Source organism: Ceratina calcarata, unplaced genomic scaffold (assembly GCF_001652005.2).
Source record: "Ceratina calcarata isolate Rehan_Ccalc_2016 unplaced genomic scaffold, ASM165200v1 scaffold39.2, whole genome shotgun sequence".
Taxonomy (NCBI): Eukaryota; Metazoa; Arthropoda; class Insecta; order Hymenoptera; family Apidae; genus Ceratina; species Ceratina calcarata.
In genome coordinates this window covers 573,596-627,706 of record NW_017162322.1, presented here as the reverse complement: position 1 = coordinate 627,706, position 54,111 = coordinate 573,596, and the positions used below count along the sequence as shown (strand labels likewise).

Genomic DNA, 54,111 nt, shown 5'->3' with positions numbered 1-54,111 from the left:
TTGCCAATATATCTTTAACTCGTTTCCTGATAACCAATGAAAAATTAATCGCGGAAACTCCTTACTTCCTAATTCCCTAATGAAACAACGGATGTTCTACGAACCTTAAAACGATCTTAAATTTATAAATAAAAATTGTGTCTGACAATCATTTTAATTCTTCCAACGTTGAACGTCAGATTTCGTATTACTCATTCGATAAAAATATTACAGCAGTTTTTTTGTGGAAACGTTTTTTTTTCTTATTCCTCACAATTTGGACGGAAAACGATGTTCACACTGAATGAAATATCGTTTACCAATGAAGACAAGATGGATGATCGGATGAATCATCAACGATAAGGTCGCCCCGTAAGAGATCCAGGTGTAAGTAGCAGCGTTGCAGTTTCTTCCTACGAATTACGTCACTTTTAAAGAGGAGGGACTCGCAACGCGATTTCCGTGGCGGGCTTTATGATTGCCACATAGAATCGACGTCACTCTGCACGCGCGATAAATTTTCAATGAATTATTGCCACATTTCGAAAGAACCCTGTCTGTAGTTTCAACCGTCAGCGTAATTTTTAATGGTAATCCAAAATCAAGGAAATAGGAACATATCTTTTCGTAATGAAATAAATTACGTTAGTTGTCTTTAATCTAACAATGTGAAGATTTACCTGGTTTTACGATTACGACAATACAACGTAGATTAAGTTTATAATGTAATTCAGATTACAATCGTATAGATAAGAATAATTCAGCTCCCGTTATGGGGTATTCAAGCTCCTGGCAACGAGAACTCTGTCAGACGGTGAAACGATATTGATCACCACGGGTTTAAAGAAAAGCGACGTGTCCATCATTCCCTGACTCCGGGCGATCTGGTGCAACCGGCACGGCGACAATGCAACGCAGGGAAAGGAACCTTTTAGAAAATCGCCGAGACCGTAAAAAGGCCGCGGTCAACTTGAAAAGGAGACACCTACCTGCTGGTGGGCGTCTCTAGCTGCCTTTTACGAAGCTGCATCGCTGACGTACGTGCGTTATCCGACTGGGAACCAGTCGTTACGACGCGGAAAATATTTTTTACGCACCCTCGACCATCGATTTTAATCTTAGATCTAAGCAATTTCAGAATTCCTTTCAATAATTGTATAATAAATATGTTTTTAGAAGAAAATTTTTTATTATAGTCAATTTTTAGTTCGTTACAATTCAGGATTAGAATAATCATTGTATATTAAGCTGGTAACTTTATCTCGGTTAGGTAACAGTCTGGATTACGTTTTACTTTACAATACGTGACACTTGCAAATCGCCACTAAATTGAGTCTGTAATCTGAGCGAAGTATCAGTCGACGAATATCGAAATGATTAACGTCGTAAAGAAGTTCGAGTGAGCATTAATCAGCTCGAGTCTTTTTATGCCAATAAAATGGGAAATGAGGAATGAATAAATCCACCGGTATGGAACAGATACGAGATCTTCTGGCATTGTGCTTACACATGTACGAGCATAACGCGTCACACACGGGGAAGATTTACAAATTTATTCCGGCGGCCTGGCGGTGAGAGCTTGTACATTTACTTGTAAATAAAGAGAATGTCTCTCCTCTTATCGTACCAATGATCTGTCAAAATACAAAGCCGGTCGCGGCTGGTGACCACGGCTGGCTTCGTAATTTACACGCGAATCGGCCTTCGCTTCGCGCATTGCCGAAATGAATCGCCTCCGCGTACAATAAAACGATCCCCGGGAGTCGCAAGGTCAGGAAAGCGGACATGAGGTTGAACATGAACGCGTGGAGACCATTCTCGTTCGATATTCTGGCACAAGGGCGTGAATTCTTATACTTATTGTTAGACGAATTACGGAATTCGTACGACAGATAATTCTCTATTTCTTAATTTTATTAAAACGAGACACTATTAGATTTTTGTATTGCAAGTGTGTCAGATGAAATGAAGTACAATAGATCGGTGAGCGAGAGCAATGGCCACTGGCCATTACAGAATTTATAATTAGGTAATAATTTTTCCCCATAGCCACAAGCGTGGCTGGAAGAAATGTTACGTGGCGATGTAAACGTGCCTATTTATTTTAAAGCGTGCGGCATAAATGTGTATCGCGACGGGACGTGCATAAATATTCAATGGCACCGACCGATCGTCCATAGATTAAAACGTCGAAGGGTAACAGTCTCTCTGTTCCTGTTCCGTTCGTAAGAAACGTACTTTATGTAGCCGCGTTACGTCTTGTATATCTCTATCGAGGCGTGTAGAGTGATCGATCTGCGGTGATTCCGTTCGATAAAATGTGAAGCTTGTGCGGAAAAGTGAACCACGCCCAAGCGTGGCCCGCATAAAACCGGCGACGGGTGTAACGTTACCCGGGGGGTTACGTAAGGGGTGACACGGTGCCACCATAAACCATAATTCCAGCCTTACCCGTGCATAATGCAGCGAAAGGTCATCGCGGTTGGCCCCTTTCAATCTTTAAAACCAAATTTTACGATCCTCGTCTCTGGTCCATTACATCGGGCCCCGTATCACCAGTTTTTATACACGTACTCACGCTTATTGACGACGAAATAAATATTTCTTAACTCGAAAATTTCAATACAATGACTCCGGTGAGAAAAGAATTCTATTACTCGGATAGTTCCCGATCTTTGCGATTGTGTTATGTTCTAATGTCGTGCGCCCGCCGGGGAATTCAATTTCTGCTCCTTGACGTGAAACGGCGGGAGTCTGCAAAGTCCTTAGACAGGAGATAAGCCCCGGGGCTCCGCGCTACTTGTATCAGGCGCAAGTGGATTCCTGACAAGCCGATTCCTTTGTGATACGAGACTCCTCCTGGCAGGAGAGAGCTTATTTGCATTCGATAACAGCCGGACGGCTTAAAAACGGGATCATGCCTCCTCCGTGGACTCTCCGTGACTATTCGCCTGTAAAGAAACGAGTTCTGTCAGTTTTCGGTATCAACTTCTTATAAGAAAAAAGATTCCATTATTATTATTATTATAATTTGTAAAGTGTGAATTTTAATGCATTGAAATTGTATCTTAAAGAGCAATACGTCTTATTATTATTTAAGTATTGCAACGTGTCCTCTGTTCTTAGTATTCTGTATATTTTTAAAATCTGCAGTCTAGTAATTACGTTCTTAGGTTTCAGTAAATAAAATTATTGAATGGGAATGGAAACTGGTACTTCACTGTAGTTAGTATTTAAGCTTGTGTAAAATGATTTTATTAATTTATGGATGATTAAAAACGAGTATAGTCGTAATGCTCTGAACGAGCCTACATTGTCAAGGTCCTGACAACTTCTTCAATGATGCAAGCAGATAAGAATTTCACAGAGTAATTTACGTTGTGTTTTTGCCTCGTAACGCGACGATTATGTTTCACGCGGGACCATAATAAACCACCTCGTCTTCTATTTATGGCTAAATTATAATTATCGCACTCTATTATTAGTAGATAAATTAGAAAATCTGATATAATTAGAAGGATTTCGATGTGAATTCTAAGTGAGTTGAAACGAAGGGAACTGAGACTAATCAATTATTTTTGTACAAATGAGCGTGATGGAAAATTCTATATAAATAACTGAAATGTCAGGTATTACGTACCGCATTAAGGAACGCGTATTTTCCTTAATTGCATTCGTCGGAGAAAGGTGAAGAAGGATTCGTTTAAAAGCAAATTCATTATAAATGCTGCGCGAGCTATTCTTATCGGTCATCAACTACTGTCAACAAAAAAAGATACAGCTAATAAGAGACTCCAGTTAAAAATGAATCTAAGCGACAAAACTAATTAAAAATTGTCTAACGAATGTATAAGAGGAGTTACGGTACACTTTAACCACTGAATGCAGTTTCGCAATTTGAACAGTCTACGACGACGGCGACTGCGGCGTGTGCAATTTCACGCGTGCAAGGACGCGAGTTTAAAGGAAGTGATTAGATTTGAAGAGGAAGGACGAAGGTATTTTAATAAGTCATTTTTTTTCATAACGGACTTGCCAACTCGAAGGACGAACAAGTTGCGAAATTATTGGGTCTCATGCTGTAGCACGTCTTCAACAATTTCTTCCGTGTTACTTAACACATAGTATGTACAATTGTTTTATAGTTGTGATCAGTAAGACAATCATTCTCCTCAATTTTTGATATAATTCTTTCATAGTAATTTATATACATATTAAAGATACATGTTTCTCTTTTATAATGCCAATTATAATACAAGAAATATTACCCTGCGCTCCGTGTAAAATATATTTAACATTGTTCTCCAATATACTTACGAAGCGTCATAAATTTCGTTCCAATTATGTCATCAGTAAGAGGTCAGCCTGGTCAATCTCACCCGCGATTTCGTTTCCTCTACACGGTTCTTCAATTACACGCGAGATCCGTGGCCGACCTTATTAAATCGTCGAAACCGAAATGGTTCTTTACGTAATCGGATCGTGATCCACCTTCTTCGAACGCATTTCGCTCTTTTCGCATTCCACCGTTGGGCTGGTAGCACCCGAGATGTCCGAGCGGGACTCGTGTTCTCTTTCTCTCTTAGCCTCCGCTTTCTCCAAAGAATTGCGTCACGCGCGTGCGACACCCCATTTCCACATGAGTTACCTCGACGCGTAAAAAGTTTTTCGTCTCAGTCATTACTGCCTATAGGGAAGTCATCGTGGATCTTGGAGCCTCTAAACATCATCCCGAGCAATTAAACAAGAATTTAACGAATGTTCAAACTATAATTATCGTCAGACGTAACCTGACATACTTCGTTTTTATTCGAGTTTAAGCAGTACAATTTTTTACTCGAACCTAGGAATTATTTTTTCTACTTTATGTGTATGGAATAAATAGATTGAACATTGTAGTTTTCTTACGATCTTAATCCTGTGATGGATGATTATTTATAGAACATCTCATATTTCATTGTGAAATCACGTTCTATTCATTTCATAAAGCCCTATTGTGAATTTTGAGCTAAGCGTTTTCGCGCAGTCATTTTTAAGCAATTTTACCATCCCGCGTTTCGTAATTCATAATTTAAGCTATTGTAAAAATTTGACGAGAGCGCCCGGCCTTCATTCAACATCCGTCATTTATATAACAATCCTTTAGATCAACGAGTCTAGAAGTTAAAAGGTAAGATATCCTATTTTGCAAGTTCTTAAATTTACATCAAGATTTCACATGCTTTTAATTAATTCATCGTGAATATTTCTTTCACCTTTCTTCTCTCATCAAATCAGTTTTTGCCATTGATTAGCCCAGTGATTACGAAACTCAGGCTTCGAATAGTGGGAAACGCGTTTTGCGAGCTTAATTGACGTCCTACGTCCGGCGGGAAAAAGGTAAACGAGACGAAAACAAAACCATGCGGAAAGAATCTAGTTCTCAATTGACGGAGGCAGGAAAGAAAGTTGTCTATGCGCAGGCCGCATCGCCATTCGTTTAGAAATCACAAAGAATGAAGGATCTGGAACGATCAGCGAAGTTGAACTTGCGTGTCTACCACCTAGTCACGCGTGTGATTCAAGACCCCGATATCGAAAGGCGATCCTGATCTTTCCTCGCTATCTCTATATAGTAAGTAGGTAGAGGTAGGGAAAGTAAAAGTGTTACAGTTTGACTAACGTTTCTTGCGTTCCACGTAAGACCGCTGTGTAACAAGTTGTATCTAATGGAAATCCCTAAAGTTTGACTTCAGAGAGAAAAACCTGGAATCCATTTCTTAATTATGGAAATACAATATAATTAATTGATTATATTTTTATTCTTCAATCAAAGTAGAATCAATTATAAGGACAGTCATCGATGTTCAAAACGTGGACGTTTGCATTATTCATAAGCTTGAACAGTTACTGTGGAGTTTCAAGTGGACATTAAGGGGTTACAGCAACAGACAACTGGCGAAAGTTCTTGTTCACAAAATGTCTGAACGTTCAAGCATACTTGCGTATAGGATGGTTGCTAAAAGTAGAAAATCGCATTTCCCCAATAGTGTTACGAAACACTTGTAACGGTCGAACTATCGCCACGGTCAATCGACACGCTCCACAGAGCACCACTGTCAATGAGCTCGCCTCGATTCGCTGTCACTTTCGATAATCAACCAAATGAATTAATATGATGATTAATTTCTACCAAGGGATTTTTTTTTATTGTTGTGAATTACTTTCTTAATAAGTCACCTCTGGTTTATTAGAAAATTCAAAAGTCTTACTCATCGTTCACAATTGTATGAACTAAACTGGATTCTAAATTTTCCCAACGTTCTGATTAGTCAGCGAACTACAGATAGTTCACCTTTCTCTGTCGACTTCCAGGGAATTGTATTACATGGAACATTTAACGGGGCGTGTAAAATGCATTTTCGCGACCCGCGTCACCATAGTCCCATTAGCGATTTTATGAATCATCAATAAATAGAAAGGTCGAGCTTTTTTAACTTTCACTCTTTAGTTAAATGCCTTGCGATGGTATTTGTAATCTCAATGCCGCTAAATTCTGTCACCTACGATTGCTGATCGTCGAGTAATTCGAGGAGCGACTACTATTGTTCCAATCGTCTGGCTTTTATTACCTCATAAATCTTAACTAAACAGATTTAAATGATTCATCTCGAGCTGTGGGATCAGCGGTTTACTCCTATTTACAATATCATGCGAATTCAGAATGATGTGCGTGACGCGATTCCAAACCTGGCGCCAATTATTTTTTAAAAAACTCATGCCCCCGTTTCGATCCATCGTATATCGACATTGGCGAATCGACAAGGCTGGCTGGTGAACGCCTAACCCAGACCTTCTCTCCAGATAAAATCCGGAGAACTCGTTCAGGTTTACGAGGCGAACCGACTCTCCTTGCGGGAGATCCTTTATCTCTGTTATGCGTGGCAGCTTGATAAAATGCGTAACGCGAAATAATCGCGGACAGGGAAGGTTTTAAATCTGTTGGGAAAACCACACGTCGTCGTCGATTCGAACAAACGAAGTTTATTCCCACCCTTGAAACTGTTTCGTAATTTTCTATCGCGTGTAACTGAAAGTCCTTCGCTCGTTAAGAATTCTTCCTCCAACCGTCCATACGATAAAACTTGTCATTTCAAGCAAAAAAAAAAAGTAACCAAGTGTCTATTAAAATTCTTTAAATTTATGTCTTTGCAATGTCGCTTGACAGTGTCGTCAACTATTTATTCTAGAGAGAGATTTATAAAGGCGATGGCCGAGTTCACTGAGAATTGTGTAATTGCGGCAGTGTTTCAGCTTAGAGAAGTTTAATTACGAGCGGAGTTACGGGCAAGATTGAAAGTGTGTTACGAGACGAACGTAGCTAATTTGTTTACCAGAAAATTTTGTTCTGCTGCAGAACGAAAGGACACGTCTGCTGCCACGAGCAAGGATCAGAACGCGGGCGTGTGTCGAAACGTGGTCCACCTACAACAAGAGTTAATCATGTCAAGGACCGATTCAACATTCTCTCTGTTTGTGCCAGGGCATAATCCCGTTATAATACCCTCTTAACCCTATGCGAATGAGTCAATTTTACGCTGCGGCAATGAGCTCAAAGGAATTTTGGACGCGTGCCAACGATAGTAACCGTCATTGCGAAACATCAAGGTTTTAGACACCTTCTAATCCTGATTGCATTAAAGGTTAAATGAATTCAAGGTTTTAGTAGTATAATATATTCTTTTTCAAAACCGAAGTATAACAATGTTCTTTTAGAGACACTAATCTATCTTGTTGTGGAAAATTTGATTTACTACTGCTGAGAAACAGATTGCATTGTTCCACATTTCTCAGAAGAGTATTACGTGTATTTTCCTGATTATCATTCGTACTGTTCACGAGATGAGTATTTAGATCATCAGATTTGATGATCCAAGATCCGTAACAATGAAATCTGTGTTCAAAATGTCGTAATAGAGCAGGAATAATCGATGATATTATATCATTATAATTTGTACTTAAAACAAGAGTTTATTATTATCTTTTATCTTATCATCGATTAGCCTTGATGAATCAGGTCTCGGAAGAGGAACAGTCAAAGTCGTTCGATTCTATAGATGTAATCCGTCTCCTTATAGCAGTTTAATTACTTATTTCTAACTAAACCGCCTTCACGTGTCTGCTCTCTTTTCCAGTCGTTTCCTTTTAAGACCGATCTCGTTTCCAGCTCGTTTCCACGTCCGACGCAACCAGTCAAGTATCCGAACAATTTCGACTTCAACTAATTTATATTTGATATACCTCCGTCAGATCTTGTTTAAAATTCGGCTTAAGGGGGCTTAAAAATCGGCGATGAGTTATCGTCCCGATCGACACCTGCAAATTCCACTGTGACGACTTGCAAAGCTTATTTCTGATCCCGTGGACTGCTCCAACCGTGTCACTCCACTTTCTTTTTGTTTGCTCTTGGGAACGAACATGGCCATGGCTGGTTTCGTGACCCAGTCGAATTGCGAAAGCAAAAACCGCGCCGATTTTTCGAATCCGTCGCGTCGCGTTCGATCAGATTAGATCAGACGCCGCTGATCCCTGCGCTACTCCCACGCACTGTAAATTGCTTACCGGATTCCGGACTGGCTTCGCACATATACATAAGAGATGATACACGTTTTGTCTCTCTCTCTATCTCTAATACTTCCCATGTGTCGCTGCCAGTTACAGCTACGTATTTTCTGTGTGTACGTAAATTTTATTTTCTCAAAATTTCGGAAAATGCTTGAAATTGAAGTCGTACGCACTGATGTCCTCTACAAGAAGGGTTCTACGAATTTTCCTTCTAACTCCGATATTTAACGAGTTAAGTACAATTAATCCGCACTTTACAGGTTTTCATACACTTGCGAAACGTTTGGGATTTTCCTGGAATTATTTTCGAATCATCCTATCAGTACTCAATTATGATAAAATTAATCTCGAATAACAGTTATCATCTCCGTTCGTGTATTTCCCGATTACACGTATCATTTTTGCAAATGAAAACAATGATGATGAAATTCGTTTCTGAAATCATTTAACGCGCAATTATGCTAATTCCCCTGTCAAATGAGAATTATAGAAATCGTAAATTCGATTGTTCATAGAGTCACGGCGCATGATTTTATTTCTGGACGCGTTACGCATGTCCTGTCGCGTGTAATGCAACTGCTGACTCCGAACGATCTACGTGACGTCACGGAGAAAGATAACGCACGATTTTTAGATTGAGTCTCGAAACAGTTTCATCAGCTTAAATTGTTTCCGTGCATGATAGTAAATCGTGAACTTTATACTCATATCAATCTTTTTCAAGTGTGTGACATAAGTTTTTTTGAATTAAGGAACACGAATCGAAGAAACTTTCCACATTAAATCTAGATTATTATTATTATTCATTCTACTATTATTTGCAAGAGTTAAACGCAAGGTTTCGATAGTTAATTTCAAAATAAAAAAAGTAGTTTTTATTACTTTTTTGCATTACATGTAGCGTCATCCAACAACGAGCTGAGTAACTGTTTGTGTTTTAAAGAGAATGTTTCACTGCGATCGTGGAGCCAGAAGAAATTTGCTGCGCAGTCGCAGTAGAACATTCTCTTTAAAAAACAGATAGTTTCTCAGCTCGTTGTTGGACAACGCATAAAATATTTCAATAATTAATATAGATCGAAGTTATAAAAAATATATTAATAAATCAAACGAAGACGCGTAAAATATTTCAATAATTAATATAGATCGAAGTTATAAAAAATATATTAATAAATCAAACGAAGAATAAGTCAGGGACAGATCTTCATTTTTATGACTACTGTTTTAAGCACGTTTTTAAACGTTAAACACGATATGGCATTTATCACCATAAGTATTTTGGTTTCTTTAAGGTTTCACTTGAGAATCTTTGGGTTTTCCACTTGAGGCTCTCGACCTTTCAACAATTTAATCCTCATTTATGGGGTGTAATTTACAGTTTTATTACAGGATCTTTGTAGTGTTCTTGTTAAGGACTTATAGAGGACCAACCTTCAGTCCTTAATGGACAGACTCGAATGAGTTTTATTGTTCGGTAGCTGCCGAAACATTCTTTAAGTGGGGTTCCCAGATTCATCTCCCATTGAGCCAGATGTTTCACATCTGTTCAATCGATTGAACAGCTGTTACAAGCCAGCGATGTCGCCGTTCCACTCTCGCGTCAAATAAGACTGGAAGTTCCTCAGACATCTGCAGTTTCCGATCGTTTCAACTATGAAGTATCAGCTAGTGCATCAAATTGTGGCTTGCTCTTCAAGCTATCATCATTGAAAACCAACAGGTTTGTCTCATATCGAAAGGATTTTGATAGCTTGAAAGTGACTCGAAGTGGCTCGAGTCCATCGCTCGTTCGAGGCACGTCGACTCCGATTGGTTCGCCAGCAACGAGGAGGTCTCTTCAGGAACGGCATCAGAACGGGGGCGCCAGTATCTCGTTCCAAGTATTGAAATTGTTATTCAAACCAGAGAACGAGATAAACTGATAGCGCATGCGTGCGGGCTTTCTGCATCGACACCAGGAAACCAAACGAAACCGAGTTTCCCTCAGTTCTCTAGTGGCCGGTTTGAGAAGGGCTGCCACCGGAGTATAAAACGGGTTTCCTCTTTATTTAAGCCTCGCGCCTGCGCTTGCACCTTTTCACGTTCGACAGAACCAGTCTCTCGCGAACCACCACGCCTCTGGGAGACCATTTACCACGAAAATGTCCTACTGCACTCGAATCCTTCGAGGCCAGGTATGAACCGTAGAAACCATTCAGTGAATCGAAAAGAACAAGGGCACCGCGTTGAGAGGGACGATTCTGTGCCGGTGCGACCGATCGCCTATTTCAATCTCGACCGCTCGACACCATTACCAAGGTCGACAGTGTCATTTTGGAGCGGCGGCCTATCGACCGTTCAACGCGGATGCATTCCCGTTCGACTCTGCTCAATCGTAATCTGAAAACGACCATTTCTCTGTCACGAATTAACTGCGTTTCGCACTTTGCTCCTACAATTATCATCACAAGACGTGCAATAAAGATCTCGTTACGTTCTCGTTATGACATTTGATCACTTCATAACTTGCAATTCTCGTGCACGGGGTTCAGTCATTTCGGAAAGCATTGGCAGCGATGGAGCATTGATAACAGCTGCAGTGCTCCAGCCTGGAAGTAACGGCGGGGTTGATTAGACTGATAACCGTGTGAACGTTCATTTCGATGTTACATAATCGGTTCGCGTTATGTTATGGCTGTACAATTTTTGAGAGCACAGGACTCGAGATTATTCCTTCGCACGGCGATTGCGCAGCGACGTATATATTCGCGATTACATGGCGCGCCGAGTCGAATGTGAAATAAACCCAGTCCTTTTGTTTCGTGTGAGAATGCCATTGTAATTTGTGTTGACTGATAAAAGAGCATACAACAGCTGATAACGAATGTTTTCGAATCACTGCTAATTATACTCCTATCTTTGTGTGCTTTCCTGTCACGTTGTTTTGTTAAATCGTCTGGAGCCGATTCGGGGATGGAAAGTGCAAAATTTTTGTCTCCACAAATAATCGAATTACATAACGATCGATGCATATAGGCGCATCTATTCATACTATTTCGTCACATGCACGCAACAAGTTGAGCACATAGTGAAATGTAATAGCTATTGTGTCAACATAACGACTGTTTCTTTTTCTAAAGGGGAACACTGGTGTTAATAATATTTATCTGCATGTATAGTTCTTTTTATGAGCTTATACCGTCCTTGTTAACGTCGCAAAACGTGGTTGTTGTCAATGAAATATTGACCGACCATCGCAGCACGCGCCCAGATAAATAACATCGCGATTATGTAAACTAAGTAAGGAATGTGACGGTTTCTCAATTGTAATATTTCTGAATTTTAATGTCTCTGAATATTATAAGAATTGTTAATTAAATTCCGCATGAATTTAATTTAAATTAAAATGTAAACAGTATTTTTTTTAATCATTTGCAGAGGCTCACCGCGTTCGCTACAGACATTCAGCAAAGATGTTTCAGCGCGAGCGCATTGAGCTTCGCTGCCCAGAAGGTGGCAATGTCGAAATTCGACAGCACCAGCTACCTCCCTTACGACAAGTTGGAAGAGAATCTTAAGATCGTGAAAAAAAGGCAAGGTTTTAATTGACAGTCTTTAAACGACGATTTTCTAATCGGAAATGTTGGTTCCAGATTGAACCGGCCACTGACTCTATCCGAAAAAGTATTATACTCTCATCTTGATGATCCCAAGAATCAGGAAATCGTTCGTGGAACCAGCTACCTTAGGCTGCGACCGGACCGCGTGGCCATGCAGGATGCCACTGCTCAGATGGCCATGTTGCAGTTTATCAGCTCAGGTACCCATCGTTCAATCACTACTTCCTTTAATATATCTTTCCCCTCTTCATTTAATTCACTAATATCTCTTTCTATGAAAATTAATGTTTCAGGATTGCCAAAGGTTGCCGTTCCCTCGACAATTCACTGCGACCACTTGATCGAAGCGCAGACAGGTGGCACTCAGGACTTGAAACGAGCGAAGGACATCAACAAGGAAGTGTACAACTTCCTGAAGACCGCTGGCGCGAAGTACGGAGTCGGTTTCTGGAACCCAGGCTCGGGTATCATCCATCAAATCATACTTGAAAATTACGCCTTCCCAGGCTTGTTGATGATCGGTACCGACTCCCACACGCCGAACGGCGGTGGCCTGGGCTGCCTGTGTATCGGCGTCGGCGGTGCCGATGCTGTCGACGTGATGGCCAACATCCCATGGGAATTGAAATGTCCGAAAGTCATCGGTGTGAAGTTGACGGGAACCCTGAAGGGTTGGACAAGCCCGAAGGATGTAATCTTAAAGGTAGCTGGTATTCTGACTGTGAAGGGAGGAACCGGAGCTATCGTGGAATACTTTGGATCTGGCGTGGACAGCATCAGTTGCACGGGAATGGCTACTATTTGTAATATGGGTGCCGAAATCGGTGCTACTACCTCGATCTTCCCATACAATTGTCGCATGCAGGATTATCTGAAGGCTACTGGTCGCAGCGCAATCGCTGGAGCCGCTGATCAACATAAAGAGCTATTGACTGCCGATTCTAATGCCAAATACGATCAGGTCATCGAGTTGGATTTGACGACGCTGGAGCCGCACGTGAATGGACCGTTCACGCCTGATCTCGCTCATCCCATTTCCAAATTGGGTATGTAAAGATTTCTTTTCAATTCCTTGTTTGAATTTGTTGAGGTTCAATATTTAGAAAGTATGAATTTCGACAAAAAATTCACGAAAGGATGAAATTATTTCTAATCAGGTAGCACTGCCAAGCAGAACGGCTGGCCGAACGAAATCAAGGTCGGGCTGATCGGTTCCTGCACGAATAGCTCTTACGAGGACATGGGCAGATGCGCGAACATCGCAAAACAGGCCATCGAAAACGGTCTGAAAGCGAAGTCGGTGTTCAACGTCACGCCCGGGTCCGAGCAAATCCGCGCCACCATTGAACGTGACGGAATCGTAAGTCTCTTTCTAGAATAAATGCGGTTTATGAAAGCTCGGAGTAAAGCAGAGGTTGCACAGCCACGTTGGAACCCGGCCAAGCCTTGGTACATGTCAGTTAGCAACAAGTTACGCGGCCTACGCCAATTCTTAATTTGGTTCCCAATGTATTTTCGACGGCGCGTGTGAGGAAAAAATGAGTTGTCAATTCTGACAATGACATCGATTCGGATTACGAAGTATAGCAATTTTTATCGGGGAAATGAAATAATAACTTTTTCCAGTTGGACTCTGGATAGGATTGACTAATATTGCATATCTTCGGTATTACAAAAAAATTTGGAAAAAACCTTTAACTTTCGAAACGCAGAGATACTGCGAACTTTCGAAATAACAAGAAATACTTGAAGATTTTACGACATTTATTGTTTTTCTTATTTCTTATTAATTAGAATATTAAATTGATGATTTGTTTGTGATTTAGGCGAAGATTCTTCGAGATTTCGGAGGCATCGTTCTGGCGAACGCGTGTGGCCCTTGCATAGGTCAGTGGGATCGTAAGGACGTAAAGAAAGGCGAGAAGAACACCATCGTGACCTCGTACAACCGTAATTTCACGGGTCGTAACGATGCGAACCCGTCCACTCACGCTTTCGTCACCAGCCCTGAACTTGTCACTGCCCTCTCGATTGCCGGCCGTCTAGACTTCAATCCGCTCAGCGATAAGCTCAAAGGCAAAGATGGAAAGGAGTTCCTCCTCAAAGACCCTTTCGGTAAGCGCAACTTTTTTACAAATAACAGAGAGATAACAGGAATGAGTCAATCTGTCTGGCTTTTTTTCGAGAGAAACAAAGTCCCTCTGTTCTTTAGTCTGGCTATTTCATAATTTGATAAATACTGTTTACAAATGCGAATCTATTTCGAAATAATTTTTGTAAATGCTGATTGAAAACAACAAGATCCATTTGCCAAGTCAATGAAGACAGCTACGATTTTTTTAATACTTCAAATTAGAATTATTAATTAGAAAAAATCTTTTAGGTGACGAGCTTCCGAGCCGTGGTTTCGACGCTGGAGAGGACACCTACGATGCACCACCTGCTGACGGAAGGAAAGTGAAAGTAGACGTAAACCCGAAGAGTGAAAGATTACAATTATTGGAACCGTTCGACAAATGGGATGGCAAGGACCTCACCGATTTGACAGTTTTGATCAAAGTCAAAGGAAAATGCACTACGGATCACATCTCAGCTGCTGGCCCATGGTTGAAATACCGTGGCCACTTGGACAATATCTCGAACAACATGTTCATTGGGTAAATACCTTAAACTCAGTTCTGTCAAATAATGAAAGACTATATAAATTCTCATTGAAGTAAAATTTTGCGAAACCCTCGAATATTAAAGAATGGTACTCAATTTTCCGCAGAGCCGTGAACTCGGAGAACAATGAGATGAACAACGTGAAGAATCAGCTGACAGGCGGATGGGGCAAAGTCCCGGACGTGGCCAGAGATTACAAGAAGAAGAACGTGAGGTGGGTGGCCGTGGGCGACGAGAACTACGGAGAGGGTTCGTCCCGAGAGCACGCAGCTCTGGAACCCAGACATCTAGGCGGTCGCGCGATAATCGTCAAGAGTTTTGCACGTATCCACGAAACGAACTTGAAGAAGCAGGGTCTGTTGCCGTTGACATTTGCCAACCCTAGCGATTACGATAAGATCGATCCTACTGACAAGATCAGCCTTCTCGGGTTGAAAGACCTTGCGCCTGGCAAGGTACATTAATATTTTTCAATTTACTCTTAATTTTCTTATTATTAATTGATTAATCGAGTTATTTAATGAGAGAGCTTTTATTTTGATTCACAGCCGGTGAAAGCCGAGATTAAGCACAAGGATGGCAAAGTGGATACCATCACCCTAAACCACACCATGAACGAGCAACAGATCTCCTGGTTCAAGGCGGGTTCGGCGTTGAACCGCATGAAGGAAATCGCGGGCCAATAAAGAGGCTCGTGAGAACGCGGGGAAACCGTCGAAAGGAGACGTGCACGATCTCGTAGTTAGTTACGTGTATACCGAACGCGAAGCAGAACGGGGAATGATCGGTATGACACTAATTTTTCTGAGTAGATTTGCGTTAAACAGTAAAGCGAGTCGCTAACGAAGCGGCGAGAGAGAATTTACTTAAAAACGTAACTGCACCGTGAGACGCAACGGCAATGGTGCGACTGTACATGTTTTCTTCGCGACAATACCTCAACGAACGTCTGCCATCAGTCAGTGATGAAACGAACCGGGTAAAAAAAATTGTGAAAGGGGAGGAGAATGGATTTAATCTTCGCTTCTAGTGTAAGTAAGTCGTAGAGACGTGAAATCGAATCGTTATTTTAGATGTCGCGGCGAACTAGGAGAGTGGGGCTCGCGTGCGAACTGAGGAAAGTTCCACGCGCCGATAAGACTGCGACCCGCGCGTGCCAACGTGTGTTCATTTTTAAATCGTGTACAGCCCGCCGATGGCACGCGGTGATCGCGTCGTCACGCACCCACGCCCCGCGTCAGCGACGGAACCTTCTTGTACATACTACATCCATACGTCGTTCGCAATGTAGGACGCATCGTTATACCGTTTTCTAGACATTAATTCCATCAGATTGTAAGATTTGCTGTTGTTACGCGAGAAAATAAAACGTTGAACAGCGAACTTATTGTACTTATTTTTATCCACTTGCTACTACGTTCCTTAGAAGGGTAAACTAAATCGGAGTGCATTTTTTGCATTCTATAATCATGTGATATTTTTTTTTTAACAACCTTTACATTAACAATTATCTTGTCGATTTCAATGTAATTTAATGAATCAAATGTGTGTGAGATTACTTACCCTGTTTCAAGAAAAAATGAAGCTGAATTCTGAGATGATTTAGGGCAATATTAGTTAAAAGACGTAATCTTAATCTATCAATAACGGTCGATACGATTGTCAAGCAAATACTGTGATTATGAGAATTATGTCCACTTTGAAAAACTATCCTTTGTTTTCAATATTCTGGGGTTAATTACTGAATCTCTATTCCAATTTAAAATTCGACATACAAAAATTGTTATAAATAAAAATCCAAATAATCGCTACTTAATTATTTAAATATTGTCACAACTGAAATACTTCCATTTAACTTTCTATTAATCGTATATATTCGTAAAATGAATATTATTTATTTTCGACGCAAACTTTCCCCGCATGTAGATTATACTAAATTTGACCCGCGTAATTAAACCTGCAGCAATTACGAGTCAGCTAGCATCTCAGTACAAAATGAGGGGGACTCTTTAATAGCTCCGAACGTTTAATACCGCGGCATTTGCAGACACAATGCACGCTGCCACTGACACGTTCAGCAATTAGCCGGTATGACAGCCGTTTCCTAAATACTAAAAGAGAAAATTCCGGCAGTTGGGATCTTTCGACTGTGAAAACGTGTCACATGTTCCGTAAAACTGAGGCGCATGCTTCGTTGCCACGGCGACTGGTTCGCTTAATAGTACACAAAAGGCATCAGCCGGTACCAGTATATAAATATATCTAGAGCTAATGCTTCTCGTTTACTCAGCGCTAGAGTTTTGTCAAAGAGACCCTTGAAACAGACGAAGTGAAATTTTACTGATAGGCAAAACGGGGGTTGCAACGCGCTTCGACTATTTTATATCGCTTTGCGATTTTTTTTGTAAGTTGTCACAATGTCTGTCGAGGGTGAATTCTTTCTGTCAATAACGGGTTCGATCGAGCACGCAGAGTTTTATGACATCAACAATGCTTATTGCAAATACGGATATCACTTCGGTCCCGAATGGAGCGTAGTCGCCGTAAGCTATTTTTTTACTGACACTTTTCCATGTTATAAAAACGTGTGAAACCGGATTTAATTGTAATATAATGGAAAATAAATTAATTCAATTTTGAAATTCTTCTGCAATTACAAAAATCTCATACTACTTACAATTCGAACGTTTCATCTCCATACGTATCGTAACACGTATTTCATTAGGGTATCGAAGAGGGTTTGACGCAAATGAGCAAGTGCAGCAACGATCCCCGTAATTTAGCCGTATGGAACTTCCCCTTGGAAGCCACTTTTAAGAGTACCGACCCTCATGGATGTGAGTGAAAAATAATTTTCGACACAAGAACGAATCTCGATTTACTAATTGAACGTCTTGTGTATATTTAATCTTTATTATCTGAGTAATTGGTGACACTGAGCACGTGAGACGTGGTCAATATTTGGTATATCGAATCATGCCTTAGGGCCTCAGCTAATAATGTCGATTTACGGGTTGGATATCTTCGGCCACGACGTCATCAGGGGATATGGAGTCTGCTATTTACCGCTGAAAGCCGGTCGCCATGAGAAAAGGTATTAAATCGTAATCAGATCATCGCGAGTTATCTTTTAATAATTACGGTAATCATTCTTAATAAGACAAATTTTATTTCATATGAAATTAAATATAACGTCTCGTTGAAAGCGATCAACGTATATGTATAAAAATAACAGGAGAATTTATTTAAGAGCCGTTCTTATTATGAATAATTGGCCATTTCCGACTTCGCTAAACCATGAAACAGGAATTTAATTATCCAGACAATCCCGCTAGCTAACGATGATTGTTACAACCCGGATGAAATTCGATAGGGTATCGGTGTACGTCCCGGAGCCCTCGTCGACGTTGCAACGATTCGCGGGCTGGTTAACCGGAAGAAGACCGGAACTAATTGATCCGACGATATTGGCTTCCGGCGGCGGTAGAGAACGTAAGGCAAAAACTATACGTCCTAAGCCCCCTCCCCCCTATTCGATTCCATTCCGACGTCGAATTAAAATTGAAGTTAGTCGAATCGAACGAGAGACAGTCAATACGTCAGACGTATTAACATCCGCGGGTTCTGCCTTGTTGAAAAACGGAATTGGAAAGAGAAACTGCATCTGTTTCTCGAACCGAGAGTTAATCGATACGTCCAACTTGCCCGGGATCAGTTTTCTATCATGACGTGCACATACTTTTTTCTCTCTATTTTCTTCGTTAAAAGGAATGACGTGAACATCTACCGCCGAGAATTTTTACCGAGCGGTTCACAGTTCGCAGCAAGACTTTTAGAGTGAATTAAATTATTAAACGCACGCTTCTGAAGATTTTAAAATCGGTCTCTCCGGCTGGTTCATAATTAAAGAGAGGAGCCGCGTTATGCGCTGACGCTGAATGCGGTTCGGAGCGATTTCCAGCAGACCAGCACCGGTTTTACGATTCTCGCGCCCGCCTCAAGAATAACGCGGAATAAAGTGGCTCGAATGAACCACTCGCCACTGAAATACAGTTTATTTTCCGCGGTTCTCAGACGCCATAAACTCCTGACCGTCTGTCTACACCACTGTGCAAAAGTATTAAACCATCCGGTAACGCTTTTATGAATGACTTTAAGTACGATATTGTCTCGTCTTCTTCGTTGAACTTTAAAGTTACTCGGGATATTAACTGAAGCTCACGGTACATTGAAAATAATAATGCTTTGCTCCTCCACGTATTTTGCATTTAATGAAAAGCTCGAAGAAAATAATTGGCTATAATGTGTGTAATAAAAAATAACTGCGAGCCGCTACGAAAAGGAATGGTCCAAGACTTTTGCGGAGTACTGTAGTCGAGGGTAGTAACCAACACCGGGGGTAGTAATAACTTGCTTTATAATTGCAGTCACGCGCATGAGAGTGGAGGGTATTGTTACGGTAACGTTCAACGCGGTGCTGAAGGATTTCTTCAAGTTGGGCTACAACAACGGCGAGCTACAGAAGAAATAAGGAGATTTTAGCAAATGCCTTGATTACGGGACTAATATAGCACTCTTTTTACGCCCTCGTGTTTGCTAAGGGAAATTGTAATCGCTGTACGAGGAGTTATGTCTGTCGTTAACCAACAGCAGCGACCTTACAGCGTTTCGCTACGAGTAATTAAGACAGGGTAAAGAGGAAATTAATTAACCGAAGACTGATATCGACCCTTTAACCTGTTACTAGACGTCTATGGCGGGCCGCGTTATTGCATCGCCGCGTGTATCATTACATCCAATACAATTTGTATCACGGCTGCAATTTGTTAATAAATTAAATAAAAAAGAGAGTGGAGAAAGGAAGATTCCCTTGAATTGGACGTTCGACGTAAAATTCCAACGAACATTTTTCATGTCATGATCGTGAAGCAGTTTTTCATTATCCTTTATCTCATATTTGTCCGTGACGAAACTTTTCAATTAAAATGTCAGTTTTAATTCTAACATGTTCCCCTCGCATTTCATATTCCTTTTAACAATATTGTATCGTGTATATTTTCATATATCTCGTTTTTATTTGAAACGTCAGCGACTACGAATCTCACGATCTTTCCACGGACCAAATTTTACAAGAGCATTTCTTTCTTTCTGACTCGTCCGTTTGTTGATCGGATTATCTCTTCGCAGTCATTTCGCGTTCGCATGAGAATATCGCAAAGAATAGACACGTGCCCTTGTCAATGAAATTTCGTAGCCCATCTCCGTTTGATCCCAGCATCAACGAGATTTATGTATAAAAAAGCGACAGAACCATTTCACGGAGGAGCGTATCTCCGGAAATACTTTGAGAACATCGAGGTCGTTTCTTCATTAATGAAATTAAAATGATAGCAATTATCTTAATGAAGCCCAGGAAATAGGAGTGGGCAATTGCTATGGGGGTGAAATGCAAATTAACAAGCGAGAGTCGATTATTGCATACGCTGCTAGTCACCCGGAATGGGAATAAATTAAAACTTGAGATTGAACTTCATTTTTATGACGTGAAGAAAAAACGGAAGAGAACGTCTCGGAAAATTTTTACGACGCCGCCGCGGCGCCGTTTGTGTCAACTGTTCCCGGCTAATACTCAATTTCGCGCACGGCCATCGCGATTATGGTAAACGCCCGTGGGAGTCTCATATTTTTAACGAGGCCAGGGGAGGCTGTAACGCTCCAAGGAGGACTGTGACAACTACGGCTTAAGATGTTGCGGAGATCTTTTATGAAGCCTCGTAAAATCGCCAAACTGTCGCTTACATTGATATTTAGTTGCAACCTTGTCTTTATGTGGAAAGATAGACGAGCTGCGGGCGAGTAAGCGATGTGTACAGACTTTAATATTAGCCATATGAAACGAGGGCAATTTTCTATATGAAGTGACACAATGTTATTCTGTCTTTTACTCTTGATAAATCAACTAGTCTTCGTAATGGAACATGTTAATTAAGAAATCTGCTTCTATGTAAATTCACGTTCCAAAAGAAATCCTGCAAATACTTCATTTCTACCCGGCGATTCTATTTCTAATTATTACGCAGCTGTTAGCCGGGCGCCACTTTATGTCATAATTTAATTGAAACACTTATATGGCTGCGCGGGAAGGGTTGGAAGATCAGATAGAAAACCGGCGGGTGTATTCGCGACACGTGCACTGGAGTGGCGCGACGCGGCGTTTTCAACTCTCATTTATTGCTTTCTGGAAGAGCGAGCAAACGCTCTCGAAGCTGGCGGAGCGTAAACGCGAGCTTTACTCCGGGACAGGACATCATACACGGTCGCGGTAAGTGAATCGAAAGGAATGACCGCGTTCTGCAATTTCATTCCATTCCCGTCTGGCCCCGCTCGCCGTTTCACGGTGTAATAAAATTCATTGAACGCTACGTATTAGCCGAAGTGTCTGCGCAATATGAATCTCGATACGACCGAATTTGCGGTAATTCCGCATATCGGATGGTGGCGAATATTATGTTTAAATTCTTCGTGCGGCCACCGAAATGGCCGCGCGCCATGTCCATAGCGAAATGGGAACGTGATTGTAGGAAAGTAACGTTTACTTTCTCCGTACCAATTTCCTTTCTTTTTTTATTACTTTTATACATATGCGATTTACCTTTCAAAGTTTCACACAGTTCAAATTTACATCCCATTGAGATGATTCACTCTTCGAAAGTAACGGATACACAAATTAAAATTATATGCATGTATCGGAGGTTTGCCGCCAGCGTCATTCTCCAGAAACAAAAAAATGCATGTTAATTTTTTTGTTAACGCACGGTACTAACTTACAGCTAGCAATTAAATTAGAATACTGACGAGTTTCGTACGCAATCATTATGCCTTTTTGTGCCCGTGTTTCATCATCGTCGACTAAAAATTACTGGTTCGCGAAACGATGTCACTGACATCGATGCACGGAATTGTTCAACCGTACTAAGAAAAAAAGATAGTATTCATACACGCTTCTAATAACATCGGTTATATAAAATAACCTTATTAGATTATTAACAATTATTAAAATTTGATAAATATAGAAAATATTGGTCGTCACGTAAGTTAACAATTTTACAGTAAATATTTTTAAATCTTTTTCTCTAGTATTAATGTTACAGCAAATGGCTATGCCAAACCGTTTCGTGGAATTTAATTATGGTATAAATATCTAACTTTACCACAGGTAAGAATAACAGTTCACCGACGAGGCGATTCGTAAGGAGGCAGAGAGTAACTCTCTTATATTGTATAGATACATTGACTTGAGTCGAGCAAACGGTGGGTTTTTCTTGTTTCCTTTTTTGCGCCCTGTTTTCCGTTTAGACTAGATTCGTTGGAAAATCGCGTCATCAATAAAACCTGCGAACATAACTAAAGATAATAGTTAATACGTAATAACGATGCAAATTAATGAGAATAAATTTATGGAGACGTTAACGATTCTTGTGCATAGGCAAACGTTGTAATTAAGTTATTCAACTCAGTCTCACCTGCTAAAGTCCGTCCAACTAACTTTGCTCAAGGCTGATGGCCGGGAAGGTGTTAAGAAACTCAAGGACCACGCCGTTCGACCATCCAAATCCCGTTTGTACATTGTACTCGCCACCGCCGCCACCCCTGCCGGGGTCGATCGAGTCGTACTGCAATTAAAACGGTAATTACGTCCAAGTAACCAGGCGTTCCCGTTCCACAAAACGAACCAGGGATAATTAAGTCACGCGGGGCGCGTCACCCGTTGTTAACTTTCGACATACACCGTCTGACAATAAGACAACTTCGCAGGAACGTACGGATTTTCCGCCTGCCACGAGATTACCCCTGAATCCTGATCACTGCCCATAGATAATTAAAGCTTCTTCCTTAACAGTAGTTAATTAAACTTCCGGAAATCTTCAACGAAACTTGGATCGGTTTTCACCGGCGCTCCTTTTAATCTCGGGACGTTACACTGATTACAGGCTAAATGTTTACGCGATTCAAAGTGAAGGGTTGGTACTGGGTTCGTATGGATAATTCAAGGAGTCTAAGGAGATTTTAAAACGGGGCTTTGCTTCCGTAATCAAAAGGATTGGAAATTGCGTTACGGGTGAACACTTCTACTTCCTTCGCACCCCATTTGCATTTCTTTGCATTAGTTTCCTCCTCTTCAAGAACTAACGCGTTTAATTCGTGAGAGCCTCGGCCCGGATACCAGATGAATTAATATGCAAATCTGCTTTTTCAAGTATGTACACCGTGTCCCACGGAGATTATAACAAACGGTAAATCTATCTTCTTATCTTACAAACAGTATTTAATTTCGTCTTCATTTTTTAATTATAATTACGACATGGTAACGAGTAACAAATAATTTCTGCATTTATATAAACGTAGAATAATGTGTTTTTAAATTCTAGCTCGTTCAATCAAATTAATCTTGATATTTTCCCTGATATTAAGTGTAATCGTGAGAACTATTGTTCCGTGCAAATGTATAGGCATAATTATAGTACAGATCACTCGTATCGCCCTTTCCGATCCAACGGAGCTCTAATGGAACATCGCGTGAAGCTTTTTCGATTAAAGACACCCAAAAATATACAGCCGTTTTCTTACATATTATCGTGCTATTTAAAATTATTATTGAAGCGCTCTTATTAAGCTGGTGAACCAAGAAGTTTCAATCCGAACTTACGGAACATTGGCTTCCCTCGGAGTCTTTTAAGTTAATTAATTTCGACGTAATGAACTTCTAAAAGCCCCATGTAATCTTTTATAAATTATCAAACTTCTTCATCGCTTGGATAAAAATTACTAACGAAGCCTGGTTTAAATGTTGTTTAAAACACTTTGGTCGTTAAATTCTATAAATAAATTTATAGAATCAATAAAAGACATTAATTACGTTCTGAATATGATTCCGAGGTATGAGCGACGTTTGTTACCGGTTATAGCAAATTTATTTGACCAGAGTTATATGTACATATATGAAGGATTCAGATCGATGACAGTTTTCATCACTGTACAAATAGCGCTTTCGTCTTGGACGGCATAAAAAACGGGAAATGAAGAGAATCGTGAAAAAAGAATAGTTTCGACGTACACGAGAATTCATAGACGGGAGGTGAAGAATAACGAACAGTGGATTTATTCTGGATATCTTGACAGATCCACGTGCACTCTCGTCGAGAGAGGAATATTTTACCGTGAATTTATGCGTCTATCTTGTAACACCCGATATTCCCGACCAAACAGACGGCGGGCGGGAGGTATGTACATCAGTCAGAAAAGATATGCCGTAAAGCCTAGTTTACCCAGTGAAATTGAATGCCACTTCGAGACATTAGTTTCTGTACTATTTCAATGCCAATTAATTCTCATCCGTTCCATGTAACAATTTAACACACGTGACTCATTTATCAAATTCGTTGATCTCACTCGAAAACCGCATCCGTGTTTCAATTAAGAAATCCCATAAGTTACACATAATAATTTGTATAAATGATAATCACGAGATAAATGATTTCAGGGGAATGTGGGACGGCGTTCAATGGTAATTAACTTGATAGTGTTTTTTTATCGCGAATGTATAGTCTGAACGTACCTTCTCGAACATGTGTCCGGTCTCCATGAAGCCGATGTAATTAGAGGCGAGCCATCTCTGAGCCAATTCGTGGGCAGAGTCCATCGCTTCCGTGACCCCTGTCCAATAGAGACCCATCACGATGAACGACTGCAACGGTGGCCAGGCGTTCGGGAAATCCCATTGTTCTCCCGTTTGCTTCAACGACGTGGGCGTACCACCTGCGAGACAGCCAGGAAAAGAAACGGGTTTTAATTCACCCAGGCTCGTTATCTTCGTTTGCTCAACACGCAAATTACGTTTAATAAGCTCCATTTATTACAATCTTGTTGTGATATACTGCCGGCGAAAATATCAGATCACATTTTTCATAATACTTGCTTCTCACGAGATTTCGTTAGTATCATAAATATTTCATAGTTGTTTCTTAAAACGAAGGAATAATTATAATATTTGTATTAATAAATACGAGATATGGAAGTGTACAAAATTGTTATAATTTTAAATATTTCCTTTTGCACAATATAAACCATAATTTTGCTGAAACAACAAGAATGTAATTGCTTGTACCTAAATGAAATACCATTCAGTTAAGAAACTAAGAACGTTAAATGTTTATAACTTTGCAATGAACAATGATAACGAGATCATATTATAAGCAGCGGGGGAGTTCCCTCTTTAAAATATCAGTTCCGGTTCCGGAGATATCGGTCTTTAAAGACAACTATAATTTTTTCGGTAATGTCATTACCGTCCTTGTTGCACGCAGGGATCTCTCCCTCGCACCTTGACCCACTTCTAGACCTGCCCCACTCCTACCAGACGGCCAGGCGACGGCGCCCGTGACGGCGTTTCCAGGAAAATAACCCTTTGATTCCGGGAACCGAAGTGGGGCGGAACACCGAGGGATCCGGAGCAGTGGGCACTTTAAAAGCCCATATCTCCGGAACGGATTGAGATATCGGGATGAACCAAAAACGGTTTTCCTCGTCTCTATGTCTTCTATCAACTGAATGCGTTCCTAACGAAAAATTCTGTGCCATTTTCCTAGTAAGTTCGCGTTTCGGAACAGAATGCGTCGGGCTTTGATATGTAAATGGAACGGTGCATATCTGTACTCTAATTATAAGTTAACTTTGACACGGATTCAAATACGTTGATACGAGATAAATTATGCTTCTCGCGGCAGTCTTGAAGAATTGCGGTTTTTCATATTTATAAACGAGTATTATAAATTGATATTGCGAAATGAAAATGTATATTGCACGTTGAATGTTACACGCTGATAAAATAACTTTGTTGGAAGAATCTAATACATATTCAATCAACTGGACTGACATTAGACTGTATACACGCCCATTGTTGCAATACAATCAACGTGTCCTTCTTTGTGCAACTAAAGACGCAGAAGCAAGTACCATTCGTCTCTTATCGCAATTCCATTCGATTTCATTCTTATTGGAGTCGCTTCTGTGCATCTCTACGTTCCTTCCTTAAATTAAAATTCTTGAATTTCTTAAATTGAATTAGAAAAGGCAATGAAACGATCTGCAACGATTTGTATTATAATTGAAAATTGAATTGAAAAATGATCTGGGAGCGCATTGAAAATATCTGACTTCATTTAATTTGGAGTATAATTTAGAATACCATGAATCGTTAAACTCACCAAAGAAGTGGTCGATGTTTTGCGATTTCAGATACTTCACGGCGGACAACGCGTACTGCTCGCGTTGCTGACGGTTGTAACTCCTCGTGTACAACGGAGTGAGGTTGCTGGGATAGAACGCTCTCCTCGGTTCTTCATTTTGCACATCGTAATCCATCCATATTCCTTCCTCAGCGTTCCACAGGACATTATCTATCGCCATTTGGAATTCCGAGGCTATCTTTGCATAATACTGCGCCTTCTGAAATATCGCAAACCATTTCCCGTGAATCACATATTTGATTATTAACACGTACCGTGCCACGTTATATGCAATTTATGGTACACGTTATATTTGATCTTCAGGTCACGTACACCATAAATGACATACGTAGACATTTAATGCGCTGAAAACATATATTTTATTGCATTACTAGCGTTTTATATTAAAATGGGAGTTCTGTTTCATTGGAAATAGAACTGGAACTATCTGCGTCTTGTACTTCCATATTGCTTATCATTATGGATAAGAATTAAAAGTTGGATCACTGTATCAGTACAGAAAATTAAAAGAAGAAAGTTAACAATAGAGAATTGTTTTCCAACAGAAACAAATGAAAAATACAAAATGTTATCTCGGTATATTTATCTACTCCCTCTTTTGTTAAATATTTTATTTCCCTCGTTTTTTACTTAACAAATTCGAACACAGCAGGTTCTTTTTACTAATCGAAAAGTTTCGATCTGACTGATTTTTACAATCGAACTGATTTCTGCGCCACGTGTCCCGTAAATGATAAACGATGTGATAACTACTTTAAACAAGTTAATTACTTATAGATTGATGATGTCATGAAATTTTATGCGATAATATATAAATCTTTAGTCAAACCATCAAATTACCTGAACAACAAGTCGAGTAAAAGCTTGGCACGAAACGCGTTAAAAATGTACGTAGAAGAAATATTAATTTATATCGATTTCCTGTTCCTACGCTTCCAATTTATCTGAGGAAATTGTGGCAGACTTATATAGCGAAGATTAGATTCGAGCGAGACAAGGACGACGAAGATTAAAAAAAGACATCCTACACTTTCCTCGAACGAAGTGCAGATTTCCTGATATTATTTTTTTTTAATTAAGACGATCTGTTTTAATCCAAGGCATCATGCGAGTCGATTTGTCGTACCAGACTAAGTAATGTGAATTGATTTAGACGCGTTTCGCAATCCGAAGTCAATTAACGAATCGAGGCAATCAGCCACGTGCACCAAGTTAAACGACTTCGCTAACACCATGCATCGGAACTATATTGTTTGCGCACCGCAGCCGGGAAGTTATGGGGTGAAAAGGTTCTCCGAATAGAGGCTTACCGCATTGTTTCCCAACAGAGTGTGAAATTCGCCTAGCAGCCGGGCGTTTTGCTGCAGAATCGCATTAAGGTCGACAGGTATAATATACTGCGTGGAGATGTTCAGCAAACTGAGCATCCCGGTCTTGTTGTTCCCTATGCACCACCTGTTGGAAAAGTCCCAGCCACTTTCGGCGCCCGCTTTTATATTGTTGTAGAAGAAATCGCGCGACTTTTCTGGCAATAATTGAGCCAGCCTGTAGTCCTCCCTGAATTCGTAACAGAACGAACACATGTCAATAGAAAATTATTGAGAATAATTAATCAATATTATTTTACAGTGTCGTTAAAATAAACTTTCATCTTTTAGTTGGTTTGCAATAGCATCAGGGGAAATTTTTAATTGAATAAGAGCCGGGGAGCAGGAGACAAAGGAATTAGAGAGAGAATCGAGACGTCGAGCAATTAAGAAATTGTGGGATCAAGGGATTGAGAGATTGGAGAAGTATCTATCGAAGGACTGCAGTGTTGTAGAATTAAATTGGTACGAAATAATTGTAGAATGATTGAAGGAAAATAGAAATAAATGGTAAGGAATCGGGAGATTGAAAAATCTCAATTATTGTTTCATATGTTCCATTGAAATTGATTCAGTTTGATACTCGTTGAAGAAGCTGAACTTCAAAGAAGAGAGTAATCGCCCATATTCATTAAATTGTAAACTAAACTCATTTAGCAGGAGGGGTACTTGTACGGGAAGTTAGGTGGCACCGTTTCACAGAATCAATGCTAAGCTATACAAGACTGCGGTGTCGTTACGGTATAGGAAACGCAAATACGATCCCTGACGAAGTTCGCTCGCAAGCGGATTGGAATCTCGTCGAGAGTAAAGTAATACATGCGCTCTCGCATCTACTATTAGGTATTTGCATTAGATTATGTCTATATTATATTAACAGTTTCAAAAGGACGCGGTACGCGGCCATATTTATGTATATTAATACTAACAAGCCATGTCGCACCGTGGAACTCGGAATTTACTGAACGCTTTGATGTTTTAATTCATTAGCACAGTTTGAATATGATCTGAATAAAAAAAAATCTGTTCTCAAATTAAAAATATGAATAATATACATGTCTACTTTTAATGTCTATTTTTAAACCGATTCGCTTTTACGATGAATGCAAAAGTGAAAATGATATCAAGATGAACTCAATTAAAGTCAATATGTAAACTTAGCTAATCGCCTGGGTCTACAGACTAATACATCATTATCTCTAGAGGAAACTAGGTTGAGCGAAGGATGATAATCGATCATGGGACATCAGTTCGTCAAACAACTTCTTACAATCGTGAACAAGCACGGTATACATTTACGAGCTTAAAGACAATCTCGATTTTCTCAGTAAGAGAATATCGATGGTTATTCGAAAAAAATAAGAAAATTACTTGTAGCTTTCCGGTCGAGGCCTGGTGCTGTTGACGACGTAGTGTCCCATCTTGTACGTCTTTCCGTTTTTCACGACGTTGATCGTCTTCTCTTGCTGCCAGAAGCTGAACTCCTTCTCCAGCAAAGGTATAATTTTCCGAAGGTAGAGAATGTCGTCGGTGAACTCCAAATACCTCGAAACCTGCCGGGTAAACAGAGACAGTGCACACAACGGGGGCAAATTCAACGGTTTAATGCATGCAAGTCCGGCGAACTTGGACGGTACTTCCGATCGCTGTTCGCAAACTTTGATGTCCGCGGAATAAACAAACGACTATCCTTATTGAAAACACATTTAGGCCGTTGGCTCGTATCGAACTTTCCCAGATGTGTACCCATGTATGGAACAAAAGTTTCGAATCTATCGGCTTAGTCTTCAGAATTTACTGCTCGAGATGGTAACTACTTTCTGTCTTAACTGCGATCTTGAATTCGAACTATCAATTTTCAAGTTTTAAGAACTCCAAGCCTGTTCATTGCTGTCCCATTCTACTGAATATTTTTCTCATATGTTCTACGGGTAAAATTGATTCCCCTTTCACGTGCTCGTCCTTCACGATTCTATTTTCCGATAGAACGGAATTTGATCTGCGCTTTACATTGTATTCGGTACCGGCCATAAATTTCTCAGAAAACGTATTACAGAAATCTTCCGTCTACCGATTCCTCAGCAGAGAAGATGGAGTGTGGAATTTCCGAAACAGGATTCAAGCGAATAGTACGGATTGCTCTTTGATTCGTCAAAGAGCTGGCTGAGAGCGCGTGCATTCGCGAAAATCTCCACGCGCCGCGGAGAATGCACTTCCGCTCTTACGTGAACGCGGAGCATTTGCATGGTAACGATTTTCGTGGATCGTTCCTTCACGGTTTATTCAAGCGAAGCAGGCAGCGATCTTAAATCTCTCGGCGCACCACGCGAACTGCGCGTTTCTTTTCCTTACTTCATCCTGATGAAAGTCGTGCTTAGCCAGCAGAAGTCGAAAACAGTTTTGCACGCAAGTAATACCGATTTGTTTTTGAAACTTTTAACGCCATGGAAATTAAGTTTACAATTCTTGGTTCAAACAAGAGGAGCGAGTTCCATATTGGAGGCTTGCGAAAGTTTAAGCCTTCGGGCTATTACCGGAGTCGTGGTCAAGGAACTTGAAACTCAGTGAAATAACATCTCGATGGAATCGGAGAACTGACGGTGACACGCGCCAACGGTTGAATTGTAATTGACATTGTAATTAACGCGATTATTTAACGCAGCGACGGTTCCACCGAGTCGCCTGATCTAGTTATGTACACGTTCCCGACTTCTCCTAAGACTGTTATTGATTTAACGCAAAATTCCCGCCTCGCAGACTACTGATTTTTATTTGACAGTTAAAGTTAAATTAAACGTTTCTCTACCAGAATATAACCCTGTCACTCTCTTTCTTAATCTCGTACGCAGACATCAAGGTTTCATTTTAAATTCAGATCTCAGACTCATGCAATTCATACATTTTTTTCATAAACTGGCAAATACGCTATCATAAATTTCTCGCCTGAAATTGTGCCCCGCTTATTAAAATTTATTATACGGGAATGAAAAATATTTTTCACTGGACGGTCGAGTGACACGTATTTCATGATTAATCATATTATTTGTATAACTCGGTCGACGATTGAAGGAATAAATTTGTTTCCTGTCAAAATATTTGTTAATGTCGTAGTACACGTTTGAAAAACGAGTTTAAAAACGGTATAAAAAGGGCGTGACGTACCATGAGATGTAACAGGGGCGGTTGGCTTCTCATAAGGTAATAAATTCTGCCACCGTTGGGTATGAAACCATATCTTTCCACCATGTACACAAAGTTGTCTATCATCCCCTTGGCAGTTTGATACATGTCGGATAAAAGCAGTCCCTCGATCACCCAGTAACTGTCCCAGTAATAGAACTCTGTCGACAAAAACCAGATTTTTGGGATAGTTTTAAAAACTAGCACCGTAACTCCTCTTTGTATTTTATCACAGACGTGATTTACGTTTGTTTCAGTATTAATAATCTACTACTTCAAAATTTTCTGTTGGTGTTGGAATATTTTTCATGATTCATTCGTTTTCGTGGTTCATTATTCTGAGTTCAATTGGTAACTCAAATTTGGAAACTTCTCGTCACAGAAAATGATTAAACTCTGAATCGGTAGACACAGACTGGAGTTAGATTACCTTTGAATCGACCACCAGGAATAATGAATCCGTTTTCCACGTAGATAAGACTGTGTCTCTCGGGATGCTCCTTCACATTGGGGTTCATCTTCCTAGCCAGGTCCTTCCAAATTTGGTTCAGGTGCCTGGCCCATTCGCGGTACTTCGAGTCCAGGATCCGGCTCAGGACGGTAGGATTGTCCGTCCAATCAGGCAGTGTCCAGTTTAACAGTTCGTTCACCGATTCGAAATTCTCGCTAACGAACTGCTTTATTTGGTTCCTGCTAGGGTTATTTTGCGTCGACTTCATCAAATTGTGGAAACTACAATGATGAAATCGAAAGAGCTGATAAAATAAATGAAAAGCATTTCTCTATTAAACTTTCTTATGTAAGATTATGAAATGTAACAGTAATAAAAAAACGTTGAAACCTATACGATTGTTATTTTTTTTAATGGATGCTTTCGACCGATGCAAAGATAAAACATGTATGTCCTGCGATGCTTATCATAAAACAAAAACGTGAACGTTTATGTGACTCGGGACGCAGTTCCAGCACTTGTGCGATTGGTTCCGTCAGCATTAACGCTAAACTTACGACGAGGTTTACTGTCCTGCCACAAATCCGGTTTACAATAGCCCATAAAACCCCGTTTCATTCAAAACAACGAAAACTACCGATCCCATTATTTCAACGAGACAATACAATTCTCGGATTTGTGGAAACGAATCAGTCGCAACGAATTGTGGATTAAATCATGTCACCTTTTACAGTAGGCAGTATATATAAGCTCAATTTTTATTCAGTTGACAAAAGAATATTAATCAGATTTAGGATAAACGCTATTATGAAGATAAAAAATAGAGCGCTGCTCAAAATTCAATTTACAGTGTAAAATACGTCCTACTTTACGTTCACAATTAATTGTACTCACTTGGCCAGAGTTATTTGTGGATCGTTCACTTGATAGAGATCAACGAATGTCTTGCTATCGTTAAAGATCTCAGCAAGCTGTACCGTCTTCAATAAATCCCCAGTGCAATAGACTTCACTGAAATAAAAATGAGAACGAGTTGTCAGGCAATTAAAAATTGACAAACTTATTAATCGAGAAGCCTTGTTTAGCAATAATTTCGTTCTGGTTCTCATTATCGGAATTGCAAATTAAGCTGCAACGTTCGGCGTTATCATTGCAGACAGTAGAATCAATAATCTAAGCGAGCGTTCCTATTCAACCATTCCCAACTAGGATTATCCGATGATCCGATTTGGAATCGGATCGCAAGATCATTTCACAAGGAATGAACCGCCGCGAAGTTTCGTGCGTGGCTCTAACGAGATTCGTTAAGCTATTCAAAATCCTGTAACTATTAAGACAGGTAGAACAACGATATAATTCATAAGAATCCCTATATAACGCTCATGTATCCGTATGATAGTATATGTAAGAATTTATTGTATAAACTTGATAGCCTTCCAACATAAAGTGCTGCATTAATATTTCTGTTATGTATTATTCACTATCAATATCCGCAAACATTTTATGATAAATAGCCTTCGTGACGGAGCATTCTCACCACTACGAGGGGTGGGTCTCGACAAAGGGTGAAATTTATCGCTTATGCGGATTTGGCAGAAACTTCGACAGGAGTTAAGGGACCGGAGACGGTACGGCGCCTACTATCCTAAAAATATATATGTATAACTACACCAATTGGAAGAAAATTACTGAGAAAAGTTAATTTGGTTCCCGGTGCCAGCATTGATCGGTCAGATATGAATTGGCACTGCCTTCGGGCATTGAACTATTCTCATACTATTCGTATAGAGATAGAGCGATGGTATCACTAAATTAAATTCGATATTAATTTCCTGTAAAAAGTATATTAATATTCGATTAAGTAGCATGTGTCTCGTAACAATAATAAGAAAGCAAATGTACTTTTCCTTTGAGTGCTTGATCAATCTCGTCTTGCCTACTGATTCTCAGTCTTATCACAACGATAGCCTTATCGCGTTTAAAGAATGAGATCTCGAAAACTTTCACGAGGACAGGTGTTAGCGCTTTTATCTGCTTATATTGAATTATTGAATCTCATTGGTCATCGAGCGCGGGTTCATTGAATTTTCAATGACCGTGTGCATGCAGAGATTCCGGATTTGCTCGTACAAATTATTCCACAGCTATTTTCCAGGATAAAGAGATCAAAACTAATCTTCGTTGAATAATTCAGCTTCCATACGTGTTTTTCAAGTTGCCCCGTTGCTTCTTTAAACACAGCGCATTCTGATTTCTCTGTGAATTATCGTTTCTCGTTGATAAAAGTGAGCTCTCGGTTAAATTATCTTTGTCTCGGCTTCTGTCGTCCGTGCACAATTTTTTTCTACCCCCTTTCGCAAGATGAAAAGACGCAACGGCGGGCATCGTAACCGGCGCGACGTCTATCCTAGATTTTATATTCGTCACCGAATGGAAAAAAAAGAATGACGAACCTGTCGAGGTTGTCGACCTTCGTCACCCTGTCACCGAAACTACAGTGGCCACAAAAAATATTACAGTACAGGCATAACTTTTAACGAGGTGTTATGTGATCATGCTTCACATTTACTATCTAAATTTCTACACAATTTACGATAATTATAATCTCGCTGAAGTCAGTCATTATTTTCAATTATTAAAAAAGCACAGGGACAGTCGTATAATATTTTTTGTAGATACTGTACATGCACGAAGACGAGTGCTTTATCTCCGATGTGTTCGAGTCGAACTAACGGAAGTCCCTGCATGATTGATGGAATCTTATTGCCACGCGTTTCCAAAAAAGCTTCCACTGCGGCATGGCCTACATACATTTGTTCCCAGGCTATGACAGATGCGCCTGTTAAAAGAACCGTATATTCACGCGTTTGGCAGCCGATACCCGGTGTAACAGTTACATACGGAATTTGAATAATGAAAGGGGGAGAAAGTTGTTGGAAACCTGCTAAGGGATGAAATGACGTATTCCTACGTTTTTCGCTCGCTCTGACAACTCTACACTTTTCCCAGATGTAAAAGAGCCCTGACGACATTTTTACGGTTCATAAAATCATCCGGTATTTAATGAAATTCTACAAGAAAATCGTTTCATCTTCGATCGATCAGTTCCTAAAATTTTTCCATACGAAACTACTTATGTACCTTTTATGACGAGATTCGAAGAAAGAGACGCTTCAGTAGACAGTAAAAGTTGTTCGAGGATTCAAGATGTTGCATAGAAATCGTAGGAAGAAAGGTGGAAATAAAGAACGGAAGCCTGAGATGCTCGACAATAAAATAAATCAGAAACTCTCAATTTCAGGATCGTTGCCTTTCCATAGGGGGGCCACTAGCTGGAATCGTTTCGAGGATGTTTCGAGTAAAGCAAACCGTCTCTCATGGGCCATGAATTTTTCTACACCGCTCTCGTCGTGCAATGCACTTTTGTCAGGAATATTACCCGCAGCAATCAAGATCTTAAAATCTCATAAAAAAAACAGAATAAAAAATGATTCTTGTAAAATGGTGTCATTGCTTGTCATACTTTTTATGGAAATATTTAAGCTATTTTTATTAACATGGTTTTTATCATTTTCTTCAACGTAGAATTAACGAGCTCAGGTAAAAAGAAAAAGGACTAAAAGCCAAGTCTATTATTATCATATTTTTACAGAGATTTCGTTCCTTCTGTTTTCTTAATAATAATATTCACAAGCTTCCCCTAAGTTGATTAAGGTTATTTCGTGAAATTGTACAGAAGCGGTGGTGTATCTTCTCAAGGTTTTGCTCAATCGACCTAATCAACACGCTCTTCCCCTCGAAAGCTATTCTACAATACCCACTGCCGAGATACTGAACACATTATTCAGCATAAATTGATCGTTAGCTTCAGAACAGCTACGAACACAAATAGCCCGCCATACATTATATTTATCATCAATTCTGAACAGTTCCATCAAAATTGCGGTCTGTTCGTAATACTAAACTTTCTGTTAAATAAATTATGGAGGGAGTCTCAGATTGAAAACGATCAGTGACAGAAGTTTGATCCGTGTAATATTAATAGACTTCCAGCGTCAATTACTAGACTCCGCTTTTCCCATTTAATACAACTTGTTCACTTTGCTGAAGAATCTTCACCGGAAATTTCGGACGGCACTCTTGCCCTTCCCTCGTCCGACGGACAAGCACTTGGAAAGTTGCTTCAACTGGTTCTGAACTTTGAAATATATGAGCAGCTGGATTTCCCACGGAAATTGGGTTAATCGGGTTAATTGACTCGATCTCGGAGCACCCGATAAACCTGTCGTTTGTACACAAAGTAATATTTCGAGCTACGACATGACAAATAGAAGCATTAGAATTGTACCGAGCATATAATCCTTGCAATTTCTCAGATAAGCCTTCTGTCACTGAATCCAACGAACACTTATACCGATCGAAGTTTCACTAATAATCTTCCTTTCTATTAATATTAAATTTTTGCTTTAGTAATAGAAATCATTTCATGATTCATTATTGTAGTACAGGCATGATCTGTTTACGGATTCGGAATACGAACGCAAATCCGCGTGCAAACAGCGATACCGAAATCGGAGGATCGAACGGTGTGCTAATTGTAGCCGCTTAAGCGAAATCATTAAATCGGATAGTTCTGCTATCGGAAATTACGCGAGAGCGCTTTGCCGGTGGTGAAAACGCGGTAAAACTCTGGCTAAACCGCGATAGTAGCTATCCCGTAAATTACGGAGCGGACGATCGTTCAATTAAGAGGCGAGTCAAAATTGACGATCGCTCGGGGAGCTCCGAATCGAAATTCTCGTTAGCCGTGTTCCGCGTCGTAAATTCCGTCGATTCACCCGAAACCGTCTGGTCTCGTCCGCAGGGGTGGCGCGACGCCTTTAAAACCGGACGTGTATTCGCAGGACGCCAAGTGGAATCATAAAACAGAAGGGCATAAAGAGCGAGACTAATGCGATCCGTTTAACGGATACCTAGAGGTAATGGTAAAAGGATAACCTGGTTATCGTACCTCGGTACCGTTATCAATGTCTCGATTGTCGGGGACGGGACGCCCATTGGCAAGGATTAAAATCAGTCGACCGAGATGGTTAGCACCGATAAAATTGGTATAATTGGAGCGCGTTAAGATAACAAGACTAATAATGTTGCGGGGGTTAGAGCGAATTTACGCAATACAATTTCGGTAACTTAATTCAAGAGCAAAACGAACGATAAGTAAAATATGAAATTTATGCAACGGACAGGCGATATAATATTGCACGACGATTTAACCGATTTCATCTAATGAAAATTGCGCATCATTCACGTGTTTGACTTTAGTCGCGTAGAAATGATATTCCAAATCTCTCTGCCTGGTAACTTCAATCAGAGAATTAGATTGGTTGATAAAGTAATCCTCAGAATGGAGCCGTTCGCGAAACAGCGGATCATTCATTCGTGTAACGGCGAATCCCCTTAAGCTCACAGCTCGTTTTCTTTGACGCAAACCGCTTTCTATCGCATAATCACTCAGAGCTGTCTAAACTCGTAAGTCTACTGTCTCATCAGATTACTTTCTAACGAGTTAACTCTACCAGGGAGATTAGGTGAGATTAGGAAAAGCGTCTACTTTGTAATTTCTAACGATCCTAATTTTGAACAATTAAACAAGTATTAAATAATCATTAATTAGTCTTCCTATAATATTGACATTTTGAAGTGACAGTGTAAAAGATTAACATGAAACATCCACACTCTGTATATGGTATTAATAACAGAAACGTATTGAATTCTGCCGTCGACTTCAATTTCCCAATATGCTTTACCTGTTGCTCCCGAGGAACGGTTTTACCTGTGTCATTAAAGCACGTTACTCGTGTTACAACCCTTACAATCTTTGTAGCACGATTCCGAACGAAACTCGAGCTCTCTACAGTTTTAACACATGCAAACGTAATCGTAAATTGAAATGAATAATTAATCTCGCGATCTATTAATATAAGAAGACTGACTCAGGGCACGGTGAACAAATATAGGGGGTTTCTTTATATGAAAAATAAAGTTTTGCGTTTTAGACTCAAACGATATTAGATTCTTTTCTAATAATAAATAATTCATCTGATAAATAATGAATCTGCACTCTGACTTGGTTTCTCGCTGAGAGAATCCACGCACTTCTATTTTTACAAATCGGCTCATGACCCAGCAGTAAATCGAATTGATTCTCTTGATCGACGTAATTCGACCTTTCTACCCTGACTTATCACCCAGCAAGCATTAAAGTTGAACTATTCCGAGATTTCACGGGTCAATTCACGAGTCCCGCGATCAACGCTTCTATCTTTGCGTTTTCTTCCTCTCTGCCATTTCTCTCGTTCAACTTTACATTCTCGTCTTCATCAGGCTCGCGCGAGCAGAGGTGATCTCGAGTCCCGCGGCGAAATGGAAAATTTCTTCTCCCAACAGACCATCCTCTCTTTCATTGACAATTGCAATACCCATTATGCTCTGCTCTTTTACTTGAGTGCTGCATCTTGATGCCGAGTTACGAGAAATTGTGCACAAAAGCCATTTGAAAAAACAAATATAGCAGACGACGAATGTCATGGTGATTACATCGCGAATTTTTATGCGAAGTGAAATATTTAAGGCGTCAGTTTAAAAAAACTATTTTAAATAAATATTATTTTTAACATTGAAACATGGTTTCAACCATTGATATTCGTCAATTTAACGAAATTTCGATGCAAAATTAAGACTGCATTCGATAAAACAAAAAATTTATGCTCTACGAACGAATTTGCACGTGAATGCCCGGCGGGTTATGGGAATACCGATTGCAGAGACGTAGGACATTTTTTCCCAGTTTGTTCGTTTTTCCTCGTCCGCCCTTTATCTTCCTATTCTCCACTCAATTTCCGCAGCCTGTATTTTGACCTGACGATTTTCCGGCGTTCGGGTGCACTCTTATCACGTTCCTCTTGAATGTTCTTCGTTTTGGAATGTCGCCATTCCCAGGCATTGCCACGGATCTCGCTCGAGTGTGCTGATACCTGCACGGATTCTTATTACAAGGAGTTACACTTTCGTTTTGATTCATTTCACCGGCAGAAGAACTTTTCCTAAGACAATTCGCAATTCCCTTACTTCAACCGTAACTAACTCTTCGACAGAGGTAGAAATTTTCTAACAGGTACGAGTGATACTAATAAAAGTCGGCAATTAGCCTATTAAAAAATAAACAACATGTTCTCTTAGCTAAGTTAGATGAACTTTAGATTGGAACTTTATCTTGTATTTTCATAAGAGATCACGTTTGTTATCATTGAAAGATCAGAAACAGTAACAATTTGTGTGAGCATTTCACCCGATAACGACACTGGGTACACTGCGATGAGCTCGTTTTAAGAGAGATAAAAAACGATTATCGAATGCCCTCTCGTGTTGAGGGGCACGATGAATTGTTTCATAATGAAATCGTGACAAGGACACGCCTCGAGTTTCACTTCTCCTACTCGACTACCAGAATTACAGTCTGTTCACTTTTCAATTAAAGTACCTAACTGACAATTGAAAAATCATAAACTAAATTTTTTATTTCATTTTATATATAGTAAGATAAGTAAATTATAGCTTCACGGTCTACAGAGGAATGTCATAAATTTCGGATATTCACATGTGAGATACAAATTGATATTGAACATCTAAAGCCGAACGTGTCTCACTGTGACTAAAAATAAATTTCAATCAAGCCAAAAATGGCAATAATTTAAATTTGACAGTTTACGCAGCTGGAAGGATAGTTTATGGCCAGTACGTAGGAGCTTATTGGCTCTAGCAGGACACCGGCATCGGCACGTTTTTACGTGCACGAACAGCTGCGAAATAATTTCCGTACTGGCGGCGAGGCAATAAAATTCGTCCGTTCTATTTCCCACGTCTCGCGACTCTCGTCCTCGATACGTTCCCTTTTCGCTCGCGACGAAAAACTTCGACCGGTTTCAAGAAAGGGACAGACGCGCTCGCTTCACGCACGCGTTCCTGCCAAAGAGACGCTTAATAAGAGTCTCCATGTACTCTCCGAGTGATCTTTACTGGCACCCTCATCTTTGATCTTTTCACTAGAATCTCGCGATTTACGTCACATTCCATAATACACGATACGAACCTATTCATTGCTTGTACGAATATTCGGTATGAAATATTGGAATTTCTTTTAATAATTAAATTTGAATTCTTCCCATCGTTGGGCAAATAAGAAAATGTGAGAAATAAAGCGTATAAAAATATAGAATGTGGAACATCGGTTCTGTTTGCATATTAATTTCATTTGTTGAATAATCGGTTTGCGGAAATGACGAACGACGCACGGTCGCGTGAAAAACGGCGCTGTTAATATTCTTATCGTCGGTGCCACGCGTTACGATCCATTTGCCCGAATTAAACACGCGTCCTATAGGTACTTGGATTATAATCCGATCTGTAAGCGTGGAACGCGTACCCGTTATCATTGGCCACTTTGGCCTAGCGTCAACATGCGCCGCCGAATTTATAGCATATCGACGAGCCGGCTTTCATCGCGCTCGTAAAATCGACCTTTACGGTGACGTTACGACGGGACCGCTTCCGTGCTTCGAAAAAAAAAACCGAAGAAGAAATTCCTCCTTCGGTTATAGGAATTTCAACCCCTGCGTTGCGCGAAACGACGGAGTTTTTTCAGAAGAATTTTCTCCGTTTCTCTGGGTCGAGTTTCCGAGTTACGATATTCGAGCTTTTAACCGTGGTCATCACCGTCCAGTCAGAACGATTCCAGTCCTGGAGGATTTTCAACGGGACAGAGATTTGTCTTGGATAAGACCGATATTGCTAGCCGTTGAACGAGTTCCATTCTCACAAGGTTTTTCAAATCGAGACTTGTCTTGAGACAGAAAAGGTCGGATTCCATTTAATTTTCGAAATCGTACCGGTGCTCCGTCGGCCGAAACAATGAAATACGTGACGGCTTTATTTCAGATTAAAACAATTCCATTGTAACGCACATTTATTATTATGCAAAGTTTCCCGCGCAAAGGGAGATATATTTAGCTCGCCATTATCTCATTAAACGGACGAATGAAGGAACGCGTGACGATTCCTTTCAGAGAGCGCTTCTAAGAGGTTAATCTTTTCCATTGATAAGAAGATGTGTCCTACACAATTTCATTTAGAGAAACAGATAGCCTTATGCATCGATCAGATGCACATCTCGTTTCCCATAAAACGACTAGCACAGTTCGACGATCGTTCGGATGCAAAATCATATTGTAAATAGATAAGAAAAAAAGAGAGATCGTTGGGCGGTCCAGCGATGAATTATGAATTAGCCTTGAACTCGAAGCCGAGCTATTGAACTGAATTCATAGTGGAACAATGAGGCCGGTTCAATTACGTTTAATCGCGGCGAAAGTGCACCACTCCATTGCTCTGGTTTATTTTAAGCACCGACGCCGACGGATCACGCCGAGAGTGCTTCATCGCGTGCTCCTATTCGTGTCTCCGCCGCGTGTTTTTCCCAGAAGAAATCCCGCGCGGACCCTCCTTATGAATTGAACACTAGCTTACCTCCTCTGAGGAGAAAAAGAGAACTGATTACGAAACGGCTGCCCGCAATTGAGAAACGATAGCATCGCTAAAAATAGAAATAAAAAGGCAGGACATTGTCAGTCATTTCTGATAACCAATGAATTTGTATTGATAAGGGCGCGCTGATTCATTTGTATCAGTCACAGTAATCGATTCGAGGAATATAAAGAATTAATAAGAATGTAAAAAAAATAAAATAATTTAAGCCAGGTAAGGCCAATATTCTTTATATAATTTGTTTTTCATGTCCTGCTGGAACAGATTGTTCGTGATTTTATGATCATAGTTTGATATGCATTGTTCACGTATTTTTACGTCCAGCAAAACTGCGATGCTTCAAAACACAATAATTTTCATTAATTACCGAGGTCCGGACTGTACGATAAGAAATATTACGTTTTCTAAACAGTGTAGATCAAAAATAAGGCTGCGCAGATTAGATAAGGCAAGAGATCAGATGAATAAAAGTGATAATCGATAGAAATCGTAGATTTGTGATCGGAACGATTGTTCATTCGAGTGTAGAATTTTTACGCTGCCATAAAGTCCACTTATCTCGCCGACGGTGTGTTTACGCCGAAACCTCGCGGAGAATCGCAGTTTCGTGCAATCGACGCGCCCGGAAACGAATGGTCAGCAAGAAAATTCGTGGCGGACAGGGGCCGATAATATTTCTTGCCCTGAAAAAGAGAAACCGCGCTCACGCTCATGTGACGACTTCCGTTTGGCGCACGGCTAGTCGTGAATCTTACGCTCGTCCTCGATTATTCAGTTAAAAGAGAGGAACGAAGTAGGTATGCAGAAGGATGCTCCCGACGCGCTAAACAATATTTATAACTACACGTTGCCGTGAATCGAGGAAATTTTTCGCTGATAAGTCGCGGTCACCGATAACAGTTAGCGGTCGATAAAGCTAGTGTCAATGGATGTCATCAGTAATCGAATACACGTGCCTAGGAAAATCTGCTGTTTTTAATAAATTATCAAGCCAATTTCTTATTCAGCATAAAATGTACATTTGTGTGGTTATTGAAAGAACTTCGAGGCTGTCTTGTGACCATCGATAGATCTTATCAGGAGTGTATATGTTCCGATAACGAAAAACATTGACGGTAATTGTTCAAGCCTTCAAAGTAATATTGTGTTTAGAATGTGCAAAGCATATCTCATGCAAAAATTATCCATAATAATTGAAATTACCACGGTTAGGATAAACTGCTGCTTAAAAGTGTTTAACAATTCTTAAGTTACTGAAACCGCCTCAGCCTTTAGAAATGACTGCTCAATCATTGTATAGATAAAAAAAAGTACAGGTAAGAGCGTCGTCACGTTTCAACGATCATAGCAAATCCCGATTGGGGTTCAAAGATCTATTTTCGGCAAATCTCCGGGGACAAAGTGCGCGACCGCGGGACAACAATAATCTTATCAATCATTATCGTTACTGCAAATGCAACGACACAGTTCCGCCTCGCTCGAGTTTTCATTTCCCGTTTCGTTATATGGCCGGACATAAAAACTCGGCGACGTGCGCAAGAATACGCGTGAGTATGGATGCGTGAAACGGTTGCATAAAAGGAGTAACTAACTGCACGAGCACCGTTAACAAGCGGCTCTGTAACAGATACCAACCTTGCCTCTAGCTTGTAATAAATAATCTCCGCGGCGCGGCGGCGGAGCACTACTGAAATCCTTTCGTCAGATTCTTTAATCGATCACAATTAATTTTGTGAAACGGTGACTGCTCTTCCGGAAGCCAGGAATTTATACATTGCTGAACAAAGAGTTTATATTTAGCCGAACAGCTGCGGCCACCTTTATGGATTTCTCATTGAAATATCGTTTCTTTATGAAAATCACCTTCCATTAAAATACTAGAATACTTTCAAACTCATTTGATATCAAATCACGTTTTTAGAAAAGTTCGAACAACGAAACATGTTCCACGCGATAATTATGTAAATGAGGAAAACTTTGTAATTAAGATAGATTCTAAATATTCGAATTTCTTAAAGGCTGTTAATTCCAGAAGAGCTGAGATCTGCTTCGAGATATTTGCTTACTCGGAGAAAAATTTCTAGTGTGGCGCGTCAAATAAAAAAGGAACTGCGTAAATACGCGAATTAGAAATGGCTTGTTTTCACAGTAATCATATTCCAAAGTTTCCTGCATAACTGTGGAACGTGCGAACCGCAATTCTTCTCTTATCGTTCGCTAGGCACTAATCGACGTTAACATGCAAAGTTTATCTAAGGTTCCGAAGATTTCCGTCTCGCCGACGTTAATGTCATTGATAATTACTTTCAGTAAGAAATAAAATGCTTTACCAAGGGAACTGAGTCAATTAAAAATAAAACAAATGCTAATAAATATAGAGATAACCGTGACATCGTTTAAAAAAAATCTGCAAACGTTTCTCTTGCCTGATTTATAAATAAAGAATTATTTTTTGATCCTCTGTCCCTTGACCCAGTTAGCACTGGCATATAGCCGAAATAATTTTGTCAAGTGAAAGGAAATTCCCACTCGTAAAAATAGAATCGACAGTGTAAGCTGATGTAAACATATTACAATATTAAATCCGCTGTCAAAGTATTATCCTCGCGAGGCATTGACTCTCGGCTGTCGTTTCTCTTTACCCAACGTGAACATCGATACGAATTGAAAAGGGGAACCCCCATTCGTTTCGCAATATTAACTTTCTCCTGCGTTCTAATAATTGACACATTAATTGGCGAAATGGGCTCACGACTCTTGATACAAGTAAATAACGATTTCCCATGACTAAATAGCGGTGTTCATTAATGGATATTAATCAAACTCGACAGGTTGCATATGAACTTTACACCTGAATGAGATACATAATATAATTCCTGCATGTAATGTTTATGATAGAGAACTATTTCTAGAAAGGCTAAAGGAGCAGCGACAGAGTGAAATCTACCCTTTGAGATGTTCGCCAAAGGAGCAACAACCATAAATTCCTTGTTCCATCCCCAAAGGGTGAATGTGTTTCCTCAAACATCCGAATTCCCAACTAATCTGAACTCTCAAGATCAAAAGGACGAAAGTCCTTTTGAAAGGAGACCATCAAATATGTTCAATCGTTCAGAGCACAGGTCATCTCGTTTCACACGTTCTAAGAAAGATAAGACGTGCTTTATCAAACTTATAGATGCTTTAGTTCACATAATCTGTTTTGACCCAGTATTTCAGCAACAGTGAAGAAAGAATTTCCTCCATTTATATAAACACCATAGCACTTTATATAATCTATTTAGAATCTGTTCCATAAAACTCTAAGATGTTTTAGCTCGAGATAAAACTTGTTTTCACGTGAAACTTCATTAAGAAACAATCGTCTTCATTATTTGAATGCAATCCGAGACCGTAGTCGGCGCGAAGAAAAGAGTTCGCGAACAGAGGATGGAGAACGTTCATCCTCTTTCGAGTTTCCTTAGGCGTGGAAGGAAGGGATTGGATCGGCGCGGCGGTTTCCCTTTCACTCACCTATCGCAGTCCGTAACCTTGCGGACGGTGTGTTCGATCACTGCAGCATCGGTCATGGCGATCAGAACGACGCCGAGAAAGCATGATAAAAGTCCAGCTGCCATCTTCCCTGGAAGGGGTCACGACCCGGGGACCACGCGTACGGATTTCGATGCGAACGTCGTTAACGCGGTATTCGAGCCACGTGCGGTTTTCACGGTTGCGAGCCGCGGCGGCAGCAGCAGCAGCAGCAGCAGCAGCAACAACAACACGGCCGAATCGTTCGACGATCAGCCGAGCGACTGATACGCGTGGCGCGGTAACTTAGAGCGCGAACACCGCTTCCAACGATCGCGCGCTTCGGCCTTCCGCTGACAGTTCGCTGGCTAGCGTGTTTCTTTGAAAGCGAAGAGTTACGAGCGGAACAAGAAGACGAACACCGTGTGCGAACCGTTCGACTCTTTCGTTTACGAGTCACCCTCTCTGTAAGTGGACGGAGGACCGCGGTGATCGGTTATATTAGGTTTGCCGGGTTGATAACGGCTCGATGTTCATTGGTCTGGACACCGGAACACTCCTCCGGCCCGATTGGCCGTCGATTCGACTTCGCGACCACCGTTTATCTCCCCGAGTCGACGACGACGTGACAAAGCCGGGCGAAAGGCTACGCACGATTGTATCTCGTAATCGCCCCTGCTCGTTTGGGTCTCGCACGTGACAGGGATTCGCGATCGCACGCGAGTCCACCAAAGGGACCAGCTCCGCGGTCACTTTCTGGATTAGAACGGAACAAATATCCATGTGATATGCAATAAGTAGTATTAGTCGTCTTTTGTCGTACTCGGTTAGATGCTTCCTCACTTTTCTTTGAAGATTTTCTTTTGAGAGTTTCTTGCACTTAATACGAAATCGTTACGGGAAAATTATACGAGGCTATTGTTAACTTCGAACTCCCTTCTAGACTTCTTTTGAGAATCTCTCGTGGAGGGCTCTAGAGAAATTTGTACGAGCTTCCATTATATCGTCGATTCGGAAATTTCTTAAGTTACCTTTAACAATTACTGAGTAAAGATTACAAAAATCATTTCTCTCATGAGAATCTGATCGTTTTCTCTCTACAAGCCTCCGTTCTTCGACGAATTGCATTTAATTTCATGGAAATATTTTTTCCATTTTCATGAATAATTCAAGTTACACGTCGGGCGTGGCGAGGAGAGGCAGATCGGAATGAGAACGATGAGAAAATCGTTTTAGTTTCACTCATTTATTGCATCGTTATCTTATAGAAATTCATATTAATCCGTGCATGCGAGTGAGAAATGTACAATTTGATAAACTGCGTTTACGTTCCACCTGCCGCGAGCAAATGAGAAAAACGTTCACGGACAGGTTCGAATCCAGTCGGACGGAACAGTTCGTAATCGACTACCAGTTTCTATCTATATTATACTATGCATATTCATTCGTCGCGTTTAAAAACGTTTATAAAGATCAAAACTTGTTTCTGACTTTGATCTCATTATTTTGATTTAAAGGGATGCATGAAACAAAACTGGAATTTAATGAGTATTATTTTTTTACTGCTCGACAACTAACTATTTGTTCCTTCGAACCTTCAAAATCGTGACCTCCACGGTAAATTACTGTAATCGGATTATTAAACTTAATAACAGTTTTCAGATACCTGTTCTTTACGTGGAACTGTTTTTCGAATGCCACTTTCAAAGAAACGCAAAACTGATACACAATCTCCTAAAAATTAGCATGTAATAAGACGTAATTAAACGTAATTTAAACTGTATCTGAAATGCTAATTTCTTGATTAATTTTTAGTCCTATCTACAATATTTATGAAGTAGAGATAGGAAAAGGACAATACATTTAACAAACACGCAAATGGCTTTTATATAGAATTACGAGGGTCACATGTACATAAAATGCTAAAGGGTTTGCACGGACACCTTTCTCTTTCACCTTTCGTTTATTTATGGATTAGTCGCGTGTCTCAAAAATTTCAAAAGAAACGTATTTCTGCGAAGGTATTTCACTGATGACATTTTCTTAGTCACCGCGTCACCATGTCGATTCCACGTTATTTTTTATCGGCACCTTAGAAGCGAAACTCGTTTCCTGGAATTCTTCTCGCTTTAAATTCTGCTCCAACTTTCGTAACGCCGTTAGATAAATTTATTGAGGACATCTTCAAAGGTCTTTTTATCGCGCCCGATACCTGGAAGCAGCTCACGTATTTCAGATAGCCGAATCGTTTCCTACCTAGATTACATTAATTTAAGTCGCAGACGAATAATTTATCAGCACTTGTTTCGGCTAATTGGCACGAAAACAATTGTGCAGGTTCAGACACACAGAGACAATGAAACATTATATATGGCGTCTATGTTTCTCGCGTTTTCTTCTAATTATCAAGAATGTTGCGATTCGAGTATCAATTTATGTTACGTAAATGACTGACAGTATGACATGACATTTATTGTGAGAGACATCGTTTATCTCAGACGTCACTTGCATCGCTAAATTTTATATGTTAATATCGCAACACCTATTCTCCAAGAAATCTATAAATCTCCAGCAAGAATCCAACAATGAAAATAATAAAGATTTTATTCGCAGTTCGCGAAGTAAATTGATCTTAACGAAACTTTAGGGAAGCCAGGCGGAATCGAGGATCCAGCTGTTATCAACAAAACGCTTAACAAAGCTTCCGCCGAGGAATTTAATCCCACGTTCATTACTTAGTTGTACCATAACGAAACTGCATTACGTAAACGGCGCGACGCTCCTCCATGGAATCAGAGGCACGCTTCGATGATTTACTCTCCGCCGCGTAAGTAGGTACTTGCGAAATCGCGCGACATGAAAACGTGAAATGTGATCAACAGGAATTTTAATTCGCTCGGAAACCGATTGATGCACGGTTGACTGCAGTTTAATTAATTGGTATTACGTTTTACCACATCACGTAATTGCGCTTAAACAGATCCTAATCGGAGCCATTATCAGATTTAATCGGTTGCATGATAGAAAATTCGTATAAACCATGTCTTCGATATTGTAAAATTCTGAGCCTTACGTAAGTCGAATTACTATCGCTTACGTGAACAAGTTAATCAGTTTCATGAAATTGCACGTGCCACGCTTATTTGCGTTTTCTCTCTCAACTTTGTATTCTGATACTAATAAGATTATCGATCAGCTTTTCTACGAACAAGATTCTCCATTAGTCAATAATACAGTTTCATTAAATCTTTCGACGAAATTTTCAACTGATTTGGAAAAACGATTATTCACACAATGAATAATACCTATCGATTACCTAGCAAACATAGTTCTAAGAATCTGAACATGAAGAGTCATCATATTCCATAGAATTATTTGATACCTTCAAGTAGGGAAACATTTGTCGTCTCGTTTGTGAATTTATCACGTTCAGGACTAACTTTAGCGTCGCGAGGCATTGTTGTACGAGTTAAAGAAGTTTTTAATATCCACGTCAGGCCCATAGATATTCGCGCCTTCGGGTAGCGGTAACGAGTACCGAACTCTGATAGGATCGACGATTTATCACTCTTGTAAAGTGTACTTTTTCGTTCAAGTTCGTCCCCCTTGATATTAGCAAGCTCGTTGCTATTTTTCTTTCCTTGATCCTCAATTCCTTGTTTACCAGATTGCCTAAAGCATCAAATACATTCAGGGATGGTAAATTTCAGTGGTCTTTACAATTCATACTTCTCCAAAAAGGCTTGTACTTTATGAAAAAAGAGGGTAAAATTGAATTAATTTGCATTCTAATAGGTCGTAGCATTGTTCGAGGCAGGTCTATGGAAATCAGTATTACCATACTTTTAATTCATTCCCTTAGCTTCGGTTTTAACCGCGGTTCGATTTTAATACATTTTTCTGGTTTCGAAGAGTTGGAAAGCATCGATGCAATCAATTTAACGATCCTATCTGTACGCGATTCTTCGTCGACGGCGAGCTTCGTTAACAATGGAATCAGAACATAGATTCGATCCCGCCTCGCGATCTACATGCCGACGAAAAACTTCTACTCGCGACCATAATAAAGACAGATACGCTGTTTCGTATGCGGCCCGTGCAAAGTTTCGTCGTCGCATCGATTCCGCGGAGGCGTTACACATTTATCATAAAACCGGTGCGATCCGGAGTTTCGCCGTGCAAAAATGAAATTCAATTTCGCGGCGAACCGGATGGATCGTTACGACCGTGCCACGCGGAATATCCTTCGACGAAGCTGTATCATCGCCGAGCGAATTCCAATACCAGCATTGTTTATGCTCGCACGAGTATTCGAATTAAACTGGTGCATGAATTTTGAGAACGGAATTTGCTCACGTCTCAACGACTTGCAGATAGACTAATGAGCGGACCGCCGACTTCCAAACTATAGATTGCTACTAACTAAGCATTTGTTATATCCGTTAAGGAATTACGTTTCATGTTAAGAACACGTGGAACACGTGTCGTAGAGTGATCGGTCTGAAACGTGGGCAATAAATATTGGGATCAAATAAAAAATGCTAATTAAGGAGCGACATAAACTGTCTCGTGACACCTGCATCGAGCAATTAATGTCCAAGACGTTGCAGCCAGTTTATCAAGCTAAGTTAGAGCTCCGAAACGATGCATAACTTTTATCGTAACAATGGAACGTCTGGGTTCAAGAAGTTTGTCCTCGCGTTTTACGATTTCTTAAGCTCGTGATTTAAGGAATTCATTAAAATTACTTGGCTAAGTGGAACAATAGCTTCTCCTTATTAGACGATCACTTATGTTCCACATAATGCTAGTGTAATAGTGTATAGTTTCAATGAGAGAAAGCCGCACATTGTTTTTTGTAACAATAAACGCGACATTGGATGAAAAGATGAATCGATTTCGGGCTGAATAAGGAATGTAATAATTTAACGTTGGCTGATATTTATTCACCGTTTTGTGAATGCCGCGCGACGCAGAAAATAATAATTGGAGTCTTATCATCAGTAATTTCACAAATTATTGTAATGACACGGAAAGACGAAAGGATTTATTGCGATTGAAAAGATAAAGCGGCTGTTGTGTAATACCGTGTAACGAGGGTCTTCTACTCGAGGAAATTACACAAGCTGTTCAATATTTAAGCGCAATTCGGAATCGGAGGCAGCGACTACCGATGACAGTCGAGAACATCGTCGAATGAACAGCAGAAACGATGGAAAGTGAAGCAAGGATCAGGTGGATTTCAGTGGAACTCGATTAACATCAGGAGGAGCGAAATTGATAATGGATTCAATTTTCGATTACAGGTTTCCTACTTTTTCCAACGAATGCTCCGAATACTCGCCGTGAATAGTCGAACTGTGAAACGTTAGGTACGTATGAAACTTTTGCAATTAGTGGAAAGCGAGAGCTCGTACTGATCATTAAGCATAGCCTTCGAGGTTTTAGTAACTTCGCTCAGAGACTGAAACCCTTGAATGAGGAATGGATATAGCAAAATTCAGACGACGCAAATAAATTATGATAAACCGATTTCACTGCGTTGGCCGTGGCTAAAATACGACAGACATCAAGTACGAACGCCAGTTTGTTAAGTATATTATTAAATGATCCTTGATACAGTCTCATGCCTTTCAGCTCTGTTCTAATAAAATCGTATTCACGAATTTCAGATATAATTCATTAACCTAATTAGCTGTCTGAAAATAATTGGAATAAAAAATTTTAACACAGAATAATCTGAAAAAGTTGTACCTCTAGATAAATATAGCTTTAAACGAGAGATATTTTATTTAATACGTAATTTTTAATCCTATTATCCTTCAATGTCTTTTAATGTAATAAAGGAAGAATTCAAGTATTGTTCTTCCTCGAACATTTACTACATTTTCATACGTTTTGTTTAATTTAAAAACAATTTCTCCTTTATTGGATTCGAGAGCTTCAAGGCGATTCCATTTATCTTATTGATGAATTATGTACACAGTTTCGGAACGATTACGACACGATGAGTATTTCAACTGGTTGGTACGTCATAATTCACGAGTCGACGGTACCGCGAGAGATAAGAATCGATGGGACCCGGATATTCAACTTAATTGAGATCCCGCACGTCGTACCATTATTTAATTATGCAATGAACACAATACCGTGTCAGCAATTAAACAGGAAATCGCTTCACCGCGTCGTCGTTTGATATTGCCGAGCGACGGAGCGCGAAACGGCGAGATGGTATTTAATTAATGCTTTGTGGTGTTCTATGGAAACTCCGCGCCTCAATGAAATGATTCCCAATTAATTAATATCTAATAACTCGGTTCTCTCACTGGTCCATTTCATTAAACGATTAATGAGGTACGCTAAAGAATGTCAAAACATCTGCCACGTACAATCCTCTGAAATCCTTTAGTATAAATTATTGTGAAGTTCAATCGAAATTTCCATAATTAATTCTCGAATTAAATTCGTTTAAACGTCGACTGCGAAACAAGAACGCCGCTTCGGTTAACGGAAACAGCATGAAGATTTATGCGTTTTACATGAAGATTAATTATGAATTTGATAGGTTTTTCGCGATGGATTTTCTAACGTTGGGTACAGAAATTAATCAAAACCGCTACGAGAGGTAACAAACTCGCATCGAAGCCTGAAGTCTGGCAGCGACAGAGTGCTTTCGACAGGCGTTCTTGGACAAATGAAATTAAGATTTCCCTCGCGAACGACGTTATTATGAAACTATAAGGACCGGTGGAAGTGATCGGCGTGTCGGCGAGCCCTGGAGAGCAACGTCGAATTTACGGTTTCCACTTACGCTTTTCTCGTTTCAATAACGGGCTCGAACATTATTTAGTAGCCGACGGATTAAAAGTTGGAGCACATCCAACGACGGACGAGTCGCCGCGTCTTCCCAGGAAACGGTCTTCCTAGTTTAATAAAGGTACGATGTTCCCGCTGCTGGAAATTATTTGCTTGCGATTAGGTTCTTTCAGCGAGGGAAAATTAAGACTGAACTGTCGCTTCAACAGCGTTTTGTATTAATTAAGAGTTGAATAAAAGGAAACGTGGAAAAATACATTTAATTAAATGTCTCATATCAAACGAAAAATTGCATTCATTATTTTCGTTCCGTTTCGATGACTTTTTTGTATTTCAAACTGTAATTTTAATGAAACGCAATATTTATCGAAAAGCTATGACAGGAACGTTTTACGGGGTGTATAACAGTATCGAACACATGAATGCGCTTTGTCACTGTATGCACGCTTGTCATCATTATCGATAAAATATCGCTCCCCTGCACCGCATCGGTGTGGAGCCTGTTTTTAGGTTACACGGTTTCCGTTAAATTGACGTTCAGATACAACGACGCGTTATAAATATTATGCGATATTATCTGCTTGCAAAAAATTGCGAACGCAAACTTTGCCCGAAGTTCGAACCGATATCCCGGGATTAATCAAGAAGTTCAAGTCATTTAGACGGAAATTCCGCGACTAAATCATCCCTCGGCTCGATTCGACGTGTATTATGACTAAGTGCTCCTTCAGTTCCCGACCATTTATAAAGAAAGTCAGTTTGAAGACAAGTCCTGACCCATACTTACGGAGATCCCAGCTCTTAATGCGACTATTCTTTAATACAATTAAATTATTCTTTAATACAATTCAACTTCCCCTTTCCTCTTATAATTATCAATTTATTAGTGAAAATTTTGCATTATGTTAAAGTTCATTCTCTCACATCAATCGACCGCAGCGTGTTTTGTATGACAAAGAAGTCTCTACATTTTTGTTTATTGAAAATGAACTGGGAACAATGGGACAGGGGCGATGCATTATAACCAGGCGGTTTGCCAATTTCAGGAATTGAGGCGATGGCCCCATTGTTTGACAGCCGTCGTCGGTCAGCCCACATTTTCAGACCATTTTCCGCTTTCCTCAAAAACTCTAGCTTCACATTTTACCAATATGGATCACGGTTATGCATCTCCCTTCCCCGAGGAGTTTTTAAACTTTGAAGCTGCATCACATTTACTATGATAATAATTAGTAAATGCAACCGATTTTTGTGTCAATTAAAAATTTGATCCGTGGGAATTTCGAAAAGGATTGTCAGGAACCAAATAAACTCTGAAAATCATTCCCGGATATGATTGTTTATTCGTTGGAAGTTGGCAAAGTTGGTGACGCGCGTTACAAATTTTTACTGCTCGCCGTAAAACTGCGGGGAGCCCGATGTCGTTATTGTATTCCTCCGTTCGCGCGTGGGGAAGTGTTTCATATTTTTTACTCGGGGAAACAGCCACCCTGTGCGTGCATATCGCATTTCGTGTAACAAACTGGTATTACTGCACCGTGAAACGGGAAAGAACTATAACAAACTCGTTGGATACAACGCGTCACACGTGTCTCGGAGAATTAGAACGAACGCGCCAGAAAAAAAAATAGATACCTTTCCCGTTTTTTGTGTCACGCTTCTATCGCGGTGACACCAGGTTTTGTGACCGTTCACTCAATGCGTATGTTTATTCCCAGCAATGAAGAAAAACTATTTCCCTCCGCGACGCCTGACGAGCAGTATTTCAACGTGACAGTTGAGAAACGTGTACGAAGATTCATTTGTATCCAGCATTATTAGTTCCTGCATATCACTTATGTACAATATTATCAAAAGATTATCGAAAGCAATCCTAAACTTCACCAAACTGCACTAATGTATTCTAAAAATGAATAAATTCTTATTAATAAATAAATTGAAATAAATCTTGGAATTTTTATTTCACGATCCTTGACCAAATGACCAATTCTTAGGCTGGGTATTTTAGGTCGTAAATCAATCGTCCCTTTCTTTCAATAATTTAATCTATGTGCTAATAAGTAACAAGATATATTCATTACAATGCGAAGAATAACATATTACAATTTGATTACGATCTGCAGACCCTTGTAGTTTAATGGAACTACTTTAATCATTCGTAACATAGTTACACAGTTGTGAACGGATAATCATTTGGCAATTTAAAATACGCTGCCGTAGAAGACTAGAGAATTATCACGACAAAATTATTTATAATGCAGTTTTGGGCTAATAACGCGAGTTACGTTCATTGCATTATTCGCACTTGGCCGCTACGTAGAGAGGGAGTTCTTCGTCTTAATTAAAACTTGCAACCTCCCTCCGGTACGTCAGGACTAAATTAAACAGTGAACTGGCGCGACATTGTAAATTCTGCAAACATGATTTACAACTTTTTGCTTCGCCCAGTTGCGAGAAGTGAACGATTCTAGTTATCACCTCGACGAGAACCAATTTTCGTGTCATCATCCGATTTCGTATTTTATATTTTTATGAAACATTCGTAATAACGTAAAACTTACGCTTGAAATTGGCAGACATTCTGACAGAAATGCTTGTTAAGCTGTACATATATCACACAAATTTGCGAATGAATTTTATTTAAATCAAATCTCGAAGTAAAATTGGCATTTTCACTGATCCACATTCAGATGTACTATCCCCAAATGCACTTTTCTTCAAGCAGAGGAATTGTGAAAAGAGTAGTGGAATAGAATTCCTCGGAGTCTGGATTTGAAAGGAAGCTCATGTATATTTTATTTCTATTGAGGTTCTGCCGAAGTAGGATCAAGAATCCATCGATTAGAAGTCCAAATTTAAAACCGTAGTAAGAAGTATCCGAAGATCGTCGGAGATGGCAGCGGAATTTTCATTAATGCATCGTTGCGTAATAGACAAACTAGCTCCCCTGTGATCGCTATTTGATATGTGGAATGCTTCAGAACAAATCACGCGACAATTAATACCATCGGCTCTCTAAATATTTACTATTAATT

The 54,111-nt window shown here is 40.0% G+C and overlaps 3 protein-coding genes and 1 long non-coding RNA gene across 9 annotated transcripts; 3 read left to right on the top strand and 1 right to left on the bottom strand.

The window, feature by feature from the left end:
* The first annotated feature begins 10,552 nt into the window (after positions 1 to 10,552).
* LOC108626226 (putative aconitate hydratase, mitochondrial) lies at positions 10,553 to 16,229 on the top strand. Its single transcript, XM_018026799.2, has 9 exons — positions 10,553 to 10,757; positions 12,001 to 12,155; positions 12,216 to 12,382; positions 12,476 to 13,228; positions 13,340 to 13,542; positions 14,009 to 14,297; positions 14,566 to 14,839; positions 14,953 to 15,301; positions 15,395 to 16,229. The coding sequence occupies exons 1-9, from the start codon at positions 10,725 to 10,727 to the stop codon at positions 15,530 to 15,532; spliced, it is 2,361 nt and encodes a 786-aa protein (XP_017882288.1). The 5' UTR covers positions 10,553 to 10,724; the 3' UTR covers positions 15,533 to 16,229.
* Positions 16,230 to 16,332: 103 nt separating this feature from the next.
* Positions 16,333 to 24,470, top strand: LOC108626061 (B9 domain-containing protein 1). Of its 3 annotated transcripts, XM_018026468.2 has the most exons (6): positions 16,333 to 17,389; positions 17,572 to 17,683; positions 17,832 to 17,940; positions 18,220 to 18,338; positions 19,274 to 21,168; positions 24,388 to 24,470. In XM_018026468.2, the coding sequence occupies exons 1-5, from the start codon at positions 17,264 to 17,266 to the stop codon at positions 19,375 to 19,377; spliced, it is 570 nt and encodes a 189-aa protein (XP_017881957.1). In that variant the 5' UTR covers positions 16,333 to 17,263; the 3' UTR covers positions 19,378 to 21,168; positions 24,388 to 24,470. The 3 variants fall into 3 exon arrangements, with proteins under 3 accessions (XP_017881957.1, XP_026670262.1, XP_026670261.1); XM_026814461.1 differs by lacking the exon at positions 18,220 to 18,338; XM_026814460.1 differs by lacking the exon at positions 24,388 to 24,470 and having other exon boundaries at positions 18,220 to 19,356.
* Positions 21,447 to 44,737, bottom strand: LOC108626035 (trehalase). 3 transcript variants are annotated; one of them, XM_018026436.2, is made up of 10 exons: positions 44,264 to 44,737; positions 32,045 to 32,161; positions 31,130 to 31,431; positions 30,682 to 30,860; positions 28,891 to 29,072; positions 27,463 to 27,709; positions 26,111 to 26,351; positions 24,463 to 24,662; positions 22,370 to 22,519; positions 21,447 to 22,250 (listed from the first exon to the last, which is right to left on the bottom strand). In XM_018026436.2, exons 1-9 carry the CDS (start codon positions 44,365 to 44,367, stop codon positions 22,388 to 22,390), a joined length of 1,704 nt encoding a protein of 567 aa, XP_017881925.1. In that variant the 5' UTR covers positions 44,368 to 44,737; the 3' UTR covers positions 21,447 to 22,250; positions 22,370 to 22,387. The 3 variants fall into 3 exon arrangements, with proteins under 3 accessions (XP_017881925.1, XP_017881926.1, XP_026670254.1); XM_018026437.2 differs by having other exon boundaries at positions 21,447 to 22,238; XM_026814453.1 differs by lacking the exon at positions 44,264 to 44,737 and adding an exon at positions 43,698 to 44,099.
* Positions 44,738 to 48,918: 4,181 nt separating this feature from the next.
* Positions 48,919 to 51,318, top strand: LOC108626064 (uncharacterized). Of its 2 annotated transcripts, none has more exons than XR_001916674.2 (4): positions 48,919 to 49,495; positions 49,567 to 49,632; positions 49,694 to 49,833; positions 50,247 to 51,318. It is a non-coding gene; the product is annotated as an uncharacterized LOC108626064 (long non-coding RNA). The 2 variants fall into 2 exon arrangements; XR_003389338.1 differs by lacking the exon at positions 50,247 to 51,318 and adding an exon at positions 49,933 to 50,021.
* The last annotated feature ends 2,793 nt before the right edge of the window (positions 51,319 to 54,111 follow it).

Bases quoted from the DNA above. Each gene is read 5' to 3' on its own strand.
- LOC108626061 (XM_026814460.1), top strand. From the start codon at position 17,264: ATGTCTGTCGAGGGTGAATTCTTTCTGTCAATAACGGGTTCGATCGAG. The intron at 17,390-17,571 runs GTAAGCTATTTT...GTATTTCATTAG, and splicing joins CCGAATGGAGCGTAGTCGCC to GGTATCGAAGAGGGTTTGAC. The intron at 17,941-18,219 runs GTATTAAATCGT...GAAATTCGATAG, and splicing joins GCCGGTCGCCATGAGAAAAG to GGTATCGGTGTACGTCCCGG.
- LOC108626035 (XM_018026436.2), bottom strand. From the start codon at position 44,367: ATGGCAGCTGGACTTTTATCATGCTTTCTCGGCGTCGTTCTGATCGCC. The intron at 31,432-32,044 runs GTGAGTACAATT...TCATCATTGTAG, and splicing joins CCACAAATAACTCTGGCCAA to TTTCCACAATTTGATGAAGT. The intron at 27,710-28,890 runs GTAATTTTCTTA...TTACGAATTCAG, and splicing joins CCTCGACCGGAAAGCTACAA to GGAGGACTACAGGCTGGCTC.
- LOC108626226 (XM_018026799.2), top strand. From the start codon at position 10,725: ATGTCCTACTGCACTCGAATCCTTCGAGGCCAG. The intron at 14,298-14,565 runs GTAAGCGCAACT...AAAATCTTTTAG, and splicing joins CCTCCTCAAAGACCCTTTCG to GTGACGAGCTTCCGAGCCGT. The intron at 15,302-15,394 runs GTACATTAATAT...TTTGATTCACAG, and splicing joins AAGACCTTGCGCCTGGCAAG to CCGGTGAAAGCCGAGATTAA.